Here is a 59,641-nt window from a genome sequence, read left to right on the forward strand (position 1 = left end):
TATGGTGTTACTTTCCTTCTGCGCCCTGCCGTGTGCCCGTACAGCAGTTTACAACCAATATGGGGTGTTTCTGTAAACTACAGAACCAGGGTAATAAATATTGAGTTTTGTTTGGCTGTTAACCCTTGCTTTATTGCTGGAAAAAATTGATTAAAATGGAAAATCTGCCAAAAAAAGTTACATTCAGAAATGTTATCTACATTTTCCTTTAATTCCTGTGAAACACCTAAAGGGTTACCAAAGTTTGTAAAATCAGTTTTGAATACCTTGAGGGGTGTATTTTCCAAAATAGTGTCACTTTTTTGGAGTTTCTACTCTATGGGTGCATTAGGGGGTCTTCCAATGTGACATGGCAACTTAAAAGTATCCCAGTGAAATCTGCCCTCCAAAAACCATATGGCGTTCCTTTCCTTCTGCGCCCTGCTGCCTGCCCGTACAGCAGTTTACGACCACATATGGGGTGTTTCTGTAAACTACAGAATCGGGGTAATAAATATTGAGTTTTGTTTGGCTGTTAACCCTTGCTTTGTTCCTGGGAAAAAATTGATTAACCACTTAAGGACCACAGGTTTATACCCCCCTAGTGACCAGGCCCTTTTTTACAAATCGGCACTCCACAACTTTAGCGGTTTATTGCTCGGTCATGCAACTTACCACCCAAATGAATTTTACCTCCCTTTCTTCTCACTAATAGAGCTTTCATTTGGTGGTATTTCATTGCTGCTGACATTTTTACTTTTTTTGTTATTAATCGAAATTTAACGATTTTTTTGCAAAAAAATGACATTTTTCACTTTCAGTTGTAAAATTTTGCAAAAAAAACAACATCCATATATCCATTTTTCACTAAATTTATTGTTCTACATGTCTTTGATAAAAAAAAAATGGGTAAAAAAAAAATGGTTTGGGTCAAAGTTATAGCGTTTACAAACTATGGTACAAAAATGTGAATTTCCGCTTTTTGAAGCAGCTCTGACTTTCTGAGCACCTGTCATGTTTCCTGAGGTTCTACAATGCCCAAACAGTAGAAAAACCCCACAAATGACCCCATTTCGGAAAGTAGACACCCTAAGTTATTCGCTGATGGGCATAGTGAGTTCATAGAACTTTTTATTTTTTGTCACAAGTTAGCAGAAAATGCTGATTTTTTTTTTTATTTTTTTTTTTCTTACTATGTCTCATATTCCACTAACTTGCGACAAAAAAAAAAAAATTCTAGGAACTCGCCATGCCCCTCACGGAATACCTTGGGGTGTCTTCTTTCCAAAATGGGGTCACTTGTGGCGTAGTTATACTGCCCTGGCAATTTAGGGGCCCAAATGTGTGAGAAGTACTTTGCAATCAAAAGCTGTAAAAAATGACCGGTGAAATCCGAAAGGTGCACTTTGGAATGTGGGTCCCTTTGCCCACCTAGGCTGCAAAAAAGTGTCACACATCTGGTATCGCCGTACTCAGGAGAAGTTGGGGAATGTGTTTTGGGGTGTCATTTTACATATACCCATGCTGGGTGAGAGTAATATCTTGGCAAAAGACAACTTTTCCCATTTTTCTATACAAAGTTGGCATTTGACCAAGATATTTCTCTCACCCAGCATGGGTATATGTAAAATGACACCCCAAAACACATTCCCCAACTTCTCCTGAGTACGGCGATACCAGATGTGTCACACTTTATTGCAGCCAAGGTGGGCAAAGGGGCACATATTCCAAAGTGCACCTTTCGGATTTCGCAGGCCATTTTTTACACATTTTGATTGCAAAGTTCTTCTCACACATTTGGGCCCCTAAATTGCCAGGGCAGTATAACTACGCCACAAGTGACCCCATTTTGGAAAGAAGACACCCCAAGGTATTCCGTGAGGGGCACGGCGAGTTCCTAGAATTTTTTATTTTTGTCACAAGTTAGCGGAAAATGATGATTTTTTTTCTTTTTTTTTTTTTCTTTCAAAGTCTCATATTCCACTAACTTGCGACAAAAAATAAAACATTCTAGGAACTCACCATGCCCCTCACGGAATACCTTGGGGTGTCTTCTTTCCAAAATGGGGTCACTTGTGGCGTAGTTATACTGCCCTGGCAATTTAGGGGCCCAAATGTGTGAGAAGTACTTTGCAATCAAAATGTGTAAAAAATGGCCTGCGAAATCCGAAAGGTGCACTTTGGAATATGTGCCCCTTTGCCCACCTTGGCTGCAAAAAAGTGTCACACATCTGGTATCACCGTACTCAGGAGAAGTTGGGGAATGTGTTTTGGGGTGTCATTTTACATATAACCATGCTGGGTGAGAGAAATATCTTGGCAAAAGACAACTTTTCCCATTTGTTTTATACAAAGTTGGCATTTGACCAAGATATTTCTCTCACCCAGCATGGGTATATGTAAAATGACACCCCAAAACACATTCCCCAACTTCCCCTGAGTACGGCAATACCAGATGTGTGACACTTTTTTGCAGCCAAGGTGGGCAAAGGGGCACATATTCCAAAGTGCACCTTTCGGATTTCGCAGGCCATTTTTTACACATTTTGATTGCAAAGTACTTCTCACACATTTGGGCCCCTAAATTGCCAGGGCAGCATAACTACGCCACAAGTGACCCCATTTTGGAAAGAAGACACCCCAAGGTATTCCGTGAGGGGCACGGCGAGTTCCTAGAATTTTTTATTTTTTGTCACAAGTTAGCGGAAAATGATGATTTTTTTCTTTTTTTCTTTTTTTTCTTTCAAAGTCTCATATTCCACTAACTTGCGACAAAAAATAAAAAATTCTAGGAACTCGCCATGCCCCTCACAGAATACCTTGGGGTGTCTTCTTTCCAAAATGGGGTCACTTGTGGCGTAGTTATACTGCCCTGGCAATTTAGGGGCCCAAATGTGTGAGAAGTACTTTGCAATCAAAATCTGTAAAAAATGACCGGTGAAATCCGAAAGGTGCACTTTGGAATGTGTGCCCCTTTGCCCACCTTGGCTGCAAAAAAGTGTCACACATCTGGTATCAACGTACTCAGGAGAAGTTGGGGAATGTGTTTTGTGGTGTCATTTTACATATACCCATGCTGGGTGAGAGAAATATCTTGGCAAAAGACAACTTTTCCCATTTGTTTTATACAAAGTTGGCATTTGACCAATATATTTATCTCACCCAGCATGGGTATATGTAAAATGACACCCCAAAACACATTCCCCAACTTCTCCTGAGTACGGCGATACCAGATGTGTGACACTTTTTTGCAGCCTAGATGCGCAAAGCGGCCCAAATTCCTTTTAGGAGGGCATTTTTAGACATTTGGATCCCAGACTTCTTCTGGCTCTTTAGGGCCCCTAAAAAGCCAGGGCAGTATAAATACCCCACATGTGACCCCACTTTGGAAAGAAGACACCCCAAGGTATTCAATGAGGGGCATGGCGAGTTCATCGAATTTTTTTTTTGGGCATAATTTAGCAAAAATTATTATTATTTTTTTTTTTTTCTCACAAAGTGTCACTTTCCGCTAACTTAGGACAAAAATTTAAATCTTTCATGGACTCAATATGCCCCTCAGCAAATACCTTGGGGTGTCTTCTTTCCAAAATTGGGTCATTTGTGGGGTGTTTGTACTGCCCTGGCATTTGAGGGTCTCCGCAATCATTACATGTATGGCCAGCATTAGGAGTTTCTGCTATTCTCCTTATATTGAGCATACAGGTAATGAGATTTTTTTTTCCGTTCAGCCTCTGGGCTGAAAGAAAAAAATGAACGGCACAGATTTCTTCATTCGCATCGATCAATGTGGATGAAAAAATCTCTGCCCAAAAAAAAAAAGGAGGGGAAAGGCGTCTGCCAGGACATAGGAGCTCCGCCCTACATCCATACCCACTTAGCTCGTATGCCCTGGCAAACCCGATTTCTCCATTCACATCAATCGATGTGGATGAATAAATCATTGCCGGGATTATTTTTTTTTTACATACAAAGTGTTTGCCAAAGCATAGGAACGCCGCCTCCTCCTCAGCTCGTATGCCTCGGCAAACGTATCTGTTACTGCAGAGTAGAAATCTCGTCTTGCAGCGCCGCATACACCGACTTGCGTGTAATCTGACAGCAGCGCAATGCTTCTGTCAGAATGCACATCAGTGCTGCAGCTGCTTGATCGCTTGGTCCACCTGGAAGGTAAAAAAACAAAAAAACAAAAAAGAAAAAACCAGGCCGCAACGCAATAATTTTATTAACATTAACTTTAGAGAACATTAACTTTTCTAAACTTTTGAAACAGAACAATAACTTTTTTGCTTACCGGTGATTTTTTCTTTTTTTTTTTTTTTTTTTTTACCTTTATTGGACAAACCTCTCCTTCCCCATGGGACAATGTGCAAAGCGCAAATCGCCCAAACATGTGGCGAAGTGCATTATGCACTTTGTCCCAGATGAAAGGAGAGGTTTGTGGCAGCTCTGTGTGAAAGGGCCCTAAGACCCCTGTGTGCCTGTCCTGTGTACGCAATCCCTATGCTAATAGTGTACCTGAGTGTGGAACTTGCGGAAACACTCCCCTATGCATAGGGCAGGCTGGTCAGGACAGTCAGGACAAAAAAAGGTGGTGTCACGCCTTATTCCACCCCTGCTACAGACACGACATCTTTTTCTTGTGGAACGTTGAGTTGGGGTACCAGGATAGACAGACGGGAAGTGTCTGCCATGTAGCCGGCTCACTACATCAGGGCCTTGGGGCACGGACCCTCCTGGATACAGGATTTCCGAAATGATCTCTTCCTGGAATTTTAGGAAGGATCCTGTTCTCCCAGCCTTACTGTAGAGAACAAAACTATTGTACATCGCCAATTGGATCAAATAAACAGACACCTTCTTATACCAGCGTCTGGTTCTGCGGGAAACTAAATAGGGAGCCAACATCTGGTCATTGAAGTCCACCCCTCCCATGTGAAGGTTATAGTCGTGGACAGAGAGGGGTTTCACAATGACTCCAGTTGCCCGTTCAATTTGGACAGTCGTGTCTGCGTGAATGGTGGACAGAAGGTAAACGTCCCTCTTGTCCCTCCACTTCACCGCGAGCAGTTCTTGGTCACACAAGGCAGCCCTCTCCCCCCGTGCAAGTCGGGTACTAACGAGCCGTTGGGGGAAGCCCCGGCGACTAGGTCGCGCGGTACCACAGCATTGAATTCCGACTATATGTAAGTGCCGAAAGAGGGCCACGCTTGAGTAAAAATTGTCCACGTATAAGTGGTACCCCTTGTGGAATAAGGGTGACACCAAGTCCCAGACAATCTTGCCACTGCTCCCCAGGTAGTCAGGACATCCGACCGGCTCCAGTTTTGAGTCTTTTCCCTCATAGACCCTAAAACGATATGTATAGCCTGTGGCCCTTTCACAGAGCTTATACAGTTTGACCCCATACCGGGCGCGCTTGCTGGGGATGTACTGTTTTATGCCAAGGCGCCCGGTAAAATGTACTAGGGACTCGTCTATGCAGATGTTTTGATTAGGGGTATACGCATCTGCAAATCTGGATGACAAATGGTCTATGAGGGGCCGAATTTTGTGGAGCCGGTCATAAGCAGGGTGGCCTCTTGGATGACAGGTGCTATTGTCCGCGAAATGCATAAAGCACATGATGACCTCAAAACGTGCCCTAGACATTGCAGCAGAGAACATGGGCATGAAATGTATTGGGTCTTTAGACCAATATGACCGCAATACATTTTTTTTTGTTAGACCCATGCTGAGGATAAGGCCCAAAAAAATTTTAAACTCGGAAACTGTGACTGGTTTCCACCGGTAAGGCTGGGCATAGAAGCTTTCCGGATTGGCGGTAATAAACTGTGTGGCGTAGCGGTTGGTTTCAGCCACAACTAGGTCATAGAGATCCGCGGTGAAGAACAGCTCAAAAAACTGAAGGGCCGATCCTAAATGAGCCATCTCCACGCGAACTCCAGACTGGGCGGTGAAAGGGGGCAGTACGGGTGCGGCGGAATCAGGGGATTGCCAATTAGGATTTGCCAGCACCTCTGGGAGACTAAGGGTTCTACGGACCTGTGAACGCGGTGGCTGTGACGGGGGAGTTATTGCACGTGCCACCGTACCAGCTGGAACTGCCCTTCTGGTGCTCGCCACTTCACCAGGGACTACGGCAGTGCTGGTAGAAGGTCCAGGCTGTGCTGCGCTGCTGGTGTATGCCGCACCATAAACAAGATCAGCGCTAGCACCACTCTGCTGCAAATGAGGATCATCATGCAGGGTAGGCAGAACTCTTACATGGGATCGGGTACGTCTGGCCGTAGCAGGGACCTCTACCTCGTCATCCTCACTAGCCGTTAGAGTGCCACTGCTGTCTACAGGTTCATATTCTGAACCACTGGATTCAGCGGATAAGGCGTCCCCATCGCTTTCATCCATCACGGTCAGAATCCTGTAGGCCTCTTCAGCGGAATACCCCTTGTTTGACATTTTGGGTTCACTAAATTTAGGGGGTATTCCTCTGAGACTACCCAGGAAAAAGAGCAAACCTGCTTAGTAAAAAGGAGTGCTTGCGAAGTAAAGCTGCGATCGCTAATAAAGATCCAAAAAGCTCAAAAGTGATCTTTTATAGCGGCGCAGCGATTTTACGGTTTTTGCAGTGATCAGAAAAAAAAAAATTCACTGTCACTGCGGTGGGGCGGACTGAACGCAAGTGTGCGCACAAGATCAGGCCTGATCGGGCGAACACTGCGTTTTTTGTAGAACCTAAGGTGACCCTAATGTACTTATATAGATCTGATTGCGATCAGTATTGATCACTTACAGATACTATATAGTACTAGTGCTGATTAGCGACAGCGATGACGCTAATCAGCGACTAATCGGTGACTGCGGTGCGGTGGGCGCTAACTACCTAACAAGTAGCTAACTACCTGGCGGTGATAAGGGACCCTAACAGGGGGGGTGATCAATGACAGGGGGGTGGATAAGGGGGTGATCAGGGTGTCTAATATGGGTGATCAGGAGCTAAATAAGGGGTTAAATAAATGACAGGGTAATATCTAATGTGTAGTGTGGTGTTTGGTGCTACTTACTGAGCTGCCTGTATCCTCTGGTGGTCGATCCAAGCAAAAGGGACCACCAGAGGACCAGGCAGGAGTTATATCAGACGCTATTTTCAAAATAGCGTCTGACATAACCATTTCATTGGCCGATTCAAAAATCCACAGCCTGCCAGCCAATGATCGCGGCCGGCAGGCTGCAGATGAACTTGTGAACTGCGCAATCCTGTGAACGCACGCTCCTGTGAGCGCGCGTTCACAGGAAATCTCGGCTCACGCGAGATGACGCCAATCGGCGTTAGTGTGACCTGGGAGCGCCGCAGAGATGACGCCTTTCGGCGTTAGTGTGACGGGAGGAGGTTAAAATGGAAAATCGGCCAAAAAAGTGAAATTCTGAAATTTAATCTACATTTTCCTTTAATTCTTGTGGAACACGTAAAAGGTTAACAAACTTTGTCAAATCAGTTTTGAATACCTTGAGGGGTGTAATTTCTAAAATGGTGCCATTTATAGGTGGTTTCTATTATGTAAGCCTCGCAAAGTGTCTTCAGACCAGAACTGGTCCTTAAAAAGTGGGAATTGGAAATTTTCTGAAAAATTTCAAGATTTGCTTCTAAACCTCTAGGCCTTCTAATGTGCCAAAAAAAGAAAATGTTATTTACAAAATGATCCAAACATGAAGTAGACATATGGGAAATGTAAAGTAATAGCTATTTAGGAGGTATCTCTATCTGTTTTAAAAGCAGAGAAATTTACATTTTGAAAATTGCTAATTTTTCTAAAGTTTTGGTAAATTTGGTATTTTTTATAAATAAAAATGAAATATTTTGACTCAAATTTACCACTGTCATGAAGTACAGTATGTGACGAAAAAACTATCTCAGAATGGCTTGGATAAGTAAAAGCGTTTTAAAGTTATAAAGTGACACATGTCAGATTTTAAAACATACAAATCTGAGGGATCAGCTGTAGCGTTTGAAGTTTACAAAGGGCTTAATAAAATCTGTAAAAAGGAGATAAAATTAGCAAAAATACAAAACAAATAGCAGGTGGCAAAAGAAAGCAAAACAAATTCCTAAAAATTCTTTAACTATATAAATGCTAAAAAACCAAGGTCTGAGTAGTTAGGTCCCCCAAATAATAGTAAAGATGGGTTAGTCACTGAAGATATGGAAAAGGCAGAGTTAATAAATGTTTTTTTCCCCACTGTGTATATACAAAAGAAGAGATAGGAGCTGATATCTGTGGTGCTGGGGCTGTTAGTACATCCAGTAATATACTCAAGTGGCTAACTGTAGATATGGTCCAAGATAAGTTAAATAAGGTAAATGTGATCAAGGCTCCGGGTCCACATGGATTACACCCTAGAGTGTTTAAAGAGCTCAGTTCAGTCATTGCTGTGCCCCAGTTTATAATTTTTAAAGATTTTCTAGGTACTGGTACAGTGCCAAGTGATTGGCGCAAGGAAAATATGGCGCCCATATTCAAAAAAGGATCTAGGTCCTCCACAGGTAATTATAGTTTGTTTAACTTCTGTTGTGGGAAAAATGTTTGAAGGACTCCTAAGGAACTATACAAGAGTATGTGACTGTAAATAATAATATAAGTGATAACCAACACGGGTTTACCAAGGACATAAGTTGTCAGACTAACCTGATTTGTTTTTATGAGGAGGTGACAGAGGGGCGGTTGTGAATGTAGTGTTTCTGGATTTGCAAATGCTTTTGATACTGTCCCTCATAGACTTTTATTGGTAAAGTATGGTCTATAGGCTTGGAAAGTATAGTTTGTAATTGGATTGAAAACTGGCTGAAGGACCGTGTCCAGAGAGTTGTGGACAATGATTCCTATTCAGAATGGTCCCGGGTTATAAGTGGTGTAACCCAAGGTTCAGTGCTGGGTCCTCTATTATTTAATTTATTTATTAAGGATATCGAGGACAGGATTAATAGCACCATTTCTTTTTGTGCAGATGACCCTAAGGCTACTTTCACACCTGCGTTTAGGTGCGGATCCGTCTGGTATCTGCACAGACGGATCCGCACCTATAATGCAAATGCTTAGATCCGTTCAGAACGGATCCGTTTGCATTACCATGAACAAAAAAAACAAAATAATATATATATATATTTTTTTTCATGATGGTGCAAACGGATCCGTTTTGACTTTACATTAAAAGTCAATGGGGGGCGGATCCGTTTGAAAATTGAGCCATACTGTGTCAACTTCAAACGGATCCGTCCCCATTGACTTACATTGTAAGTCTGGACGGATCCGTTTGCCTCCGCACGGCCAGGCTGACACCCGAACGCTGCAAGCAGCGTTCGGGTGTCCGCCTGCTGAGCGGAGCGGAGGACAAACGCTGCCAGACTGATGCATTCTGAGCGGATCCGCATCCACTCAGAATGCATTAGGGCTGGACAGATCAGTTCGGGGACGCTTGTGAGCCCCTTCAAACGGAACTCACAAGCGGAGCCCCGAACGCAAGTGTGAAAGTAGCCTAAGCTGTGTAGTACTGTTCTATGGGAGATGTCCATAAACGGGGCGTGGCCTGACCGGCAATGTAGGAAGCCGCACTCCGCTGAGCTCCTGACTGCTCCCGGCCCTATCCTGCTCCATCCTTCGGCTAGATACCTGACTTCTGCTCCGGATAGCTACCACAACATCAATGGTGCCTCCTCGTTCCTCTGATCCCTCCATGATTATGACAAGGTCCGGTAAGAAGGATCGGGCGGTGGCGGGGCCTACCCCAGCAAAACAAAATGGCACCGCCGCACCAGACAAAGCGGCGGAGATCGCGGTGCGGCTCGTACAGTATGCCAGTTCCTCCTCCTCCTGCGGGCAGTGCTGAGGGTGCGGGTCCCCCTTCTACGGCCCCTGATGGGGCGGTGTCCGATGCCCTTAATGAAAAGGCCCACAATGCCCAAGATGGCGGACACCATGAGGGCCAGAAAGAATCCGCCCCAGAAGCTCGTCCTGTGGCTACAGTTTAGACCCATGCGGTCCAAGCAGGGCCTTCAATCCTCCCCCTGCCACAGATCATGGACCCTATGAGCAAAGATATATATGCTGGAGTACAACAATGCAGCTCCGCTTTGCTTACTTTGAATACTTCAGTGGGATCACTGCAGGAGAATATGTCATTTATCCGACAAGATATGCGGAAGATAACAGAAAGAGCTATAGAAATTGAGGAGCGGGTGGGTCGCTTGGAGGATCAAGTTCCACCGGTAAAACGCGACTTAGCCAAGGTCATACATAATATTACACTTCTGATAAATAAAGCGTACGACCTGGAAAACAGGTCCCGCCGTAACAATCTTCGCTTAATAGGAATTAACATCCTGTCCCATTTTTTGAAGATTGGATCAGAAATACGGTTGCTAAGGACTCCCTATCTCCTTTCTTTGCTATTGAAAGAGCACACAGGGGGCCATCTCGTCCGCCGCCTCCGGGGGGCCCTCCCAGACCAATTTTGATGAAGCTTATACATTTCCAGGACAGGGATATTATTCTTCGTAAAGCCCAGGATCATCCAGATCTCTCCATTGGTGGATATAAAGTCTCAATTTTTCCAGACTTTTCGGCAGAACTGCAACGACATAGAGCCCGCTTCCTGGATGTGAAACACACTCTAAGGTCCCATGGAATTCTATGCTCTACCCCTCTAAACTACGTGTGCAAATTTCAGGGCAAAACCCACTTTTTTGAGTCGCTGGAGGAAGCCTCTCGTTTGACTGAACAATCGGTATGTCTTTCTGCTATGCCGAGGGAAGATTTGTCGTCGCAAACCTGAAGATGTTCTTCTGTAGCTATGACGGACATTTGCCTTCATACCAGGGCGGATGAGTATTCTGCTCTCTATTTGCACTAACCTTACTTTTTTCCTGCAGGATAGTATCTGTTGATAATTACAATTTTTTATAAAAGATAATGATACTGCGCTCTAGGACTAAATATGGTTGAATGTAATAGGAAATGGCAGGGTTTAAGCTTGTACTACCTATAGTATGGCACACAAGTATACATTTACCCGGTTATCTTCCTGAAACAAACAGTGTACCTGTATTTGAATATGTAGATTCCTGCTCGATGCGGTAGTCGCACCTTCCTGGAGTCAGGGAGTGCCGACTACACTGATGTCGATTCACTGATGCCTGAGTCCGGGATGTGAGCCTGTCAGTGTTCTGTGTAGCTGGCGTGTCGCTTCACAACCCGGCCTGTGGCACAATGCTGCAGCAGGTAGGGGTTGGACAATTTTTTGCGCTCACTAGGAGCAGCGAGTGACATCACGACCGCGGTCGTCAGTGACCACAGGTGCCAAGGATATCTCTCCAACGCGTTTCGAACAGACGCTGTTCTTCATCAGGGAGTGTTACATGGCTACTAACGCTCTCTCTATTTATGCGCTCATGCCCAGCTACTAAAAAGTAACCCCTTCTGTGCCATTACTTTACGCATCTTCCGATCTGGCCATTATTCAAAAGCGAACAGCTCTATTTCTAGTTGGTTGCAGTAATCTCATAAAAATGGTACTTATGCCTCAGTTGCTGTATCTCCTCCATAATTCTCCAGTCTGTATTCCACAAAGGCTGTTTTTTAGGCCCCTATCACACGGGCGAGTATTCCGCGCGGGTGCAATGCGTGATTTCTATGGGGCTGTGCACACGAGCAGTGTATAGAGATGAATGGGGCTGCGTGAAAATCACGCATGGTTGCTAGGAGACGATCGGGATGGAGACCTGATCATTATTATTTTCTCTTATAACATGGCTATAAGGGAAAATAATAGCATTCTGAATACAGAATGCATAGTACAATAGCGCTGGAGGGGTTAAAAAAAATATATATAATTTAACTCACCTTAATCCACTTGATCGCGCAGCCTGTGGTGATGTCACTCCGGTCATCACATGATCCATCACCATGGTAAAAGATCATGTGACGGACCATGTGATGACCGGAGTGATGTCACCACAGGTCCTTTGACTGCAATCAGCAAAGAAAGAGACAGAAAAGATGCCGGCTGCGCGAGCAAGTGAATTAAGGTGAGTAAAAAAATATATATATTTTTTTTTTCAACCCCTCCAGCGCTATTGTACTATGCATTCTGTATTCAGAATGTTATTATTTTCCCCTATAACCATGTTATAAGGGAAAATAATACAATCTACAGAACACCGATCCCAAGCCCCAACTTCTGCGAAGAAGTGCGGGTTTGGGTACTAAACATGCTGATTTTTCTCACGCGCGTGCAAAACCCATTACAATGTTTTGCACTTGCGCTGAAAAAATTGCGCATGTTCCCGCAACGCACCCACACCTTATCCCGCAACGCCCGTGTGAAACCAGCCTTAAAATTCAGGGGATTTTTAGGTCTCTAATTTGGAGGAAAAAGCAGCCGAGGATAAGTATTGCAATGCTCCAAAAAAGTAAAGAGTGGGGTGGCCTATCTTTACCAAATCCATGGTTTTATTTCATAGTTGCTCAGCTGCAACATTTTAAATGGTGGCTCCAGACTGACTAGTTGGATTCTTCGGCTGCTATTATTTCATCTATAACGAAACAAAGGGCTCCGATTGCCACGGTGGAATTAGGTCCCATGGGAGAGGAAGGGTCTATTGTTCATGGGACAACTTCAATCAGATGGAGTTTTTAAATCCTTTATGCAGTTGCAGGAAGAGTTTAGCTTACCCAACAATTTTTTTTTTTTTACCAGTATTTACAATTGAGACATGCGTTTCAGACGCAATTTCCCAAGGGAGTGCGGATTTTTTACTTTCCCCCTGTGGTTAAACAGTTATTAAAGGGCTCGTCCACTAAGGGCCTTATATCTTTGCTATATAGACATATTATTGATACTTCCTCCTCTTCTACTACCATTAAGGCAAAGGTCCAATGGGAAAAGGATCTTGGAGCATTGTCCCAGGAACAATGGACAGATATTCTGGCCCTTACTCCTTCTTTGACGGTTAGTGAATCTGTACCTTATACATTGAGTATATAGAACCCCACAATTTCTCTTCAGAATTGGTGTGCGTTCAGACTCAAAGTGCCCTAGATGTGGGGAAGAGGATGCAACATTGCTCCATATGATTTGGAACTGCTCACGATTGCGATCCTATTGGGAGGATGCCAGAAGTATTATAGTGACGGTAACTCAGATACGTTTCCCTGATGATCCTAGAGTTTGTATACTGGGGATACTGGATTCTCCGGGACAGGGAGACAGGAATTCCTTATGTGTTCATAGACTCCTGTTCCAGGCTAGGGTGCTAATAGCTAAACACTGGATACGAGAGACCCATCCACAAGACAAGAGTTTGTTAATAGGATGAATGTAATTCTAAGATTAGAAAAGGGAGGATATGCTAACAAAACTGTCTAAATAAGTTCCTATCTTTATGGCAGGGGTGGGTTGAGTCAGCGCAACTAGCTTCTCAGGCATTAGTTCAAGACTGTATACGGGGACAAATGTCTTTCTTAAACTCCCTCTCCAGGGAAACCACATAGTTACTGTGTAATGTTTGAACGGCTGAGCTATTATAGCTACGCGGAACTGTTTTGGTGCCAAAATGTATGACTATCCTTAAATCTACAGACACTGTAGTCTCTCTGCTCAAGTTGGGATGGGGGGGGGGGGGGTGTTATTGTGTTATTGAATACAATGTTACAATATTTCAATCATTTCAATGCTGTATTGTTCATATAAATCTTTATTTCCCATAATTGCTTTAGGTGTCTGCGTACACCAATATCTGCGTAAGTTGTTGTACTTATTTCCAACTATACAAAAACTACAAACTCCTTTATGATGTTCATGTGATAATGTTTATTTCAATAAAAATAAACAGATTTACAAAAAAAAGAAGAAGATGTCCATAAACTACAAGCTGACTTGAACACTCTGAGTGATTGGGCATCAACTTGGCAATCTAGGTTCAATGTGGATAAATGTAAAGTTATGCATCTTGGTAGTAATAATCTCTGTGCTCAATATGTCCTAGGGCAGTGATGGCGAACCTTTTAGAGACCTAGTGCCCAAACTGCAACCCAAAACCCACGTATTTATCGCAAAGTGCCGACACTTCAAGTTAACCTGAGAACTACAGTCCAATATAGTATATCTGCCATGTACTTTATCATTTAGCTATAATACCTGCCTACATTCAAGCGCTGCCTGTGCTGTTCGTAGTGCACCCTGCGCTGATGAATGGCAGGAAAAGTGTAATGCATATTGGTACGCCTTACACTTTTTACAGGGCGTGGGTGCCCCCAGAGAGGGCTTTGAGTGCCGCCTCTGGCACCCGTGCCATAGGTTCGCCACCACTGTCCTAGGGGATGTAACACTGGGAGAGTCACTTATAGAGAAGGATTTGGGTGTCCTTCTAGATCATAGATTGAATAACAGCATACAATGTCAATCAGCTGCTTCTAAGGTCACCAGAATATTGTCATGTATTAAACTAGGCATGGACTCGTGGGGCAGGGATGTAATATTACAAAGCATTGGTCCGGCCTCATCTGGAATATGCAGTTCAGTTCTGGCATCAGTCCATAGAAAGGACACACTGCAGCTGGAAAAAGTACAGAGGAGGGAGACTAAACTGATAAGGGGCGAAATTGCAGAAGGCCTCGATGGTAAGGTCTGTCATTTTGCTGATGACACAAAGATTTGTACACGGGGTTGATGTTCCTGCAGGGATACACCAAATGGAAAAGGATTTAGGAAAACTAGAGGAATGGTCAAAAATCTGGCAACTAAAATTTAATGTTGATAAGTGCAAGATAATGCACCTAGGGGGTAAAAACCTAAGAGCCGAATATACAATCAGTGATACAGTCCTAACCTCAATATCTGAGGAAAGGGATTTAGGGGTCATTATTTCAGAAGACTTAAAGGTAGGCAGACAATGTCATAGAGCAGCAGGAAATGCTAGCAGAATGCTTGGGTGTATAGGGAGAGGCATTACCAGTAGAAAGAGGGAGGTGCTCATGCCACTCTACAGAGCACTAGTGAGACCTCATTTGGAGTATTGTGCTCAGTACTGGAGACCATATCTCCAGAAGGATATTGATACTTTGGAGAGAGTTCAGAGAAGAGCTACTAAACTGGTACATGGATTGCAGGATAAAACTTACCGGGAAAGATTAAAGGACCTTAACATGTATAGCTTGGAAGAAAGACGAGACAGAGGGGATATGATAGAAACTTTTAAATACATAAAAGGGAATCAACAAGGTAAAAGAGGAGAGAATATTTAAAAGAAGAACAACTGCTACAAGAGGACATCGTTTTAAATTAGAGGGGCGAAGATTTAAAAGTAATATCAGGAAGTATTACTTTACTGAGAGAGTAGTGGATGCATGGAATAGCCTTCCTGCAGAAGTAGTAGCTGCAAATACAGTGAAGGAGTTTATGCATGCATGGGATAGGCATAAGGCCATCCTTCATATAAGATAGGGCCAGGGGCTATCCATAGTATTCAGTATATTGGGCAGACTAGATGGGCCAAATGGTTCTTATCTGCCAACACATTCTATGTAATATTCCTTATCTACTACCCAGGTCATCAAAAATTTCTAAGAGTAGCAGTTGTTTTGAAGGGTCAGCTAAAACATCTTCAACTCCAGGCCCTAACCTTCACTCTTTCATTGGTGCCAAGGGTTTTTACCAAGGTGATTGCAGAGATGGCATCCTACATAAGGTTAGACGACATCACATTTGTTTCATATTTGGACGATTATTTTATTCTAGCTGCTTCATTCCAAAAGTGTCTAGATAGTGATAAAGACTCTAGAAGATCTGGGGTGGATGATAAACATAAAAAAATCAAGAATGATTCCAAAATGAAATCAGTTCTTTCTAGGGTTGGGCAATATACCAGTATTAATGATATAACGAGGTATTAAGAAATTGTATTTTAATGACCTAGCAAGGGGGGCCACAGCACTTATCAATTGTATGGCTTTTCCTGGGTGCACATCCCTTTTAGATCCCTTCTCCACCTTAGGATCAGACTTCTTCAATGAATATCACACACATAGACAGCACTCCAGTGATCATTGCAAAGTGAAATATTTATTCAGCCAGACTGGTTAGTGCAATGCCCAGTGTTCAACTACATGCATTGCTTGATGAAGGGCTTCAAATGATATAGGCCCAAAACTTGCTATACTGATGTGCACTAACCTGTCTGGCTCAAAAAATATTTCACTTTAAAATCATCACTAGAGTGCTGTCTGAACATGTGATATACTTTTGAAGCTGTATTTTAGTGACATCATAGGGGCCGTGGCACTTGAGAGTGCTGACTGCCTTTAAAACGTCAGGCGCACATTACAGCAGCATGCCTGCCAGCCGACACAGTGGAGATGGAGTCCCTCCCTCTCCACTGTGAGCCAGCTGCCGCTGACCACCAATGAAAATAGCTCTGAGGAGGAGGGGAGGGCCTGTGGCCACTGAACCACCAATGAAAATAACCTAATACAAATGTGGACGGCGGGTGCCGGTCGTATCACAGGGCCAACACCCGTCACCTGAGGGGTTAATTGACGGACTTCGGCGGGATCCCTGTCATTGAGGGAGTCGGCTGTGTGATGGGTTAAAAATATTAGTTGGTGGTGAGGTGTGCCCCCCTCTCCTCGTTATTATAATAATTGGCGGCGCAGCAGACTCCCCCACCCCATTGGTGGCAGTGGCCACAGGGTCCCCTCCCCGTGGGTGGATAAGTGGCCTTGGATAGGCTTGCCAGAAGTTGGTTGACTCCATGCAACACAGTGCAGGAGCTGTAATCCTGCGTCGAGCAGCTCTCCAGGCAGAGACACTACATGAGAAGATATTGCTGTTAGAAACCGGTATACAGATAATGCAGCTGAAAGTGAAAGCAGATTTTACCATGTTCATTCCTGACTTGATAACTTTAGGAAATCTGAGAATTCTGAAATTCTCATCCACTTTGCTGGTACTGTACAACATTGCCAATTGCCGCATGAAAATCTGCAGCTAATCACTTAAATGCGACCCCGGTCCAAGACAGTTTTTACTTACATATTTGGAGGACTTTTTTGCCTTTCTGTAGGTGGGCAGAAAAACCTGCATCTCCCAGGAAGCAAGTCAATTAGCCATTCCTCCTTTGCATAGAAAATAGTCCCTCACATATAGCTACAGTTGTGTTAAAAATAATAGCAGTCAGACATCACTAACCTGATCAATCACTGTTTTTGGTAGAAATTATATTTCTACATGGCAAATAATTTACTAGCAGGTGTAGTAGAATAATAGAAATCCAACAGACCCAACAGTCATGACATGCATGCTGCTGATTCTGTGTAATTCAATCACTTATTGAAAAGGGGATGTTCAAAATAATAGCAGTGTGGAGTTCAATAAGTGAGGTCATTCATTCTTTGAAAAACAGGTGGCAATTATTGCCCTTATTTAAGGAAGGAAGGCAGCAAATGTTGTACATGCTGGTTACAGTGCATTTCTCTCTGAAATTCTGAGGAAAATGGGTTGTTCCAGACATTGTTCAAAAGAACAGCGTACCTTGATAAAAAAAGTTGATTGAAGAGGGCAAAACGTATAAAGAAGTGCAGAAAATGATAGGCTGCTCAGATAAAATGATTGCATGCTTTAAAATGTCAACCAAAACCTGAAAGACATGGAAGAAAGCGAAAAACTACCATTCGAATGGATAGAAGAATAGCCAAAATGGCAAGCCAACAATCAGCTTCAGGAAGATCAAAAAAAGGTCTAACGTTACCTGTGAGTACTGTTACAATTAGAAGACGCCTATGTGAAGCCAAGCTATCTGCAAGAAGCCCCCGCAAAGTCCCACTGTTGAAAAAAAGACATGTGCTGAAGAGGTTACAATTTGCCAAAGAGCACATTGACTGGCCTAAAGAGACATTTTGTGAACTGATGAAAATAAGATTGTTCTTTTTGGGTCCAGTGGCCGGAGACAGTTTGTCAGACGACCCCCAAACACTGAATTCAAGCCACAGTGCACTGTGAAGACAGTGAAGCATGGTGGCACAAGCATCATGATATGGGCATGTTTTCTCATACTAAGGCGTTGGGCCTATTTATCGCATACCAGGGATCATGGATCAGTTTGAATACATCAGAATACTTGAAGAGGTCATGCTGCCTTATGCTGAAGAGGATATGCCCTTGAAATGGGTGTTCCAACAAGACAACGACCCCAAACACCAGTAAACATGCAACATCCTGGTTCCAGACCAACAAGATTGACGTTATGGAGTGGTCAGCCCAATCCCCGGATCTTAATCCAATAGAAAACTTGAGGGGTGACATTAAAAATGCAGATTCTGAGGCAAAACCAAGAAATAGAGAAGAACTGTGGAATGTAGTCAATCATCCTGGGCTGGAAAATCTGTTCACAGGTGCCAGAAGTTGGTTGACTCCATGCAACACAGATGTACAGCAGTTCTCAGAAACAGTGGTTATACAACTAAATATTAGTTAAGTGATTCAAAGGAAAGCAAAATCTTCAAACATTTTTTTTAGTTTATATAGTGAATATTTGAGTTTGTAAAGAAGAATACAAACACTGCTATTTTTTTTTGAACAGTCAAGTATTCACTTTTCTTATTTTTATTTTTTTTGAGGAACAACACAAATTTGATATATTTTTCTTCATGTTTTGATTTCGAATAGAATGTGTAGTGTTCCCAATGCATTTGTGTGTAAAGGAAAAGGAATAAAAGCTCTATTAGAAGGATTTTGAGCTTTATTCACTTTTTTAAACACACTGCTATTATTTTGAACACAACTGTATATGTATAGTATAGATACATATGGCAACGCCCCACAATTTTCTTTTTCACTGTTTAGGGAGATATAGCTATTCATTTCTATGAATTCAGTAGTTAGGGATGAATGAAAGATGTCTGGGCCGCTTCACTATGATATCATTACAGGACTGGGAGGAGTAGGGAGCTACTGAGCCTGTTAGTCCACCTCTGCAGGAGAAGGTGACCAGAAGATACAAAACAGTCGCTACTAGAGGAAAATGTCATGTACATAAAACATATTTTATTGCATCTCTATTGCAATACTACATCTTTTAAAATGTTGAACAAATAGGAGATGGAAATATAGATCAGAAAATACAAAAAGGATGGATGCGGGTAAGAAGTCATATTCTAAATGAAGCTTGGAGGGATACTCAATTACGAATTATACACAGAGCCATCTTTGGTTTTAATATACCCCCACATCCAGATAGACCTGACCGTATAACGAATTGCCCTAAATGTGGCAAAAGATACACCGACCTATAATCATGGGCTCTGGACATGCCTGAAGAGCAAGCAGCTCTGGGAGAGGGTGGCGAGGATGGTTAGAGAGATATGGGGGCAGAGGGTAGAATTACTTCCCCAACTTTTTCTATTTCATTTTGAGGAGGGGGAGGGATCGGAAGGTCTCTGCCCTGTCTGTTCCACTCTATCTGCATGGTGACCAAAAGATGTACACTGCTCAAAAAGATAAAGGGAACACTTAAACAACACACTGTAACTCCAAGTCAATCACACTTCTGTGAAATCAAACTGTCCACCTAGGAAGCAACACTGAGTGACAATCAATTTCACATGCTGTTGTGCAAATGGGATAGACAACAGGTGGAAATTATAGGCAATTAGCAAGACACCCCCAATAAAGGAGTGGTTCTGCAGGTGGTGACCACAGACCACTTCTCAGTTCCTATGCTTCCTGGCTGATGTTTTGGTCACTTTTAAATGCTGGCGGTGCTTTCACTCTAGTGGTAGCATGAGACTGAGTCTACAACCCACACAAGTGGCTCAGGTAGTGCAGCTTATCCAGGATGGCACATCAATGCGAGCTGTGGCAAGAAGGTTTGCTGTGTCTGTCAGCGTAGTGTCCAGAGCATGGAGGCGCTACCAGGAGACAGGCCAGTACATCAGGAGACGTGGAGGAGGCCGTAGGAGGGCAACAACCCAGCATCAGGACCGCTACCTCCGCCTTTGTGCAAGGAGGAACAGGAGGAGCACTGCCAGAGCCCTGCAAAATGACCTCCAGCAGGCCACAAATGTGCATGTGTCTGCTCAAACGGTCAGAAACAGACTCCATGAGGGTGATATTAGGGCCCGACGTCCACAGGTGGAGGTTGTGCTTACAGCCCAACACCGTGCAGGACGTTTGGCATTTGCCAGAGAACACCAATATTGCCAAATTCGCCACTGGCGCCCTGTGCTATTCACAGATGAAAGCAGGTTCACACTGAGCACATGTGACAGACGTGACAGAGTCTGGAGACGCCGTGGAGAACATTCTGCTGCCTGCAACATCCTCCAGCATGACCGGTTTGGCATTGGGTCAGTAATGGTGTGGGGTGGCATTTCTTTGGAGGGCCGCACAGCCCTCCATGTGCTCGCCAGAGGTAGCCTGACTGCCATTAGGTACCGAGATGAGATCCTCAGACCCCTTGTGAGACCATATGCTGGTGCGGTTGGCCCTGGGTTCCTCCTAATGCAAGACAATGCTAGGCCTTATGTGGCTGGAGTGTCAGCAGTTCCTGCAAGACAAAGGTATTGATGCTATGGACTGGCCTGCCCGTTCCCCAGACCTGAATCCAATTGAGCACATCTGGGACATCATGTCTCGCTCTATCCACCAATGTCTGGTTGCACCACAGACTGTCCAGGAGTTGGCAGATGCTTTAGTCCATGTCTGGGAGGAGATCCCTCAGGAGACCGTCCACCACCTGCACAGGCGTTGTAGGGAGGTCATACAGGCACGTGGAGGCCACACACACTACTGAGCCTCATTTTGACTTGTTTTAAGAACATTACATCAAAGTTGGATTAGCCTGTAGTGTGTTTTTCCACTTTACCTTTGAGAGTGACTCCAATTGCAGACCTCCATGGGTTGAAAAATTAAATTTTGATTTTTTAATTTTTGTGTGATTTTGTTGTCAGCACATTCAACTATGTAAAGAACAAAGTATTTCAGAAGAATATTTAATTAATTCAGATCTAGGATGTGTTATTTTTGTGCTCCCTTTATTTTTTTGAGCAGTGTATATTGCAGAGGTGGCTGCAAACGGAGATGCCTACAATATCAACTATTGTGGAACACCTAAAAAAAACTTTTGCATATTCAGCGCTCAGATACAATGTGATCCAAAGATAGACATACAAAGATGCTTTTTCAGAAATTGAGAAGTTTTATCGCTACATTGATATATATATATATATCAGACTCAGAAATACAACATATAATGCAGCCTCTTTGACAGAGTGGTATCTGGTGGAGCAGATGAGGGGGGAGACTGGGTAGGTTGCTCCTACAGGATATTGTTTTCAGAAATGGGCAGAGAGGTCCCTGAAAAGGATGCCCCCTAGTGGGTAATTGGATGAGCAATTGCACGACTATTCAGGTGGGGGGGAAATGATCTTGCTATTCATGTTTTTTCTTTTTCTTTTTTTCACTTGATTTTTAAGCTGACTTTAGTTTTTTTTAAATCAGGTAAAAAAAAAAAAAATTCTGTTCAAATATCATGACAATACAAAATGCAAATCAGAATTGTACATTCAAGCAGGATCACAAGTCATATTGCAAAATCAGAACAAATCATTGTCACAATAGTATAAAAGGTTAATACACATAAACCCACAACAGAACCCCCCGCCCCTTTTGAGACAGATTGAGAGTATTACAAAGCATTGTCTAATCGCATTGAGGCAATAACAGCCAAAAGGTATCATATAGATCCGAGTATTCAGAGTAGATCAGATCCATAGCAATTCCCAGAATTCACTTATATATATGAACATACACGTTTCTCATCACCCTATATGACCCCTTATCCCTCTAGCAAGAGCTAGCCATGGGCTACACACCCCTGATCTATCCATCCAAAGACCCCAGATATTTTCAAATTTTGACAGGCAATTACGCTTAATATACACCCCTCTCTCCATCCTTATTACAATGTTCATTCTTGCAATAAATTCAGCGGCAGTAGGAAGAAGAGGCTGTATCCATTTAGCAGCCAGCGTTTTACGTGCTTGATATAGTATTCTATTAATTCCAGTGACAATAGAGTCTTGCAAGTTATCAGTGTCAAAAATACCAAGCAGACACATTCTAGGATCAAGCACATATTGTGCACTATACATCTTGTTAATTAACGTTATTAGATCACTCCAATACCATTTTAGGGCATTGCCGCTCCATAACATATGGAATATCCTAGCCTCTTCCTCCCGGCATTTTGGACATGTGGAATCCCCTCTATATCCAATTTTAAATAGAAAAGCTGGGGATCTATACGTCCTGTGCACCATATATAGTTGTGATAACCTAGCCACTTCACTGAGGGACAAATTTGGGGTCAAAGACAATGTTTCCTCCCCCTGAGTATCCGTTATTACACCCACATCCTTCTCCCATTGCATTTGTACCTTCAGAGGAAACTTTTTCAGATACTCCCCTAGAAGCTCAAGATATATAGTCGAAATAGTTCCTTTCACTGAACCTCTCTCTATTATCTTACCAAGTATTTGACTAGAGGCAAAGTGCAATGACATTATTTTGGACTGTGATTCAAGAGCATGCCTTAATTGCAGGTATTTATAAAAGTGCATTGAATGCAAGCTAAACTCTAAACACAATTGCTAGAACAGTTTCAAAGTACCCTGAGAGTATAACTGACTAATATTCCAGAGGCTGTTCCTTTCCCATTGAGAGAATCCTTCCAGATGAAACAGCTCTGACAAGGCCTTATTACACCATATAGGTGAGATGCTTATCAAGCCTTGTGATTCCCAAAACTTCTTTAAATCTTCCACCATACCTTCCTCATAAGCCCAACAATTGGGGATGATCTCAATTTTACAGCCACCTCCCTCTCCAAAAATGTAACAGGTGGAGAACACCCGGACGCCCACTCTATAAGCTTACCACTTCCACCTCCTCCAACTACACTCCAACTCTTAAAATGCTGCACTTGGGCGGCTAGAAAATATAGAAAAAGGGTTAGGCAAGGCCAAACCGCCCATCTCCTTACACCTCTGTAAAGTTTCATACTTGATCCTACTTCTATCTTTTTTCCATAATACAAATCGGAAAAAATTTGGGACCTTGTAGAAGTAATGCATGGGAATCCAAACAGGTGCATTATGGAGTAAATATAAAAGTTGTGGCATCAACACCATTTTTAACAAATTACCCCTGCCAATCAGAGATAGGGAAGTTTATGCCAGGATATCGCTTTGAGCTTAAATTTAGCCAGTATTGGTATTATATTGTCAGGAATATACCTAATGAGGGTTGGTTGAAACTTCTAACTCCTAGATATCTAAAAAGATGACACCACTTTAAAGATTAGTATGAGTAGGGAGAAGAGACTACGGAAGGGGGGGGGGGGGGGGACAGTGGGAGAATCACAGATTTATCCCAACTAATAAGTAGACCAGACTGGTTACCAAAATCGAAATACGTGATATTATTGAAGAGGTCCAGATTTTCTACATATAAGCAACATATCGTCCGCATAAAGTGAAACTCGTTCCTCCATCCTCCCTCTCCTAAAACCTTCTATTAATGGAGTGGATCTAAGCAGACATGCCAGTGGTTCTATTGCTAGTGCAAAAAGCAGAGGGGACAGAGGACAACCTTGCCTTGTACCCCTCTCTAATTCCAGTACCTGGGACACTCCACCATTTATTCTAAGCCTAGCTCTCGGCTGATCATATAGTAGTTTAATCCACTTAATGAAACAAGGACCAAATCCCAACTTCGACAACACAGCCCAAAGGTAGTCCCACTCAACGCTCTCAAAAGCCTTGGCAGCATCCAGTGAAACCACAGCTCCACATTGCCCCCCTCCCCCCAACTGGAGATTAAGTAACAAGCGCCTAAGATTAAGGGAGGTGAATCTGTCTGGCATAAAACCACATTGATCTTTATGAACAATAGTGGAGATAACCCCCGAACAATCTTTTAGCCAAGACTTTGGCCAACACTTTAATATCCGCAGTCAATAGTGAAATAGGCCGATAAGAGTCAACTAAGGTAGGATCTTTACCAGATTTTGGGATCACAACTATTGCTTCTCTCATTGAGCTAAGTAATGTACCTGCACGATAGGACTCCTTATACACATTTAAGTGGTGCGGGAGTAATAGATCTTGATGTCTCTTATAAAACTCCCCAGGAATGCCACCCCCCCGGCGTCTTTTCATTTGGGAAAGAACTCAATGCCAATTCTAGTTCTTTTAATTGAATATCCCTATCTAGTAGCTCCCTTTGTTCCATAGAGAGGGTAGGCATTAAGAGTTCATTTAGAGAACTATCCCGGTCTTTCGAAATAACAGCCAAGCTAGACCTATAAACTTCCTTAAAATGGGCATGGATGGTAGCCAAGAGGTGATCAGCACTCTCTCATTCCATAAAGTACCTCTGTGCTCTGAAAAAGCATTTAGCCCCCTGCCTTATCAATCAAATGTTCTTTCAACAAGTCTTGAGCCTCAGTCCAATTATTAGCATTTTCTGATGTTGGATTAGCTATGTATTTAACTTCAGTCTCTAAAACCCTATTACAAATTTCAATTGAAAGGGCCCTATTTTTAGATTTATGTACGCTAATTTCCTTGATATATACCCCTCTTACATATGCTTTTAAGGCTTCCCATACAGTTGATAACTTGGCCGAGCCAACATAAATGTCAAGAAACTCTTAAGCATCCAGATATTTTGTCACCTGTATCCACCAGCTGGAGCCAGAATGGGTTCAAGCGCCACACAGGTCTAGGGCCCGGTTTTGCATTTCCCAACTCCAATACTACTAAAGCTGGTGAGTGATCAGAAATGCTCATAGGAAGATTGGAAATTCCCGTCCCTTATCCAATAATACAGGGGATCCCAACATTAAATCAATTCTAGACAGTAAGTTATGCGAGGAGGAATAGCACGAGTACTGCTGCACTTCTGGATGTTTTGTCCTCCAAATATCACATAGGTCAATTTCCATAAGTAATCTACTCAGCGAAGTAGGGGACGGCCCCAGAGTATCCCCTCCCGGGTGAAATTTATCAAGATACATATTGAAATCACCTACAATTAGAATAGGAAGACCTGGAAATTTAGCAGTGAATTTTAGTACTTATTTTTTTTCCAAGATCTAACTTGAGTATGGAGGGGGAATGTATACAGTGACCAATATCATTCGGAATTGAAATATAGTGCATTGAAGACATATGAATCGTCCCTCAGCATCAATGTATACTCCATTAGAAGTAAAGGGAAGACTCCTATATACAAGGACACAGACTCCCCTTGATTGGGTGGAATATGTAGAATGGAATTCATGCGCCATCCATGCTCTGTGTACAAGATGCGTTTTATCTGAAGTGAGAGGAGTCTCAGACAAGCCGAGTATTGCCAGCTGATGGACTTGCAAAGCATGAAGTACAGCATTACGCTTAGCTGTCCGGCCCATCCCCCGAATATTCCAAGCAATAACCTTAAGGGTCCCCATCATCAGACCAATTCCAGAATTGTATTCGACTGATACTGCGATTTCTTACAACAATATTACTATGCCTCATATACAATCCACCATCTGTCCCAAAGAACCCACCCACCCTCCAACATAGACAAACAAAACAAAAAGAAATTTCTCCTTTCAAAAGAAGAACTGGGGTATAGAAAATACCTGATGTCCGATATATAAACTAGTCTTAATTATCAAAGGGTTAACTATTTCAGTAATAATACTCGGCTTTGAACTCTGGCATAGCATATTCCTTTACCATTCTCCCACCCACTGCTATCTTAGACATAGTAACCTCAGAACAGACAGTTGTACGTGACTCCCATTCACACTGGGCTCTTAACTGCACAGCCCCTCCCCCTCATTATTTTAACAATCTGTTTTGCTGCAAGAATATATGAACCAAAGCAATATAGCATTCTGACAATATAAAGCACATCAATTCCTGAAAGAAGCCTGAGGTAGTTATAAAACGTCACTGAAGGCACACGGTCAACTCAGGTATTTCCGCGTAATTCTTCTTCATGCGCATCCAGCCATTGACATGCATCTTCAGGATTATAAAACATGTGTGTCTTATCTTTCGCAACCACCCGCAAGTTTGCCGGATACAACATCGAATAAGGAAGCTGTAATATCCGCAGCCTTTTCTTAATGTCCAGAAAACGAGCCCGTCTCTTCTGAACTTCAGCAGAAAAGTCCGGGAACAGAGAGATCCGGCTTCCATTTATAGTAAGATCCGTACAGTCTCTAGCACCTCTCAGAATTGCATCCCGATCCCTGAAATGCAGGACTTTAAGCAATAGTGGTCTCAGTGGCGCCCCCGGTGGTGGAGGGCGAAACAATACACGATGTGCGCGCTCTACTGCAAAAAACAGAGATAGCTTTTCTTTGCCAAATTTCTCTACTATCCACTTTTCCACAAATGTAACTGTGTCTGATCCCTCTGGTACGCCTATCATACGGATATTACTGCGCTGCAGCCTGTTTTCCATGTCATCCGTCTTGGATATAAGCAGCGAAACACTATGAATCACACGTTGAAGGTCTCGCTTCATTGGCGGCACTTGATCTTCCAAGTCGCTTACTCTGCCCTCTATTACTCCAATCCTTTCCCTCACTAGTTTCATATCTTGTCTGATAAGCCCAATATCTTCTTTTAGGCTACCCATATTCGTGCTGAGTGAGGCAAGCGCTTTATTACTTTGAGCTACTGCTGCAAACAGATCTTTGATAGTAGGTTCTGTTTCAGCAGCAACCACCCAATCTGATACTGCACCAACCTCGTGCTTTTCTACTACAAGTACAGCTGGCTTCCTCATATGCAGAGGACGCCCTGGTATGTGCGAATCTCTCAAGGCGCGCCGCTACCTCTGTTCTCTTCACAGGCTGCACGGCGCCATTTTGTGACATCAGCTCAGCGCTGCCGGAGTCTTTTCCTTCCCTCTCCTTTCGACGCTTCGTGCGGCGATTTTTCGGCGAGGTGTGAGGGGAACAGTTCTGCTTTCAGTATGGGCGAGTCACACTCACTATTTAGCAGTTTGTAGGAGTATATTCCGGATTCTGTGCCAGGAGCTCCGCACCACACACCCGATCACATATCTGCCCAGGCCACGCCCCCTTAAGCTGACTTTTGACTGCGTGTACCCCATTAATATGTGACATTGTTTAGAGGCCATTTGATCTCTTTTGTAAGTGACATTATTTAGTGACTATTTTGGATTCTGTATATCCTATTTCTCAGTGATAATGTTTTAGGCTCTGCGTACCCTAATGTTATGTATTAATAACTTAATACAATAAAAAATAATTAATACAAAAAAAAAAAAAAAAAAAATTAAAGAACGGACACCAAATTTTTTATCTTACTGAACCACCAAAAATTGAAAAATAATAATATTAAAAAAAAAAACAGCCATTTATTTCCAAAAGCCACTTCTGTTACAGGCTGGTTCATGTAATGCAGCATCATGATATTTTAGCCAAATAAATAGGCTTCCTCTTTTATAGTAGAACATACAGGTCCGGGATATCGATGGTCTGACCAGATGACAGTCTATATTAGGAACAGTTACGTTGGAATGGTAGATGTCAGTCCCTGTTCTCATGAAGGCGAGATCACAGGTTCTAAATGGGACAGTCATAAACGTGAATTTCCTGGTCGTCTCCAGCAGAGGCAATTTTTGATCCATTCCTATTGTACTGTACACCCCAAACCTGAGAGAAAAAAATAACGGATTAGCCATGCTTTGTTAAATACTAGAATCTGCTTATAAAGATGGACATAATTTGGCAAGAATCAATGGTCCACAGTAAGCATATTTAAAGGGGTTAGCTAGCAGAGCATAGATGTATGCAGCTAGTAATAAGCATTATTAACCCATCGGTGTGGATGTCAGATGGTTTAATATGAATAATTCATGTTTGCATGCAAGTCCAATCACCTGTGTGCCGATGATACTCTGGGAACATGGCTGCTGATGGAGGGGTCCATCCATCAGCAGCCTCTATTCATTTACACTGGGGACGGTCTGGGGAACCAACGCATGCACTGTCCGTCCATTACTGGCTATGTTCCAAGTGCAACGATGGCACACAGGTCGGGGTCCTGCATGTAAACTATAGGACACTGGTGTTGATAGTTTAATAATGTTTAGTACTAGCTGCACACATGTGTTACCAGCAGATGTGTAGCTAGTATTTAAACTAGTCTACCTCTTTAAAGAGGACCCATCACCACAAAATGCAGTGCAATGGGCAGGCAGCCTGCTACAGAGCAGGAGGAGCTGAGCAGACTGATATATTTCTGTGGAAAAAGACTCAGTAAAACTTGTAATTTATACATTCAAACCTTTGCGCTTTCTATAGGTAAGACCACCCCCATTTATCAGCGGCTATCAATGTGTACACAATTATACATAGAATACTATTAATCACTGATAACGCCTCCCCCCTGTGTACAATGGAAATCAGAAAGAGAAGATATTTAGATGTAAAAATTACATGTTTTACTGGATCTTTCCCCACAAAACTATATATCAGTCTGCTCTGCTCCTCCTGCTCTGTAACATGCTGCCTGCAGCTCACAGCCAGGGAGGAGGAGACACCCATTGAGAAACCAGTCCGTCTCGTCCTCCCTGTACCAATGCTGCTGTTTAGCATACAGGGCGGCAAAAGTGAACGGGGGGCACAGCGGGGGAACAGAGCAGACAATGTGAAAAAGAAAAAGCACACTGACATCTACTCATCATACCCTACACTGTCAGGTAATATTGTAATGTTAGGACCAGTGAAAGGTCCTCTTTAACCACTTCAACCCAGCTAGCTGAAACCCCCTTCATGACCAGGCCACTTTTTACACTTCTGCACTACACTACTTTCACCGTTTATCGCTCGGTTATCGCCCAAATGAATTTTACCTCCTTTTCTTCTCACTAATAGAGCTTTCATTTGGTGGTATTTCATTGCTGCTGACATTTTTACTTTTTTTGTTATTAATCAAAATGTAACGATTTTTTTGCAAAAAAAATGAAATTTTTCACTTTCAGCTGTAAAATTTTGCAAAAAAAAACCACATCCATATATACATTTTTTGCTAAATTTATTGTTCTAAATGTCTTTGATAAAAAAAAATGTTTGGGCAAAAAAAAAAATGGTTTGGGTAAAAGTTATAGCGTTTACAAACTATGGTACAAAAATGTGAATTTCCGCTTTTTGAAGCAGCTCTGACTTTCTGAGCACCTGTCATGTTTCCTGAGGTTCTACAATGCCCAAACAGTACAAACACCCCACAAATGACCCCATTTCGGAAAGTAGACACCCTAAGGTATTCGCTGATGGGCATAGTCAGTTCATAGAACTTTTTATTTTTTGTCACAAGTTAGCGGAAAATGATTATTTTTTTATTTATTTTTTTCTTACAAAGTCTCATATTCCACTAAGGCTACTTTCACACTAGCGTTCGATCGGATCTGTTCTGAACGGATCCGATCATATTAATGCAGACGGAGGCTCCGTTCAGTACGGATCCGTCTGCATTAATAACTTAGAAAAAATTCTAAGTGTGAAAGTAGCCTGAGCGGATCCGTTCAGACTTTCAATGTAAAGTCAATGGGGGACGGATCCGCTTGAAGATTGAGCCATATGGTGACATCTTCAAGCGGATCCGTTCCCATTGACTTACATTGTAAGTCTGAACGGATCCGCTCGCCTCCGCACGGCCAGGCGGACAGCTGAACGCTGCCTGTCCGCGCGGAGCGGAGGCTGAACGCCGCCAGACTGATGCAGTCTGAGCGGATCCGCTCCATTCAGACTGCATCAGGGCTGGACGGAGGTGTTCGGGTCCGCTCGTGAGCTCCTTCAAAACGGAGCTCACGAGTGGACCGACAAACGCAAGTGTGAAAGTAGCCTAACTTGCGACAAAAAATAAAAAATTCTAGGAACTCGCCATGCCCCTCACGGAATACCTTGGGGTGTCTTCTTTCCAAAATGGGGTCACTTGTGGCGTAGTTATACTGCCCTGGCAATTTAGGGGCCCAAAAGGTGCACTTTGGAATGTGGGTCCCTTTGCCCACCTAGGTTGTAAAAAAGTGTCACACATCTGGTATCGCCGTGCTCAGGAGAAGTTGGGCAATGTGTTTTGGGGTGTCATTTTACATATACCCATGCTGGGTGAGAGAAATATCTTGGCAAAACTTTTCCAATTTTTTTATACATAGTTGGCATTTGACCAAGATATTTTTCTCACCCAGCATGGGTATATGTAAAATGACACCCCAAAACACATTCCCCAACTTCTCCTGAGTACGGCGATACCAGATGTGTCACACTTTTTTGCTGCCAAGGTGGGCAAAGGGGCACATATTCCAAAAGTGCACCTTTCGGATTTTGCAGGCCATTTTTTACACATTTTGATTGCAAAGTACTTCTCACACATTTGGGCCCCTAAAATGCCAGGGAAGTATAACTACGCCACAAGTGACCCCATTTTGGAAAGAAGACACCCCAAGGTATTCTGTGAGGGGCATGGCGAGTTCCTAGAATTTTTTATTTTTTGTCGCAAGTTAGTGGAATATGAGACTTTGTAAGGAAAAAAGAAAAAAAAAAAAGAAAAATCATCATTTTCCACTAACTTGTGACAAAAAATAAAAAAATTCTAGGAACTCGCTGTGCCCCTCACGGAATACCTTGGGGTGTCTTCTTTCCAAAATGGGGTCACTTGTGGCGTAGTTATACTGCCCTGGCAATTTAGGGGCCCATATGTGTGAGAAGTACCTTGCAATCAAAATCTGTAAAAAATGGCCGGTGAAATCCGAAAGGTGCACTTTGGAATATGTGCCCCTTTGCCCACCTTGGCTGCAAAAAAGTGTCACACATCTGGTATCGCCGTACTCAGGAGAGGTTGGGGAATGTGTTTTGGGGTGTCATTTTACATATACCCATGCTGGGTGAGAGTAATATCTTGGCAAAAGACAACTTTTCCCATTTTTTTATACAAAGTTGGCATTTGACCAAGATATTTCTCTCACCCAGCATGGGTATATGTAAAATGACACCCCAAAACACATTCCCCAACTTCGGCGATACCAGATGTGTGACACTTTTTTGCAGCCTAGATGCGCAAAGGTGCCCAAATTCCTTTTAGGAGGGCATTTTTAGACATTTGGATCCCAGACTTCTTCTCACTCTTTCGGGCCCCTAAAATGCCAGGGCAGTATAAATACCCCACATGTGACCCCACTTTGGAAAGAAGACACCCCAAGGTATTCAATGAGGGGCCTGGCGAGTTCATAGAATTTTTATTTTTTTTGCATAATTCTGCGGAAATTTTTTTTTTGTTTGTTTTTCTCTCACAAAGTCTCACTTTCCGCTAACTTAGGACAAAAATTTCAATCTTTCATGGACTCAATATGCCCCTCACGGAATACTTTGGGGTCACATGTGGGGTATTTATACTGCCCTGGCTTTTTAGGGGCCCTAAAGCGTGAGAAGAAGTCTGGAATATAAATGTCTAAAAATGTTTACGCATTTGGATTCCGTGAGGGGTATGGTGAGTTCATGTGAGATTTTATTTTTTGACACAAGTTAGTGGAATATGAGACTTAGTAAGAAAAAACAAACAAAAAAAATATATATTTCCGCTAACTTGGGCCCAAAAAATGTCTGAATGGAGCCTTACAGGGGGGGGGGGGGGGGTGATCAATGACAGGGGGGTGATCACCCATATAGACTCCCTGATCACCCCCCTGTCATTGATCATGTGTTTTGCGGATCCGATCCATGTATCCAAGGATCTGTAAAAATCATATGGATGTCTGAACGGAGCCTAACAGGGGGGTGATCAATGACAGGGGGGTGATCAGGGAGTCTATATGGGGTGATCATGGGTTCATAAGGGGTTAATAAGTGACAGGGGGGGGGGGGGGTGTAGTGTCGTGTTTGGTGCTACTTTACACATCTACCTGTGTCCTCTGGTGGTCGATCCAAACAAAAGGGACCACCAGAGGACCAGGTATCAGGTATATTAGACGCTGTTATCAAAACAGCGTCTAATATACCTGTTAGGGGTTAAAAAAAAATCAGATCTCCAGCCTGCCAGCGAGCGATCGCCGCTGGCAGGCTGGAGATCCACTCTCTTACCTTCCGTTCCTGTGAGCGCGCGCGCCTGGGTGCGTTCACAGGAAATCTCGGGTATCGCGGGAGGACGCGTATATGCGTCCACCCAGAAGAGCAGGGCCGCCGGCAGGACGCAATCCTGCGTACGGCGGTCCTGTACCGGTTAAAGGATATAGAAATCTAGCAGTGCTTGTCAAGCTCTATTTACATGAAGCAATCGTCAGTACTGTATGTGACCAAAATATTGTTAAAAGGGCTTTCTGCTTTCCCCATACTGATGGTCATCGGGTCATCAATAAAAGATAGTCTGGGGTCCAACTCACAACACCCCCCACGATCAGATGTTTGAAGAAAACGCAGTACTCCTGCGAGTGCTGCATCCTCTTCACCGTTTACCTGCTCACTGTCGACATTGCGGCATAATTACAGCTCCTCCTTTCCATTCACTTGAATGGGACGGAGGAGCTGCAATTACACTGGTCTCTGCTGCGATGTTGACGGTAAGCGCTAAAGAGAATGCAGCACTGAGTTCTTTTCAAATAGCTGATCGTGGGGGTGCCAGAAGTCGGACCTCCGCCAATCTGATATTGATGACCTACCCTGAGGAAAAGTCATCAATATGGGCAAAGTACCTTTAATGCGATCATTCGGACACAGTTTCATGAGGCGGTGTGCTGCCAACAACCAATGATTTTTATGCCTGCATAAAAGATGCTATCACATGAAAAAAAGAGCAAATAGACCATTACTGGGCATGGTTACATATGGGAATGACCGTTCTTAGGAATCTTCGTCCACCTGATCTTCAGCCCACGTAGAAAGCTCTTTAGAGTATGGTTGTCTAAAGATGTGCCAACTTTATCACAGGCTGTATGATACATTGAGTGCGTTGCTAGATATACGTTTTACTTTATACCACCTTTGGCATACTTTACTCCAGATTTTTGGTGCCCATCACATTTTAAGCCATGTCCCCTTTCTGGTCCAACCCACATTTTCCCACTAAGCCATACCCTTCGTCAAACAAGGTGGTAAAAGGAGTGTCTAAAACACGTCACATCTGCCAGAATTCTTGTGTACTTTTATTAAATTTACCCCAGTAACTCCAGTTTAAGAAGTATGAAAACAAAGGCCTCTGTGTTACCTGTTCTTGGTGGTCAAAGAAGGTATGTACACATGTTCTGCTGGCAACGTCCCAAACTTTTACACTTTTGTCAGAGGAACTAAAGAGAGATGATAGGATGCATGAGTATTTCATACCAACCACAGATCCCTTCCACTGATGTGTTGTCTACAGAGAAACATTCCACCCATGCTTCCTACCTAGAGACAAAGTGAGCATCATCAGGAGAGAAAGCCACATTCAGCACCCAGGAACCATGACCACTGAGCGTTCCAGCCAAACTGGCGTGTTGTCTGGTGAAAGAAATATAACACTTTGTTTTACATCATTCATTCTGACTTATAAAATTTAAGGATTGAGGGATTATTAGTTGTGCAATTCCATAACGCATACAGCACCTCCAAAGGTAAAGCTTCACAGACACAGTAATAGACAGCATCATCACCGACATCCTCAATATACTACACACAATTAGATTAGCAATAAAACACAGTTTATAAAAGGCAACAACTCACACATCATAGATCTTAATATATCCGTCATCAGAGCCTGTAACCAGCAGCTGAGAATCCGGGGAGAAAGTTAATGATCTGATAGGCATAGCATGTCCTGGGGAGGAGGAGAATAAAAACAGACACTTTTATATCATCGTACTCTACATTTCTATAGAGAAAACGCAATAGAAGCTCAAAGATCCCAGAATTAGGAAAAAGATAAATGGGGCATTTTTGAAAACTTTTACTTCACTATTGTGACGTAAAAAAGTTGTACGTTTTGGTGCACTCTCTATTTGCCCCATAATTTACAACTTTTTAAGCTTCAACACTCTTCTGAAACGGCGAGAAAAGAAGGAAAGGCTAAGCAGGAGGGGTGGGGCTTAGCACTTCCCGCCAGATTTACTAACTTGAGCCAGAAACTTAGTTGTAGCTCAAGTCTACACCAGCCCCTGGCAGGAGTACACAGTGTGCAAGAAATGTCACTATTGAGGCATATCTTCTCGAATCAATGATCATTTTCCTGTGATGGATTTTATCCACATTTAATAAAGAATCCAAGTTTTATGGACACTGGACCATTTCTCTACTCATCATAGAAGAGAATGGTATAAATCTCAAATGTCTGTATCACTCTGATCCACTGATGTCGCATTAGCATCAGAACAACACAGAAAACACCTGGAGAACCTAGTATGGTTCAAACCAAGACCATCTCAGGTCCAAAATGTACCATTTTCTTCCTAATGTGAAATATTCTGTATCTGTTTAAATAAAAAGCTTATTTAAAGTGGTTGTTCAGGATTCATGAATATCTAATTGGCAGGGCTCCAATGTGTTTTTTTTTTTGTTTTTTTTAGATTAGGCAGTGGTTGCAGAAAACCTAGCAACTATCAAAATGACAGAGTGTCTACAATGGGATTTGGAATAAAAATAAATTTGATCACTTGAGCTAAAAGTGCAGAAACCCACAGCCAAAATATACAATCACTGTGCCATATTTGAAGTTGGTTTACAGATCACAAGTTTAACTGTTTGTCTCTCATTTAGACATGCAACAAATTAAAGGGGTTGTCCAGCCTTCATTAAGTGATGGTCTATCCTAAAGATAGACCCTCATTAGCTTATCACTGGTAGTCCAACAACCCACACTCCTACCAATTAGCTGCTCAGTGTAGCTCTGTCACCAGAAGCTACACAACACCATTAAAGGGGTTCTGCACTTTGTTTAAACTGATGATCTATCCTCTGGATAGATCATCAGTATCTGATCGGCGGGGGTCCGACCGATCAGACTGACTCCAGGAGCGCAGCGGCCTCCTCACTGTTTACCGCAGGCCCAGTGACGTCACGACTAGTATCAACTGGCCAGTTGATACTAGTCGTGACGTCACTGGGCCTGCGGTAGCTTCCAACTAGAGCGCTGCTTCCATTGACATATAGTGGAGGGAGCACACTACTACAGCGCTGCTTCTATTGACATATAGTGGAGGGAGCACACTACTACAGCGCTGCTTCCATTGACATATAGTGGAGGGAGCACACTACTACAGCGCTGCTTCCATTGACATATAGTGGAGGGAGCACACTACTACAGCGCTGCTTCCATTGACATATAGTGGAGGGAGCACACTACTACAGCGCTGCTTCCATTGACTTCTGGTGGAGGGAGCACACTACTAGCGCAGCTCCCATTGAGTTCTAGTGGAGGGAGCACACTACTACAGTGCTTCGCTCATGGAAGTCCACTACAAGGTTGACGGGGCTGTGTAACTCCATCACAGACTTCAAGCATTAAACTACACCAAATAGCTTAATGGTGGGGTGCGGGGAGTCGGACCCCTACTAATCGGCTACTAATGGCCTGTCCCGACTATCTCAATGAAAATAAGTGTATAATACTGTGTCTGCACGGGTTCAGTCCTGTCAAGCTAATTAATCATTTTCTGAGGACATGAGACTCATGATATTCTCAATGATTGAGAATAGCCAGCAATGAAGAACTGACTGCTTCAACTCCTTTTAGTTTTAGGGCTCATTCAGACAACCGTATCCGCTTCTGCGGTCCGAAAATTGCGGAATGGCCAGCCCTATGATAGAAATGCCTATTCTTGTCGCAATTGCGGACAAAAATATAACATGTATCCTTTTTAAAGAGCCACGAAATGGAAGTACGAATGCGGACAGCACACAGTGTGCTGTCCACGTCTTTTGAGGCCCCATTAAAATTAATGGGTTTGCATCCATTCCTCAAAATTGCGGAACGGATGCGGACTCAAATATACGGTCGTGTGAATAGGCCCTTAGTAATATAGGGCTGTAAAAGGAGTTCTCCTGCCCAATCATTAACCGCTTGCCGTCACTGTAACGCCGATAGGCGTCCGGACGGCAGCGCTCTCAGGTCTCAGTGACGCCTGGGATTGCGCAGTATTCAAGTTTTTGGCTGATCATTGGCTGGCAGGCTGTAGACTTTTAAAAGAACCTATCAAATAGGTATATCAGACGCTATTTTGTAAATAGCGTCTGATATACCTGCTACCTGCTCCTCTGGTGGTCCCTTTTGCTTGGATCGACCACCAGAGGACACAGGCAGGACACCAGAGGACACAGGCAGCTCTGTAAGTAGCACCAAGCACCACACACACACACACACACACACACACATTACACCCCCCCTATCACTTATTAACCCCTGATCACCCCATACAGACTCCCTGATCATCCCCCTGTCATTGATCACCCCCCCTGTAAGGATCCCTTATCACCGCCAGTTAGTTAGCTACTTGTTAGGTAGTTAGCGCCCAGCCCACCGCAGTCACTGATTAGTCGCTGATTAGAGTCATTGCTGTCGCTAATCAGCACTAGTACAATATAGTATCTGTAAGTGATCAAGACTGATCAGTACATTAGGGTCACCTTAGGCTCTACAAAAAACGCAGTGTTCGCCCAATCAGGCCTGATCTTGTGCGCACACTTGTGTTCAGTCCGCCCCACCGCAGTGACAGAATTTTTTTTTTCTGATCACTGCAAAAACACCGTAAAATCTTTTGGAGGGGCATGAAGAGTTCATAGAAGATTATTTTTTTTGGGCACAAGTTAGCGGAAATTGATTTTTAATATATTTTTTTTTCTTACAAAGTCTCATATTCCACTAACTTGTGACAAAAAATACTCATGAACTCACCATGCCCCTCACGGAATACCTTGAGGAATCCAAATGCGTAAAAATGCCCTGTGAAATCCTAAAAGGTACTCTGTAAATGACAACTTTTTAATTTTTTTTTTATACAAAGTTGTCAATTTACAGAGATATTTCTCTCACCCAGCATGGGTATATGTAAAAATACACCCCAAAACACATTGCCCTACTTCTTCTGAGTACGGTAATACCACACGTGTGACACTTTTTGCAGCCTAGGTGCGTAAAGGGGCCGAAAATCCAACGAGTACCTTTAGGCTTTACAGGGTTGCTCACAATTTAGCCCCGCCCAAAATTCCAGAACAGTGTAAACACCCCACAAATGACCCCATTTTGAAAAGTAGACACCCCAAGGTATTCACTGAGGGGCATAGTGAGTCAGTGGGAGAATTTTTATTTTTTTTGCCAGAAGTTAGCAGAAATGGAAACTTTATTATTATTTTTCCTCAGAAAGTGTCATTTTCCGCTAACTTGTGAAAAAAATAAAATTAAATCATACATGAACTCACCATTCCCCTCCGCGAATACTTTGGGGTGTTTCCTTTCTACAATGGGGTCATTTGGGGTGTATTTATACTATCCTGGCATTCTAGCACCTCAAGAAACATGACAGGTGCTCAGAAAGTCAGAGCTGCTTCAAAATGCGGAAATTCACATTTTTGTACCATAGTTTGTAAACGCTATAACTTTTGCGCAAACCATATCAAAGACATGTAGCACAATAAATTCTGACACAAACTTGTATAGAAATGTGTTAATGTAGTGGGACCGCGCTGCTCCTTGTTCATTCACTACATTAAGGGCCGTTTCACACGAGCGGATGCCGTGCGTGGCATCCGCTCCGTGAAAGAGTGCCAAGACCCGCTGCAGACTGCAGAGGCACGGAGCAGTAACATGACTGTTAATGCTCCGTGCCTCTCTGTGATCTCTATTACGAAATCACAATGACAACTGTGATTTCGTAGTAAAGAGATCACAGAGAGGCACGGAGCATTAACAGTCATGTTACTGCTCCGTGCCTCTGCAGTCTGCAGCGGGTCTTGGCACTCTTTCACGGAGCGGATGCCACGCACGGCATCCGCTCGTGTGAAACGGCCCTAACACTTTGCATTTGTGAAGAACCCACTTCATTTCGGGGGACCAGCAGCGCAAGTACCGTTGAAACCTAGTGACTCATTTTATTGTATAGAAATGTAATTACGGTATATTTTAACAATTTTACCCAAAAAAGTTAAAAATACACTTTTTTTTAAATTAATATCAGAAAAATGAAAAATCTCTGCAGCAATCAAATACCACCAAAAGAAAGCTGTATTTGTGAGAAGAAAAGGAGGTAAAATTCATTTGGGTGCCAAGTTGCATGACCGAGCAATAAACCGTTAAAGTTGTGAAGTAACGATTTGTAAAAAAGGGCCTGGTCACTAGGGGGGGTATAAACCTGTGGTCCTTAAGTGGTTAAAATGGGGAAGGTAGTTGCACCATATCCAACTGCCTTCTGCTGGGGACCAGACCGCACCAGATATAACAGCTGCCATGAGGCTGCTAGCTGGGCATTACATGGCTGACTAAGGCCTCTTTCACACTTGCGTTGTCCGGATCCGGCGTGTACTCCACTTGCCGGAATTACACGCCAGATCCGGAAAAACGCAAGTGCACTGAAAGCATTTGAAGACGGATCCGTCTTCAAAATGCTTTCAGTGTTACTATGGCACCCAGGACGCTATTAAAGTCCTGGTTGCCATAGTAGTAGTGGGGAGCGGGGGAGCGGCATACTTACAGTCCGCGCGGCTCCCGGGGCGCTCCAGAGTGACGTCAGAGCGCCCCATGCGCATGGATCATGTGATCCATGCGATCACGTCATCCATGCGCCTGGGGCGCCCTGACGTCACTCTGGAGCGCCCCGGGAGCCGCACGGATGGTAAGTATGCTGCTCCCCACTACACTTTACCATGGCTGCCAGGACTTTAGCGTCCCGGCAGCCATGGTAACCATTGAGAAAAAGCTAAACGTCGCATCCGGCAATGCGCCGAAACGACGTTTAGCTTAAGGCCGGATCCGGATCAATGCCTTTCAATGGGCATTCATTCCGGATCCGGCCTTGCGGCAAGTGTTCTGGATTTTTGGCCGGAGCAAAAAGCGCAGCATGCTGCACTATTTGCTGCGGCCAAAAAACGTTCCGTTCCGGAACGGAAGACATCCTGATGCATCCTGAAGGACGGACTGTCCATTCAGAATGCATTAGGATAATCCTGATCAGTATTCTTCCGGCATAGAGCCCCGACGACGGAACTCTATGCCGGAAGACAATAACGCAGATGTGAAAGAGCCCTAAGGTTACCACCTCATATTAGTTAGTAAATCAATTCCAATTAAACCTTAAAAGGAAAACTAAACCTAATGAATAGTAAAAGTAAACAAGGGATAATCGCGTCCCACTAGTCAGTCTGCAGCATTTACTTCATGTTCCTGAAACAGACTTGTAGAGATCCTGCAGAGTACAGGGTAAATCCGCCACCTATCTTGTGCCATTACGGCAAAGCAATATTTGTGCCCTACTGTAAACAAGACAGAAGGGGGAGGCGGCTGCTGCTGCAGCCAGTTGTCTTACAGTCAGACAATGGACAGTAAGGAGGAACTCAGACACAAAAATAAGCTATATTTACATAATTATCTCTTATAATAGTGGTATGAGGCACATAGGTTTAAAAGAAAGAGAAGAAATTAATAGATTTTTTTAAAATATATTTTTGTGAACTTTCTGTTTAGTGTTCCTTTCATTTATGATGAGAATACCTTCCAACGTGTGGAGCAGTTTCCCAGTAGCAATATCAAAGATATTGATAATCCCATCTATGGCACCGCTAGCCAAATACTTTCCATCTGGGCTCTGTAGTTAGGGAAAAAATGAGAATCAAAATAAAATAATACACATTTCTCAGACAGTCTATGGCCCAAATTGACTATGCCTGTAGATGGTGTGAGCACACAGGGTGTCTAGACCTGCTCAGGGTGGACGATAAATCTGGTACAGGGATAGACACTTTTCTCTGACTCCAACTATTGGTTGGCTTACTTTGAGACGGATTTTTATGTCAGAATTACGTTGAACTATTGGTGCATCTTAGGCCACACCTCTTTATTATACAGTCCTACCCACTTTTCACTAAACCCCACCCTTTCTGAGCATATAAAAAAAATGTAAAAGCCCTAGATGCGCCAAATTGCTCTATTTTGCACCACTTTTTTTTTTTTTTTTTAGATAGATTTTTGGTACAGATACATCATTAAATCTAGTTATCGAAGGAAAAAAACTCACATAAGCAATACTAAGGATAAATTTCCCTCTGGTGTCCAGGGAGTATTCTTTCTTTCCAGTCTCTACACCAAAGATGTTCACTTTTCCTACATGACTTCCAGTTGCCAAATGCTGCGAGTCCGGTGAAAATGCAACAGACCAAGCATCCACTAGAGGGATATAGAACAGACAGTCACTTGATCTGTGCATGGAACAGAATCCACATCTTCTACATAGAATAAATGCTACTATGTGAACTATATCTTATAGAGAAATAGCAGTGTTCATACCCGGTCCGGCATCGATGGAACGGATTTGCTTGCCAGACTCAAGGTCCCAGAGTCGAATGTGAGCATCTAAAGAACTAGAGGCTGCAATGTTACCATTGGGACTCACATCCACAGACACCACCCCTAGCTGGTGGCCTTCAAGTGTCCATTGTAATTCTAGATGCTCATCAGCCCTGCAGAGGACAAGAAAAACACCATATAACTTCCCTTCAAGTGCTCCTAGTGCTGGTATTACTCACCGCTCTCCATTGCCCAGCAAATTCAGTTCAGGATTAGGGTTGCACCGGGTATCGAACAGCAAGCACCTGGTCTCAATTACAGGGCATGGTGATCCGCCGAACCACATTAATTAACACCTCAGGTGCGCCCTGTCATTGAGACCAGGTGCCGGCTGTGTGATACAGCCGGCACCCACCGCTTACATTTGTATTTAGGGGTTAACTATATGCAATGGTGATGCAGTGTTAACAGCCCCCAGTATTAATTATATTCATTGCTGGCGCATTGGCCTCCCCCCCACTTGGAACCAAACAAGAGTTCGGGAAGTGTTTTTTTACAGTAGAAAACAATTTATGAAGTTATTGCGCAAAGTCTTGCGAGACGTCACAAAGCAATAACTTCGGCTCCTCGGAGTCAATACATTCTAATACTGTACGGAGCTCCTGCTCCTTATAGTATTAGGACGAAGTTTTATGCGAATCGACTTCGGATGTTTCAACCGAAGACAATTCGCTCATCCCCAATCATATTCGATGGTGACGCAGTGGCCATCGGGTCCCCTCCTCAGTATACAGTATATTCATTGGTAGCAATGGCAGCTTCCGATCGAATCCCCAGCAGTGTAATCCTGGGGCTCAGATCTGTTACCATGGCAGCCAGGATGCTACTGTAGCCTTGGCTGCCATGCTAAGCTCCCTGCTGCCCTGGGCACAAAGCCCAGGGAGAGTGTAAAATCCTATTCATCCTAATAGATCTCTATTAGGGTGAATAGGTCAAGGGTTCTAGCCCCCTATTGCCACGTCCAAAAAAAGGTATTGCCACGTCCAAAAAAGTCAGAACTATTAAAATATTAAAAAATATTTCCTATACGGTGAATGTCGTAACAGAAAAATAATAAATAAAAACATGCTATTTACCATTTTTTTGTCACCTTGTTCCCCCGAATAAATAGTGTAGGACGGTTCCATTATGGGCTGGACGTTCCATAAAATGCGGAATGCACGCGGCTTTTCTGATTTATTCTTTTCGCATGGTATCGAGACAACCCTATTCAGGATACTAACAACTACATATAAGGCCGTCCACAACCAGTCACCCCCTTACATCTCTGACCTGCTTTCCAGATACATTCCCATGTGTAATCTCCGATCCTCATACTATGAAACCAGGGCCGGCTCCAGGTTCATGTGGGCCCTTGGGCGATAAATCCCAGTGGGCCCCCATGAGGCATTTTTTTACATTGACATGTCCCCCTGTGGCTCCCACACGGTATAATGACCCCCAGTGGCCTCTATACAGTATAATGACTACTAGTAGCCCTTCACACAGTATAATGACTACTAGTAGCCCTTCACACAGTATAATGAACCCCCAATCCCCCCCCCCCCCCCACTGTATAATGACCACCTGTGGCCCTGCATTCAGAATAATAACCCCCAGTCGCCCCCATTCAGAATAATGACCCCCAGTAGCCCCCACACTGGGGGAATACTGTATGGAGGGGGCTCTGGGGGTCATTATACTAAATAGGGGACACTGGGGGTCATTATACTATGTAAAGGGCCCTCACAGTATAATGACCCCACAGTGACCCTCCATTCAGAATAATGACCCCCAATCGCCCCCACACTGGGGGTTATATTGTATGGAGGGGGCACGAGGGGTTATTATATTTAATGGGGGCTCTGGTGGTCATTATGCTAAATGGAGGGTCAATGGGGATCATTATACTAAATGGGGGGCACTGGGAGTCATTATACTGTGTAAGGGGCCCTCACAGTGTAATGAATGACCCCCCAGTGGCCTCCTCACATACCTATCATTGCAGCGGAGCTGGTGGTCCTGTCATTCACTAACCGCAGCTCCCTGCGCTCCTTCTCTCCGGCGGCCCGCTGCAGCAGTGAGCCAGGCCTGGAGGAGAGAAGGAGATGTGCAGTGATGTAGCTAGAACTGACTGGGCCCCACAGCAAATTTTAGTACGCCCCCTCCCCCCCAATGTGTGTTCACATCACGTTTTTCCTATCAGTTTGATGTATACAAATGTGCAGCACTCCACGTTTTTGTATCCTGCAGAGTCAAGTAAAAAATGCATATGTTAACGTATATGGTTTTTTACAATGGAACTGTATGGTGAACGGACGCCACTGTACGGCATCAGTCTGAGGATTGTATGGTGAACGGACGCCACTGTACGGCATCAGTCTGAGGATTGTATGGTGAACGGACGCCACTGTGCGGCATCAGTCTGAGGATTGTATGGTGACCGGACGCCACTGTACGGCATCAGTCTGAGGATTGTATGGTGAACGGACACCACTGTACGGCATCAGTCTGAGGATTGTATGGTGAACGGATGCCACTGTACAGCATCAGTCTGAGGCATCTGGTAACACATACATTTTTGGTATACATTAAATGGATGGCACAAATAGGATGTGAACCCAGCCCCAGTGTCAGAATAAGCACCAGTACACAGCGGAGCAGCGTGGCGGAGAGGGGAGGCCGCCATGTACTGACAGAGCGCTGCCTGGTCCTGGTGGTCAGTGGTGAGTACTGTGTCTCCCAAGGATCATCTTCTACTGGGAAATACAGGGCACAGTATAATGCACTAGAATCTATATAATATAAAGATATTATCTCTACCTCCAAATAATAATACAATTAGGGGGTCATTTATTATATAGAAATACGTCTATGTTAGGCTACTTTCACACTAGCGTTCGGGGCTCCGCTTGTGAGTTCCGTTTGAAGGGGCTCACAAGTGGCCCCGAACGGATCCGTCCAGCCCTAGTGCATTCTGAGTGGATGCGGATCCGCTCAGAATGCATCAGTCTGGCAGCGTTTGTCCTCAGCTCCTCTCAGCAGGCGGACACCCGAACGCTGCTTGCAGCGTTCGGGTGTCCACCTGGCCGTGCGGAGGCAAACGGATCCGTCCAGACTTACAATGTAAGTCAATGGGGACGGATCCGTTTGAAGTTGACACAATATGGCTCAATTTTCAAACGGATCCGTCCCCCATTGAATTTCAATGTAAAGTCTAAACGGATCCGTTTGCATTATCATGCAAACGGATCCATTCTGAACGGATGTAAGCGTTAGCATTATAGGTGCGGATCCGTCTGTGCAGATACCAGACGGATCCGCACCTAAACGCAGGTGTAAAAGTAGCCTTAGGCGTATTTCTGACACAGATTGTGGCACAAAGGTCCTTAGCACTGCAATCTGTATCTTTTCCCGCTCATGCCAGGTCTAAAAAAGGATGGCGTGGGCAGCGAAGGGGATACAGTTATGGCCATGCAGTTATCGGATACCACCGCCATATAGTGATACCACCACCATACAATGATAAAACCACCATACAGTGACTGGATAAAAGGGTATAAGAGGGCACAGTACAGGGAATGACTATGGGCACTGCACAGGGTGTGGTCAGAGGGCACAATGCAGGGTATAAGTGGGCACAGTACGGGGTGGGGGGCACAGTCACATGACCCTGTGACGTTAGAAGGTCCTTATGGTGAATGCTGTTCAGATGCCACCATAATGAGAGGCAGAGGAGTGAGACAGGGGCCCGGGATGGACAGGAGGGGTGGACACAGCAAGTAGGGGGAAGGGGCTCTGAGGGGGATTCATACAAGAAGTAGGGGCAGGAGGTCTGTGCAGGGCAGCAACAGGAGATAGGAGGGTGAAACAGGAGCTCTGGATACATGAGGGAGGAAAGGAGACAGCAGGGGCCCCATGAGGATGAGATAGGACAGGATATGGGGGGGGGGGGGGGCAGATGTCATGGAGGCAAACTGCTTAATGAAACAGTAATACAACTAAATAGAATGAAGCAGCAGCCGATCGGAGAGTTCCCCCCTTCTGTCCCACAGACAAGAGACAGTCACAGAGCAGACTCACTCACAGACTGTCTTCACACTTCTCTGCTCCAGCTCCAGCCAGCCCTGCGGTCTCTCTCCTCAGGCAGGCATGTGTCCTGTGTAGAGGGGGCGTGTCCTGTGTAGAGGGGGCGTGTCTGAGTCTCTGCAGCTCAGAGGGCCCCATCAAAGGGGTACTGCGTAAGGGAAATGACAGCAGTGAGAGCTCCCATCTGTATTGATGGAAGTGCTCATAGCAGCTCAGTGGGCCCCCCCCAGGAGCATTGGGCCCCGGCACTTGCCCGGGGATGCCGGGTTATGACGCCGGCCCTGTATGAAACTCACTACCTCTGAACATATGACTCTCCCCCAACGTACAGACCTTCAAAAGTAACTGAAAACCCACTTTGGCCTGCTGGCCTGAATTGTAATATATACAAGTGAAAAGGCTTGAAACCTAGTAAAGACTCAATGGAATGCATTCACCGATCTCCTCCCGGAGGAGGCGTTCCTGCCTGGCAAGCCTGCTCTTCAGCGTCTTTTAAGCCTCTCAGACTGAGGGGTCAAATGTCTGCATTACCACCAATCACAGACATTAGGCCCCAGTGTCTGCTGTGTGAAACAGCAGGCACCCGGTTGCTATGGGGACCGCTCTTCTCTGGAGTAGGCGTCATCTTATGTCACATGTCGTGAAGGGGTTAACCCCTCAAGTTGGACTACTTTTATAATCGATAGTAATACCTCCAAAAATAGTTATTACTTTACATTCCCCATACGTCTACTTCATGTTTGGATCATTTTTAAAATGACATTTTATTTTTTGGGGACGTTAGAAGGCTTAGAAGCAAATCTTACAATTTCTAAGAACATTTCCAAACCCTAATTTTATCAGGACCAGTTCAGGTATGAAGTCACTTTCTGGGGCTTACATATTAGAAACCACCCATACACCCCTCAAGCTGTTCAAAACTGATTTTTACAAACTTTGTTAACCCCTTTAGGTGCCCCACAAGAATTAAATGAAAATGGGAATAAAATTTCAAAATGTAACTTTTTTTTAGCAGATTTTAAATTTTAATCTATTTTTTTTCTGCAACACATCAAGGGTTAACAGCCAAACAAAACTCAAAATCTATTACCCTGAATCTGGAGTTTACAGAAACACCCCATGTGTGCTCAAAAACTAATGTATGGGCGCACAGCAGGCTTCAGAGTGGAAGGAGCACCATATGGCGGTTAGGAGAGAGTATTTAGCTAGGATGGTAATTGGGAGCCATGTCGCATATGAAGACACCATGAGGTGGCCCTACAGTGGAAACCCCCCAAAAAGTGACCCCATTCCGGAAACTACACCCCTCAAGGAATATTTCAAGGTGTGTAGTGAGCCATCAGGCGTTTCACAGAATTAGGAAACACTTGGCTGTGAAAATTTAGAAAAAAAGAAAAAAAAAAAAAAAAAAATCCAGAAAAAGTTGCTTGACACCCACATTTTTCACTTTCACAAGGGGTAGCAGGACAAAATGCACCCCACATTTTGTTCCCCCATTTCCCCCCAAATACGCAAACCGCCAATATGTGCTAAAAAAAGGATGTACGGGCGCATGGCAGGGCTCTAGAGTCAAACAGCTAAATATGGATATTGCTGACCCGAATTGGCAGACATGGATTTTAGCTGCCATATCACATTAAATCAAATCCTGAGATCCCCAGAAATGAAAAACCCCCAAGAAGTGACCCCAATTCGGAAAGAGTATCCCCGAACGTTTTAAGTGGTGGAAAGGGTACTTTTTAGCAAACAGGAGTCTCACAGAAGGCAGAATTACTTGAGAGAAGCATTTCAAAGCACACATTGGTAAAAATGAAAAATTACTAGCAGACCCCAATTTTTCACGTTCACAAGGGGTTAAAGGAGAAAATACCCCCAAGTATATGTTCTCCATTTTCTTCCCATTTTGCGAACACCCCATATGTGCTTGTAGCCTGCTGTATTGGCGCATAGCAGGCCTCTAGAGGCAAAGTGCTAAATATGGTTTTTGCAGGCCTGAATTGGCAGACATGGATTTTAGCTGCCATGTCGTATTAAAAAATTTTCCTGAGGTCCCCAGAAATAAAAAACCCCAAGAAGTGACCCAATTTCGGGAAAAAGCACCCCTGTATGGACATTTTAAGTGGTGGAAAGGGTACTTTTTACCAAACCGGTGTCTCACAGAAAAGAATATGTAGTGGTTGTTGCAAAGTGGATATGCAAGCGAGGTGGACTAAATCATATAAAAAGTGGAAATATCACAGGGAGCATAAAGGATGAAATTAAATTAATATTCCATGGAAGAACAGTAGATTCTGAAGCAGTCCTGCATGCACAGGCCAGGTTTTGCATTGGTAATTATCCCTCTTTTGTGACACACTGAATCTTTTTTGGGTCCTTCCCTTTCTTGCTGTCTGGGGGACTTGACCTGGAAAATGTTGCCCTGGTACAACTCAGGCACCATGACTCCAGAAGTACTGGGACCTTCCCCGGCCTGGGTTTGATAAATTAGGGCCTTGACAACCACCTCTTGGAACTGAAGGACAGTTCCTCTCTGGCCTGAAGATTGAAATAGGATGTACGCATTGCACATTGCCATCTGTACAATGTGTACGGCCTCATAAGTTGATCTGCAAGATCCACCCCTCCCATGTGCCTATTGTAATCAAGGATGCAGTCTGGCTTGTTGACAGTGGTACCTTGTACAACAAAAGATGAATATATTATATAGTGGTAGGTGGATAAATAAATACCCTTCCATATAAGGAAATAAAAGGATGAATATAATATTATAGATTGTGGCTGGTAACACAATAAAATCAATGTGACCAAAAATGGACTGATTCATTGATTTTATTGTGTTACCATCCACAATCTATAATATTATATTCATCCTTTTATTTCCTTATATGGAAGGGTATTTATTTATCCACCTACCACTATATAATATATTCATCTTTTACTACATCCGGTATTAGATTGGAAGTTTGGCACTCTTCTTCTCCTCCCCGCTTATCGGTGTTGTCTTGTCCAACTGGTTTGGACCTAATCACTTCACTGGTAACGTTTTTTTTCTATTCACTTCATTTGACATAGTGTTAAACTCCGTTGACACTAATTGGAGCAGCCTACTTCCACCCTGTTGTTTTACATCCTTCACATAACGTGGTCATAGTCCTGTTGGCGTCCTTTTCCACTTCTTCAGGGGTATCTAGTTGATCCCTCGAAAGAATTTGGTTAACCTTGTTTCTCCCTTTTTTTTCTCCTTTTTCACGTTTTCAACCTCATACAGCAGCAGGGCAGTTGGCGCAAGTGTGAATGATGGTCAGTACAAGGACGTCCCTCTTGTCCTTTACTTAACCACCAGCATATTCTCATTGCGGAGAGCCCTACTTTCGCCCAATCTCACTGGTTCCTACCAGAGATCTAGAGAGGCCTCTCTGATTTTTGCACACTGCGCCACAAGCCACAGTACCCCTGGCAGTTAGGGACCCGAATAGGGGGATACTGGTATAATAGTTATCCACATAGAGGTGGTAACCCTTATCCAGCAGTGGGTGCAGTAATTCCCACAATCCTTCCCTACGTAAATGCGGAACTTGTGGGTGTACCCGGAGCAACTCTCACAGAGTTTGTATATTTTATGCCATACCTTGCCCGTTTGATAGGCAGGTATTGGCGGAATCTAATCCTCCCTTTAAACAATAATAGGGACTCATCTACACTGACCTTTTTCTCTGGGTTGTACACCTCAGCAAACTTGTTGCAGAAGTGGTCAATGACAGGCCTAACCTTGAACAGTCGGTCAAATGTTGGGTCGTTTTGGGGTGGGCACTGTGAAGTGTCATTGTAGTGTAGAAATTCTCGGATTAATTCAAATCGCTTCTGGCTCATGGTCTGACTGTAAATTGGGAGTCTGGTAGAAAATGTCAAATCCAATATTGCCTAACATTTGTTTTTTTTATTACGCCCATATGCAGGACGAGTCCCCCAAAACTTCATCATCATCTCTGCTGCATCTACTGGGGTCCAACCTAAGGGTCTAGCGTATGGCAAACTAGGGTTCTGAGCAATGAATTGTTGGGCCACCATTAAATTTACAATAAGAAGAATATTTTGAAAAAAATCTAGCTCAGTGAAGCCTGCACAATCAGAATTCCTGAGTTGCCCACAAACAGGGGGTGGGGTCCATGTGGGCTCACTCTGGGGGGCTGCATCCTCTGCTACCCTGGGGTGCCTTCTAGAGGGTCCCTCGTCAGCGGATGATGATGAGGGGTGGTAGAGAAAAGTGGCATCTTCTTCTCCCTCACTGGCAGACTCCGTATCGGAGTCAATCATGGCGTATGCCTCTTCAGCTGAGTATAGTTGTTGGATGGGCCATTTTTATTTTATTGGGGTGTAACGTGTGAAATGTGGAAACCTTTATTTAGTGTGAGGGGTGGGTATGTAGTGTTTTCACATGTGAAGGGGCTTGTAGAAAATGTTTTATTACATTTAGAAGAAAGGTTGTAAAAAAAAAAAAAAAAAAAAAAAAAAAAAAAAATTATTTTTTTGCAGAAAAAAGTCTTCTGCACAAAAAAGTGTTTTTTTTTGCACAAAACAAATAAAGTATTTTCTGCACCAAAAAAACAACAACTTTTTGCAAACTGAGCAGACGCGATCAGTAATGATCAGTGCTCACTGGTTGCAAAATGCACGTACGCTGATGGTGCGTTTGTGCAAAAATCTAAACTGACACTAATTGAAATTGTATATATCTATCTAACTACCACTAACTGCAGTTATTTTCTCGCACACAAAAAAAACTTGAAACCCCCCCCCCCCCAAAACTGCCGTCTCAAGCTACATGTGAGAACCTTCAATTGAATGAATTATTTGTTTTTAATCAACACGATCATGTACACCTGAGTTGCTATATTGGTTAATGATGTTATGCACTGTAATCATATGAATTTATGGACACAACATTGGCACATAGCACTTTATGACTTATTGTCTGTTTTTAGGGAGATAAAATTATGCACATTCTCCTGTATATTGTTTAACACTGTTTTTATGGATATTGATGTATAATCATGTAATCACTTTGTTAATTATGTATGCTATATAAGCACTTGATTTTGCACTATGTATTATGGCTTGACAAAGGCTCCATGGAGTGAGCTGAAACGTTACTGTCTACACATGGGTTAATAAAATACCCTTTGTTTTTCACGGATATTTGATTGCTGCCTTGGCCTTTTTTGCATATATATATTTATATAAAGCCCTAACTAACCAGTTCTTTTTTAACAAAAATAAATAAATAATGAAAAATAGGCACAAACAAATCTGCACTAATAATCCCAGGTGATGATCAGGCAGGTACGCACTGAAAAGCACTTGGCGGTCACAGCTCACACGCAGAAAAAGTGATGCAGAACTGAAAAATGGTATAAAATAAATAAATAAAAATGCACGGACCAAATGGCGTCCGTAAAAAAAGGATGGGGGAGACGGAGGGATCTGGAACAGCTGCAAATGAAAAAAAATAATAATCTGTGCAGCTACTCCAGATGTTGTTGTTTTTTCCAGCAGCAAAAGGTTTAAATTCGCAGTGGTGGTACACCACAAGTCCCAGCAAGCCACAGCAGCACAAAAAGGCACAGAACCTCTCTGCATGCAGTCACAAGCTAGAATGGCTGCATGCAGGGAAGTTCTGCCTCTTCCTGTGCAGCTATAGCGCTGCCATTGGCCGCAGCGTTGTTCCAGCCAATCGCAGCGCTAGCAGGGGACCCAAAACACTGGTGTCCCCTGCCTCACCTCGGATGTGACCGGTGCTGACCAGTTCAGCACTGGCCCCTGACCTTCTTCCGCCCCGCAGCTTCTGACAACTTCCTAAGCTGCGATGTGCCGGTCTCATTGATCGGCCAATCGCAGAGCTTGGAGCTGCAGGGGGGCGGATCCGCACCATGCTGCCCTTACCTGGCATGGCTGCTTGCCGGTAAGAGCAGCCATGGCGCCGCGATTCCACCCGGATCTTCCCCCAGAGCCCTGCAGACCTCATGAAGTACATGTACGTCATAGGTCTTTAGGTCCCGTCCAGATATGACGTACATGTACGTGGTCTTTAAGAAGTTTAACGGATACCTCAGACACATACCATGCAGTGGCTTTGTAAAAAATAAAAAAATAAATTATATATATATATATATATATATCTGTTTAAGGGCTCTTTTACACCTGCGTTCTTTTCTTCCGGCATAGAGTTCCGTCGTCGGGGCTCTATGCCGTAAGAATCCTGATCAGTTTTTATCCTAATGCATTCTGAATTGAGAGAAATCCGTTCAGGATGCATCAGGATGTCTTCAGTTCAGGACTGGAACGTTTTTTGGCCGGAGAAAATACAGCAGCATGCTGCGCTTTTTGCTCCGGCCAAAAATCCTGAACACTTGCCGCAAGGCCGGATCCGGAATTAATGCCCATTGAAAGGCATGGGCGCTCTGACGTCATTCTGGAGCGCCCCGGGAGCCGCGCGGACGGTAAGTATACCGCTCCCCCGCTCCTACTATGACAACCAGGACTTTAATAGCGCCCTGGCTGCCATAGTAACACTAAACGCATTTTGAAGACGGATCCGTCTTCAAATGCTTTCAGTTCACTTGCGTTTTTCCAGATCCGGCGTGTAATTCCGGCAAGTGGAGTACACGCCGGATCCGGACAACGCAAGTGTGAAAGAGGCCTAATGCATGCTTTTTTGGGCTGGACTCTGCAGAATTGAAAAGCGTAGTATACTATGTTTTTGTATCTATTTTCCCCCCCAACGTTTATATGTGGGGGCAACAAAAGTTATGGCTCTCAGAAAAACTAAAAGCCCAGATTCATTCAGATAGAAGATGTTAGGCAGTCCTCTTAAGATTTGTATCCAGCAGAAAATATAATCAACTTACCATTTCCAAACTTTCACCAAATCATCTAGGGAACCACTAATTACAGTTTCTGTTCCGTCATTTTTATTCTTCCCCCATGCTACAGACCATATGGCATCAGTATGGGCTGCAAAAACATATAAAACATGTATTAATGTGATAGCACAAGTTCTAACAAAAGTGTATGGCTGCAGAGCAGGGGTGGACATGGACAGTAGAGGACCCCTGTGCAAGAATAGGATGTGGCACTTAAAGGAGTAATGGAGTGCTTAGATATTGATGACCTATCCTCAGGACAGTAAAAAGTATTTGAAGACAGCATCAATGTCCCAATTTTTAGCAAGATGCACGGTCACCAGCGACCAGGCTCATCTCCGCTCCAAACTGTAAAGAATAAAGAAGATCGTGACCAGCGTCTTCTCTTTGTGCAAGTTTATTCCAGTCCACACATAAAACAAGGCAACGTTTCAGCTTGAGAAAGGCTTGGCATAAGCCGAAATGTTGCCTTGTTTTATGTGTAAACTGGAATACACTTGCAAAAAGAGAAGACGAGGGGCACAATCTTCTTTATTCTATCCTCGGGAGAGGTCATCAACGTCAGATTGGTGGCGGTCTGACACCCCCGCCGATCAGCTGTGATCATGTCACTGATCATGTCAGAGCCTTGTCCTCCAGGGTCATTAATATCGAAGGCGGAGTACACATTTTCGTTGAAGACTGTTGAAGATTCCGCAAAAAAAGAGCGCACGAAAAAGTCCAGGCAGTAAAAAAATAAAAAAATAGGATTCCGAGCAGAAACTGAATGGGCTCCACTGTAGTCAATGGAGTCTGCTCAGCTATGCGCCCTATCCAATACTTCTGCCTCCCCCTTTCACAGCTAATTTATCAAGTGACAGGCTCATCATTGCGCTACCTTGCTAGGACTCTACAGTCAGTCTTTCATCTGATGGATCAGAGTCCATCAGAAATGGTGAACCTTGGTGCCCTTTTAAAGTGGTATGGGCCCCCCTTGCCTAAATGGCGCAGTTGCACCACCTGGACCGACCTGTCTGACTGCATCTTTTGATGAAAACTGAAAATATCAGCTAGAGATGCAGCTACTAAGTCAGGGATGAGCATCCTCCGGCAGTCCAGCTGTTCTGAAACTACAACTCCCAGAATCCTCATTTCACTTCTATAGGAGTTACAAGAACAGCGGAGTAAGTGTGCATTCTGGGAGTTGTAGTTTCACAGAAGCTGGAGTGCCGAAGGTTGCCGATCCCTGTACTAGATCATGACCATGGACCATTCTGGAGAAAGTGAAATTGGTGCTAGTGTGTCCAATACTCTGGGCTCGACTGAGGACAGGGACTGCGGTCAGTGAGGACTCTACATCAACACCGTGTAGATTATTTGTTTCTTACCTTGCTCTTGCTTATGCAGGATACTATACTGTAGAAAGATAAAAGGAGGCATTAGTAGGCAACAAGCTCTGCGGCTGTTGTAGACATGTGCACATTTAGAGGATCCACAGCAGATCCACCGTCTGGCGAATCTGCAACGTTGTACAGTACCAGCTAAATTTAGGTCTGTGTAAAAAAAAAATAATAATAATCCAGGGTAAACTGACCTGCATTGTGGATTTGAAATCTGCAGCATGTCATTTTATACTGCCGATCTCCACCGCAGATTTAGCCCTTTGCAGTAGAGAGGGTGAAGTCCACATCCATCTCGGTGGCAAAACATCATGTAATATATGTGGATTCACTGCAAAATCCACAGCAGTCTTCTCCCTGCATTTTAAATCCTGTGTGGACGTACCCTAAATCTGCAGCATGTCAATTTATGGCGTGGATTTTTTTATTGCAGAACTGACCCAGTAAAATCTGTGTCTAATCAGAAACATTTCTACCATGGAATCCACAACAATAAAAAAAAAAACAATCTGGAGTAGGATTTTTATCTGCTGTGGATTTCCAGCAGAATCGCTGTAGGTTTGTTTCGTTTTTGCATAAATCTGCAGCATTTTACTCATGTGCAGCTGTTCTCTTAAAGAGGTTATGCCATCCTAGACAATGGGGGCATATCGCTAGGATATGCCCCCACTGTCTGATGTAGGTGCGGGTCCCACACCAACAAGGAGAACAGAGCCGGGGAGAGTTGTGGCTGGAGGACCCCGGATTTCCAGGGGTCCAGCCACCACCAGGCGCAGCTCTCCGCCTCTCCCAATAAAGTGACTGGGAGCGCATGCGCGGCCACCGCTCCCATTCATTTCTATGGGGCCGACGGAAATAGCCGAGCCTGGCTCGGCCATTTTCGGCGGCTCCATAGAAATGAATGGAGGGCAGCTGCGCGTACGCAGTGCGCCCTCCGCAACATTCCCCGCTCTGTTCTCCTTAAAGGTGCGGGTCCCAGAGGTGGGACCCACACCTATCAGACAATGGGGGCATATCCGAGTTATATGCCCCCATTGTCTAAGATGGGATAACCCCTTTAAAGGGGTTCTCCAGGAATTAAGAAAATGAAAGTATGTAAATATTACTTTATTATAAAGATATGCCCAAATACCTTTCATTAGTTATAAAGGCTCGTTTTATCTGAGAAGCAATCATTGGGAGAAATGAAATGGCTGCCGCCCTATTAGTACACGCAAAACCTGTCCTAATCACCCAGAAGGACAAGTTACTTCACAACACTGAGGTAAAGAGCTGTCTCATATTCCTCCTCTCTACTCTACCTGTCAGGGATTAGGATCCTGAATACAGATGAGAAGATCTTCGGCCTCGTGCACACGACTGTGCCGTTTTTTGCGGTCCGCAAAAAACGGAAGCCGCCCGTGTGCCTTCCGCAATTTGCAGAGCGGAAGGCCCATTGTAGACATGCCTATTCTTGTCCGCAAAACGGACATGCTATATTTTTTTTTTGCGGGGCCTCTGAACGGAGCAACGGATGCAGACAGCACATCTTTTGCGGCCCCATTGAAGTGAATGGGTCCGCATCCGAGCCGCAAAAACTGCAGCTTGGATGCGGACCATAACTACGGTTGTGTGCATGAGGCTTTCAGCTGAATCTCTGTAGGAATGGAGTTCATGAGGAGACATGAAGAGAGGACGGACAGGACAGACTGTTGTAATATAGGGCTGTGGTAATGGAGACTGCATACAAGAGCTGCTGCTCATTAGCCACATCTGCTCATGAACTCCATTCCTACAGAGATTCAGCTCAAGATCATATTAAACTGTATTCAGGATCATAATCCCCGACCAGCGGAGCAGAGAGGAGGATGAGGCAGCTCTTTACCTTGGGGTTGTGAAGTAACTTATCCTCCCCTGTGATTAGGACAGGTTCTGTGTGTACTAAAAGGACGCCGGCCATTTTGTTTTTCCTAATGATTGCTCCTCAGACAAAACGAGCCATTATAACTAATATAAGGTATTTTGGAATATATTTATAATGAAGTAATATTTACGCATTTTTATTTTCTTAATTCCCGGAGAACCCCTTTAAAGTGTACCTGTACTTTTAACAAACTTTTGATGTCACAGTGACATCAAAAGTTTAGATTAGTGGGGGTCCAAGTGCTGAGACCCCAACTGATCACTAAAACATGGAGAAAGAAGAGCTCACACAGACTGTGCTTCCTCTACTCTCTGCAGGCGCCGGACTCATAGACTTAGGCCTGTTTCACACTTGCGTTGTTGTTTTCCGGTATTGAGCTCCGTCAGAGGATCATAAAACCGGGGAAAAAAAATTCTATTTAGTCCTCATGCATTCTGAATGGAAAGAGATCTGTTCAGGATGCATCAGGATGTCTCCGTTCCGTCAGCATTCCGTTTTGTGACCGGACACAAAACTGCTGCAAGCTGCGGTATTGTGTCCGGAAATAGTAACAGAAAAAAATTGTTACTCATGCACACAAACGTATTTTCTTTCCGTGTTCGTTCCGTTTTTTTTGCAGACCGTATACGGAACCATTAATTTCAATGGGTCCACAAAAAAACTAAGGTACTCCGTGTGCATTCCGTTTTCATATCGCAAAAAAAATAGAACATGTCCTATTATTGTCCACATTACGGACAAGGATAGTACAGTTCTATTAGTGGCCAGCTGTTCCGTTCTGCAAAATACAGAATGCACACGGAAGTCATCCATATTTTTTGCAGACCGCAAAATACATAAGGTCGTGTGCATGAGCCCTAAGTCAATGGTGACAAATCAGCTTTTTTAGGAATCTAAAAAAACGAATCCATCACCCAATAACTTTCAATGTATTTAGTGAGGGATACGTTTTTTTCCAATTTGATTTCACACAACCGCATCCTAACGACGGAACGGATGCATCCTGATGTGCAAAATCAAAAGGGATCCTCTGCTGGATCTGAATACCGGAATTAACAACGCAAGTGTGAGTGGGTCCTGCTCCAACGGTGGGGGTCTCAGCACTGGGACCCCGACACAAAAAAGGTTTGTTAACACTTCGAGTCACGTGACTGTGATTTTAATGTACAGAAAAACGCAGTGGCCAGCTATTATCTGCCATGGTCACACTGTGCACTATTTAGGGGCTGGGGAGGCAGCTGCGGTTTGCAGCTGTAGATAGTCTGAAATGGAGCCTATTACAGGAGCGTTACCTGCGTGCTCATGACCAGGCGTCAGGATGAAGGCGCTGAGATGCACAGGACGCGGTTATCAGGGGCACACGCTCCAGCAGTACTTCCCTCCCGACCTATCGCCTCTTTCTTGTTGCTATCAGCGGTTTACAGGTCCCAGCGCTGGCAAATGTCGCCGTTTGATGACGTCAGCACGGAACTTCCAAGATACTAGGGGAAAGACTGTGCTTCTCATATGTCTGCTGGCTAGGGCTCCTGGAGATGTACAGGGATCATGTGACCACGAAGGGGGTGGGGTGTCATGCTAAAAATCCTGCGCTCAAGGTCGGGGGGGTCGCTGGCTTTGGGGGCTGTAATGCATCTTCTAGGTCAGAGTTAGCAATCCCTGGCAGTCCATTGCTTGTGACCCCCACCATGCTGGCCTGCGTGGCTGACTGTGCTGTGGTCATAGAGCTGAACAGAGGATGTTGGGAGTTGTAGTGTCACAGCTGGAGTTCTGTGGGTCAGGTTATACTTTCAAAAGTACTGGTTGGGGGTGGAATTATCTTCTGCATGAATACATTTTGGGAAGGGATGATGCGCTAAAGAAGTATAATTAAAGAGTCTCTCCAGTCTACAGTTATTGATGCTCAGGACAGGTCATCACTATCAGATCAGTGCACTATAGTTTCTGATGCCAACGTAGGTTGCGTTCAAATCTCCATCTACCAGATCTGGCAGGCTGTTCAGGCACACAGCGGCCTGCTGGATCATGCAGGATGCAAGGTTGCCAGATCCCCATTGACTGCAGTGAGGTGCAGTGGTGATCCGGCCAATTTCCGGTGGGAATGATGGGTTCTGGCAGACAATAACGGTGGCATGCATTTGTGCTGCTGGATTCTTAGAAACGAAGGTTTGAACGCTGTCTAAGGCTAGTTTCACACTAGCGGCAGGCAGGACTGGTGCAAGGATTTTTGCCACCCCAGGCAAAAGCTAATTTTGCCATCCCCTTGACTCTGCCTATTGCCCACGCCCTTTGACCCGCCCCTTTTTTGTCACCCACCTTTTTATACAGACTGTACCCTTCCTTGTGGTAAGGCCACGTTTTCTCCCTCCAGCTACATACCATGTCTTCCACAGATCCCCACAACTGTCATCCACAGATCCCCACAAGTGTCATCCACAGATCCCCACAAGTGTCACCCACAGATCCCCACAAGTGTCACCCACAGATCCCCACAAGTGTCACCCACAGATCCCCACAAGTGTCACCCACAGATCCCCACAAGTGTCATCCACAGATCCCCACAAGTGTCACCCACAGATCCCCACAAGTGTCACCCACAGATCCCCACAAGTGTCACCCACAGATCCCCACAAGTGTCATCCACAGATCCCCGCCCAGCCCCGCCTCCTAGCTAATTTATTCACTTCACTTGCCTTTGTGTAATCTCACACTAGCAGAGGCATTGTCGAGCGAAGTGCGCTGGAAGACGGCGCTGCGCACTTCGCTCAACGATGCCTCTGTCAGTGCACCTGTGCAAGATTACACAGAGGCAAGTGAAGTGAATAAATTAGCTAGGAGGCAGCGCCGCGGGCCGGGGTGGCGTACCTAGCTTACGGGTGGCGCCGGCAATGGCGGCAGGCTATTACGGCAGGTGAACAGGCTGCCGGATCCGTGCTGCCGCTAGTGCACGCGTGCCACCAGAGGCCGCTCTGGCCCCATTGACTATAGTGGGGGAGGGCCGGAGTTCTGGCGGCAGCACGGCAAACATGCCGAGAGGCAGCCACTGCCACTAGTGTGAAAGTAGCCTTACTAAAGCTCAGCTCTCATTCACTTAAATGAGAGCTGAACTGCAGTGGCATGGACAAAACATGGTATACAGATATGTCTGCTTCCTGCTCCGTACACTGTGTATTTTCCAGTGCAGTACCTATCTGAAATATCTGATTAGTTGGGGTGCAGGGTGTTGAACCCTAACTAATATATTGATGACTTGAGCTACAGTCACATAAACGTATTTTGTTTCCGTGTCCGTTCCGTTTTTTTTTTTGCAGATTGGATGAGGACCCATTCATTTCAATGTGTCCGCAAAAGATACGGACAGCACACACCATGTGCTGTCCGCATCCGTATATCCGTTCCGTAGCCCCACCAAAAATATAGAGCATGTCCTATTCTTGTCCGTTTTGCGGACAAGTATAGGCATTGTTACAATGGATCCTCAAAAAATCCCGGATGCAATACAGATGCCAAAAGGACGTGAATCGCATTTTTGCGGATCGCAAAACACATACGGTCGAGTGGATGTAGCTTTATACCGAGAATAGGTTATCAATATCTGTAGCCTGGGGAACCCTTCTGGTTTTCAACATTTTTTTTTTATAGATTTGCCAAGATTGTAGTGGTGTTTCTTGAATACATAGGGTTCTGTGTAATTTATAGGTACTGATTCATTATGGTTATGGCCACCATGGCTACTGTCTGCCCTGTGTCTTCCTTCCACTGGATACTTCAGGAAAGATTAACCCCTTCAGGAGCACAGACTCAGGGCTGAAGGCTTTACTGAGTAGCTGCAGGCAGTGAAATGCTGGGGAAAGATGCTAATAGACTAGAGGAGTTCTTCACAAGAACAGGTAGGGAGAAGATCTTGTGTGTATCAGCAGTGTCATTGTATAGCTGGGACTTGTTGTCCTACGTATAAAACATGCTGCTGAGTATCCCAGCAGGCAAACATGTCACTCAGGGCAGCACTTTTATTCACACAGAACAGGGGAAGGGGCAGAGATTCTTGTTATTGCAGGTAAAAAAAAGGGCCAGAAGAGAACCAGAGAAAGGAGGAAATATATTTTTTTTTTGCCTAAAACTTGCTTAGCTCAGTTATACAGTCCGGTCCATAAATATTGGGACAGTGACACGATTCTAATATTTTTGGCTCTATACACCACCTCAATGGATTTGAAATGAAACGAACAAGATGTGCTTTAACTGCAGACTGTCAGCTTTAATTTGAGGGTATTTACATCCAAATCAGGTGAACTGTGTAGGAATTACAACAGTTTGCATATGTGCCTCCCACTTGTTAAGGGACCAAAAGTAATGGGACAGAATAATAATCATAAATCAAAGTTTCACTTTTTAATACTTGGTTGCAAATCCTTTGCAGACAATTACAGCCTGAAGTCTGGAACGCATAGACATCACCAGACGCTGGGTTTCATCCCTGGTGATGCTCTGCCAGGCCTCTACTGCAACTGTCTTCAGTTCCTGCTTCTTCTTGGGGCATTTTCCCTTCAGTTTTGTCTTCAGCAAGTGAAATGCATGCTCAATCAGATTCAGGTCAGATGACTGACTTGGCCATTGCATAACATTCCACTTCTTTCCCTTAAAAAACTCTTTGGTTGCTTTTGCAGTATGCTTTGGGTCATTGTCTAGCTGCACTGTGAAGTGCCGTCCAATGAGTTCTGAAGCATTTGGCTGAATATGAGC

General features: G+C 44.1%; 1 protein-coding gene across 1 annotated transcript; it reads right to left on the reverse strand.

Annotated features, from left to right (window-relative positions):
- Positions 1–27,457: 27,457 nt before the first annotated feature.
- Positions 27,458–56,389, reverse strand: WDR61 (WD repeat domain 61). Its single transcript, XM_044285338.1, has 10 exons — positions 56,194–56,389; positions 52,987–53,014; positions 51,605–51,710; positions 40,572–40,744; positions 40,303–40,451; positions 39,780–39,873; positions 33,809–33,902; positions 33,494–33,586; positions 33,315–33,393; positions 27,458–27,772 (listed from the first exon to the last, which is right to left on the reverse strand). The coding sequence occupies exons 1-10, from the start codon at positions 56,203–56,205 to the stop codon at positions 27,683–27,685; spliced, it is 918 nt and encodes a 305-aa protein (XP_044141273.1). The 5' UTR covers positions 56,206–56,389; the 3' UTR covers positions 27,458–27,682.
- Positions 56,390–59,641: the final 3,252 nt, after the last annotated feature.

The sequence above is a fragment of the Bufo gargarizans genome, chromosome 3, assembly GCF_014858855.1.
Source record: "Bufo gargarizans isolate SCDJY-AF-19 chromosome 3, ASM1485885v1, whole genome shotgun sequence".
NCBI classification, from domain to species: Eukaryota; Metazoa; Chordata; class Amphibia; order Anura; family Bufonidae; genus Bufo; species Bufo gargarizans.

What these genes read in the sequence shown, in the direction of transcription:
- WDR61 (XM_044285338.1), bottom strand. An exon ending in TTCCATCGATGCCGGACCGG is followed by an intron (nt 40,452 to 40,571) that starts GTATGAACACTG and finishes ATATCCCTCTAG; the next exon opens with TGGATGCTTGGTCTGTTGCA. An exon ending in TTATCCTTAGTATTGCTTAT is followed by an intron (nt 39,874 to 40,302) that starts GTGAGTTTTTTT and finishes CCCTAACTACAG; the next exon opens with AGCCCAGATGGAAAGTATTT.